The sequence below is a fragment of the Mercurialis annua genome, linkage group LG6, assembly GCF_937616625.2.
Source record: "Mercurialis annua linkage group LG6, ddMerAnnu1.2, whole genome shotgun sequence".
Taxonomy (NCBI): Eukaryota; Viridiplantae; Streptophyta; class Magnoliopsida; order Malpighiales; family Euphorbiaceae; genus Mercurialis; species Mercurialis annua.
The window spans coordinates 1,861,672-1,932,933 of record NC_065575.1 but is presented as its reverse complement, the minus strand read 5'-3'; the positions used below and the strand labels follow the sequence as shown (position 1 = coordinate 1,932,933).

The 71,262-nt window shown below is 31.2% G+C and overlaps 7 protein-coding genes, 1 long non-coding RNA gene and 1 pseudogene across 12 annotated transcripts; 4 read left to right on the top strand and 5 right to left on the bottom strand.

The window, feature by feature from the left end:
* Positions 1-4,230: 4,230 nt before the first annotated feature.
* LOC126686036 (uncharacterized protein C24B11.05-like) lies at positions 4,231-7,520 on the top strand. Its single transcript, XM_050380046.2, has 8 exons — positions 4,231-4,331; positions 4,659-4,744; positions 4,832-4,897; positions 5,661-5,758; positions 5,846-5,883; positions 5,959-6,049; positions 6,774-7,052; positions 7,142-7,520. Exons 2-8 carry the CDS (start codon positions 4,684-4,686, stop codon positions 7,361-7,363), a joined length of 855 nt encoding a protein of 284 aa, XP_050236003.1. The 5' UTR covers positions 4,231-4,331; positions 4,659-4,683; the 3' UTR covers positions 7,364-7,520.
* Positions 7,521-8,852: 1,332 nt separating this feature from the next.
* Positions 8,853-10,777, top strand: LOC126686183 (uncharacterized). The gene is made up of 5 exons (XM_050380229.2): positions 8,853-9,042; positions 9,219-9,319; positions 9,744-9,825; positions 9,930-10,024; positions 10,324-10,777. Exons 1-5 carry the CDS (start codon positions 9,001-9,003, stop codon positions 10,577-10,579), a joined length of 576 nt encoding a protein of 191 aa, XP_050236186.1. The 5' UTR covers positions 8,853-9,000; the 3' UTR covers positions 10,580-10,777.
* A 623-nt stretch (positions 10,778-11,400) lies between these two features.
* On the bottom strand, positions 11,401-13,483 carry LOC126686177 (scarecrow-like protein 14). Of its 2 annotated transcripts, XM_050380219.2 has the most exons (2): positions 13,138-13,221; positions 11,401-12,997 (listed from the first exon to the last, which is right to left on the bottom strand). In XM_050380219.2, the coding sequence occupies exon 2, from the start codon at positions 12,932-12,934 to the stop codon at positions 11,555-11,557; it is 1,380 nt and encodes a 459-aa protein (XP_050236176.1). In that variant the 5' UTR covers positions 12,935-12,997; positions 13,138-13,221; the 3' UTR covers positions 11,401-11,554. The 2 variants fall into 2 exon arrangements, with proteins under 2 accessions (XP_050236176.1, XP_050236175.1); XM_050380218.2 differs by having other exon boundaries at positions 11,401-13,483.
* A 14,282-nt stretch (positions 13,484-27,765) lies between these two features.
* LOC126686176 (scarecrow-like protein 14) lies at positions 27,766-30,139 on the top strand. The gene is made up of 2 exons (XM_050380215.2): positions 27,766-29,627; positions 29,739-30,139. Exons 1-2 carry the CDS (start codon positions 28,050-28,052, stop codon positions 29,919-29,921), a joined length of 1,761 nt encoding a protein of 586 aa, XP_050236172.1. The 5' UTR covers positions 27,766-28,049; the 3' UTR covers positions 29,922-30,139.
* Positions 30,140-35,542: 5,403 nt separating this feature from the next.
* Positions 35,543-36,271, bottom strand: LOC130015649 (uncharacterized). Its single transcript, XR_008790951.1, has 2 exons — positions 36,206-36,271; positions 35,543-35,890 (listed from the first exon to the last, which is right to left on the bottom strand). It is a non-coding gene; the product is annotated as an uncharacterized LOC130015649 (long non-coding RNA).
* A 2-nt stretch (positions 36,272-36,273) lies between these two features.
* On the bottom strand, positions 36,274-40,614 carry LOC130015652 (scarecrow-like protein 14; annotated as a pseudogene).
* Positions 40,615-43,892: 3,278 nt separating this feature from the next.
* LOC130014725 (scarecrow-like protein 30) lies at positions 43,893-45,966 on the top strand. The gene is made up of 2 exons (XM_056106197.1): positions 43,893-45,547; positions 45,658-45,966. Exons 1-2 carry the CDS (start codon positions 43,967-43,969, stop codon positions 45,838-45,840), a joined length of 1,764 nt encoding a protein of 587 aa, XP_055962172.1. The 5' UTR covers positions 43,893-43,966; the 3' UTR covers positions 45,841-45,966.
* Positions 45,967-52,338: 6,372 nt separating this feature from the next.
* On the bottom strand, positions 52,339-60,537 carry LOC126686175 (scarecrow-like protein 14). Of its 3 annotated transcripts, XM_050380213.2 has the most exons (6): positions 60,077-60,535; positions 59,253-59,329; positions 58,819-58,888; positions 58,611-58,747; positions 55,809-56,181; positions 52,339-54,569 (listed from the first exon to the last, which is right to left on the bottom strand). In XM_050380213.2, exons 5-6 carry the CDS (start codon positions 56,148-56,150, stop codon positions 52,998-53,000), a joined length of 1,914 nt encoding a protein of 637 aa, XP_050236170.1. In that variant the 5' UTR covers positions 56,151-56,181; positions 58,611-58,747; positions 58,819-58,888; positions 59,253-59,329; positions 60,077-60,535; the 3' UTR covers positions 52,339-52,997. The 3 variants fall into 3 exon arrangements, with proteins under 3 accessions (XP_050236170.1, XP_055962171.1, XP_050236171.1); XM_056106196.1 differs by lacking the exon at positions 59,253-59,329 and having other exon boundaries at positions 60,077-60,537; XM_050380214.2 differs by lacking the exon at positions 55,809-56,181 and having other exon boundaries at positions 60,077-60,534.
* Positions 60,538-66,178: 5,641 nt separating this feature from the next.
* LOC126686180 (uncharacterized) lies at positions 66,179-68,906 on the bottom strand. 2 transcript variants are annotated; one of them, XM_050380226.2, is made up of 5 exons: positions 68,418-68,906; positions 67,422-67,588; positions 67,196-67,286; positions 66,612-66,875; positions 66,179-66,522 (listed from the first exon to the last, which is right to left on the bottom strand). In XM_050380226.2, the coding sequence occupies exons 1-5, from the start codon at positions 68,757-68,759 to the stop codon at positions 66,298-66,300; spliced, it is 1,089 nt and encodes a 362-aa protein (XP_050236183.1). In that variant the 5' UTR covers positions 68,760-68,906; the 3' UTR covers positions 66,179-66,297. The 2 variants fall into 2 exon arrangements, with proteins under 2 accessions (XP_050236183.1, XP_050236182.1); XM_050380225.2 differs by having other exon boundaries at positions 66,181-66,522; positions 67,196-67,289.
* Between the last annotated feature and the right edge of the window lie 2,356 nt (positions 68,907-71,262).

Here is a 71,262-nt window from a genome sequence, read left to right as displayed (position 1 = left end):
AAATTATACTTTTAAACTAAAAAAACTTAATACGGTGACTACGGTCCAGGTGATATCTGTTAGTATCAATTAATAATATCTCTTAGTATCAATAATTAACCAAAAATGAACACTATGCGTTTACTATATGGATATGATGCTTAGTCTACATAGTCTAACAGAGGTATTTTATAAATATAGATGGTATGGTAACAAATGAAACATAAAATAGTTTTCTTTTAGAGCAAAAAAAATTTGTATATTAGAACAACATATATTCAGTCTAACTCTGAGCTTTTACCTGTATCTAAGAGATCAAGGATTAAAGTCCATACAACTGCTAAAAAAAGGACTTCAAGTACCTTTAAATTTTAGCTAAACTAAAAAATGGAACTGATAATTTTTATAATCTTGGGACACAACATCATGGAAACTAGATCATGGTGTAATGTCATAAAAAGGATACCAATACACAATAGGCATTGACTCCTTATATACAAATAAAAAATAAAACAAGAAACAATCCCAACAATGTTAAACAAAACAATTCATAACTAATCAGGAAAATACAGGGCACTAGAAATTGGCTGATTTCATGCAAAAACGTCAAAAAGGACAATTATTTACATTTCTTTGGTTGTGTTCAACAATATTTTTCTCAAAATACATTTTCAAATAATATGATATACGTTGTCAGGTGGTAGTTCACATCAAAATTTAACATTTATCTACACAGAACTATAGTACTATGGTCAAAACTTAACATTTATCTACACATCAAAACTTAATATTTAATATTTTTTGAAGGACCTCATATTTATATGAGGCCCTTCAACATTGGAGGCGCTAGGCATAGGCCTTAGTGGCCTATGCCTAAGCCCGGGCCTGTTCACTGAGTACAATGTGTATAAGAGAATCAGAAATTAAAGGCTAAAGCATATGCGGATCAATCACAATCAAAATCGGCACAGGCTCGTTAAGATAATGAAAAGGCAAGTTCTCAATCTGGCAAATAATTCGGCTGTCACTCCAAACACAAAATTCATGCAGCTTTGACTTCAATTTGTGCAATTTTCACCCGGTGCACCTCTTTCAACACGTTATATAAAATTCATTAAGAAAGCTGCCATTCCTTTACATAGAATATGACCTAGATAATACAAATTTAGATTAATTTAAGAACATTTTAAGAACAATTTCAGTTTTTTTCAATATCTCAAATTATAGTTTATTGAAAAATTATTAAATGTTGGTCAAAAATTAAGAAAATAGATGATTCAAATACATCAAGTCATATATGATAAATAACTGAAAAAAATAAAACTTGCATGAATATGTAAAAATATTAGTTACAATATGAATGTTGTGAATGTTTTTAGTTAACTTGCAAAGTCAAAGTATGCACTCAAAAAAAAGAAGGCCAAATGACTAAAAGAAACCAGACTTTTGAAAAAAAAATTCAAAAAATTCAAAAATTTCACAAAATTTCAAACATTTCAATTTTATTTAATTTGTCATGAAATGCAAGATTTCGTTCAATTTTGTCTAACTCTAAAATGGCACAAGATTTTGCTTATTTGACGCCTACATAGCGCTAACGTGACATTCCACACATACATCGGTAAAAAGTATAAATGAATTCTTAAAATTTTTTTAAAAAATATTTACACCCTCGAACTTTAAAATGTTTCAACTTAATTTTAAAATTTAATAAAAAAAACTTAATTAAATTGAACAAAAGGTATTCACATGTCGTAAGTTGGAGCATAGACTACTATCCCATGGATATTCACAAACTGAACAAAAGGTATCAATTGCTTTCATGTTTCAATGTACATTTCTCATTTCTATTATTGGAATAAATTGGTATACATATACACATGTAATGCCATAACTTATCTTGTATTGAAATGGAAAACTCTTAAATGAAAAATACCGAAACAGAAAATGGATGAACAATGTTTTTTACAACAACTGTTTTTATATATATAGTTTTGGAGTTCCATAAACAGAGACGGAAATGATACCCTAAATGTCGGATAATTAATCGATGCATAGGGAATCCGACTTATTCATGCTTTTGTATTTTCAGATTCGGTATTAAATGTTCTCACATGCACATCTCATGGAGGATTGGGAGTTCGATGGTTGCAATGCTGCTCATCAGTACGAAGTTCTGTTATATTGATGCCATCGATATAAATTTTCTTTCGGATCTTAGCAGTAGTGAGTTTCGGAACAAGCTAGAGCCCTGTATATGCAGGGCCTGTAATATAAACTAATAACAATAGCTATTTGTTTCTGTTAGGAAATTTTGTTATCAGTTTATGGGATTTGTTTCCTGATGATTAGTTGCTTTTGTATGTAAATGCTTCTGTTTTAAATTAAGCAGGTGATGATGTCTTCATGAGTAGGAATGTGTTTGATAGTTCTCTCATACATAGGTTAAATTTTTGTGAGTTATGTTGCCAGATATTGATTTGCTCTCTCAGGTTTGGGTTTATTACAAATTGGTTCTCTCAGGTTTGGGTTGACATAGTGAACTTTTTCTTTTTTTGGCCAATTGGGTGAACTTGTTAAAAAGTTATAAACTGATGTCTTTTAGTAGGTTACCAACTACCAACATGATTTTTAACTATAAACAAAAGACAAGTTTAGTTTCTATAGTGTGAAGGCAGCAACACTGCTGAGTGTAAAAAGAAAAAATATTTTCAATTTAATCCATATTTCCAACTAAGAATAAACTAAACTTTTCAAATAGTGTAAATAACACTATTTGAATAATAATTAATTAAATTGTGTAATTCCTACTCATGAAGACGATTAATTTGAATATTTTTATTTGAATAATAATTAATTAAATAACACTATTTGAATAATAATTAATTAAATTGTGTAATTCCTTTAACTTTAGAAATATTCAAATAAATCTTAAAAATTAATCGTTTTCAAATTTTTTATTTAAAAGACTTCCGATCCACCATTGAACTCCTTCGATTTACAAATCCGCTACCAAAACCCGATTATTTTTTTTTACAAAAAATAAATATATATTTTTTAGTTTTTTTCCGGAACTCAGGCGAGGAGGAGGAGGAATCCTCCTCCTCACCTGAGAAGAGGAGCTGCTGCTCCTCGGAAAAACAAGGAGCAACTACTATATTTAAGTTTTTCCTAGGTTGTGATATAAACGAAAAAATGTTATAAAGTGAGATTTTTTTTAAGTAATTATGCCTAAATAGAACCATACATTAATGCTATATTTCCTCGGACTATACATTTTCTTCGATGAGAATTGAGCAGAAAATACTCCTAAAACACCAACATACTATGTTATTTTTAAGGCTTAATTCCTTAAAAAAACCCCACCTTGTACTTTTTCTTCGTTTATACCCTGACCTTGTAAAAACACCATTTGTACCCAATTTTGGGTTTTTATGTTTCATCCCTACCCAAACTCATTAAATTGTACTTTTTTCATTTGGAAAAGAGTTTAAAACGTACTTTTTTCTATTTTAAAAAATACAAATAAATCCTTAAACTTAAAAAATAATCAAATACATCCAAATTATTAATTAATTTTTTTAATTTTATAAATAATAAAAAAAATTATTATTATTTTTAATTTTTTTCGGAAATATTTTTTAAAAAAATTAAAAAAAATTTAAAAAATTCGGAAATACTTTTGAAAAAATTTAAAAAAAAATTAATATTATTTTTAATTTTTTTGAAGAAGATGGTATTTTGTACTTTTTATTTTCTTTGCTTAAGAATGGTTCATTATCTTCAGGAGATGGCCATTCTTCTTACATATTTATATATTGTTATCTTTGGCAAAAAAAAAAGTATATAAGTTAAAAATGAAGGATTGTTTTAAACTCTTTTCCAAATGAAAAGAGTACAATTTAATGCTTTTGGGTAGAGATGAAACATAAAAACTCAAAATTGGGTACAAATGGTGTTTTTACAAGGTCAGGGTATAAACGAGAAAAAAATACAAGGTGGGATTTTTTTAAGGAATTAAGCCAAACTTTTATAAAAGGTTTGGCGTTTTTAAGACATTTGGCCTAAAATTTATTGGGGTGGGGTTATTTTGACAATGAAATGGCCAAAATCACCCTTCTGGCTAACGAACATTACTACAAAATGCAAAAAGGTCGTATACGTGGCAAAATCTAACACGACACAACTAAAGTGAAATCAACCGTTCCAGCAACTTTATCCAATTAAAAGATCCGTTATTTATTTACATCAAAAAGATTAATTATTTATTTTCTTTTTGTTATTTAAAGGAACCGTAACGCCCTATCCTTCTTCTGCATTTTACATCTTTTTAAAGTTCTTTGATCTTACCGGTAAATGGTTTCTCTTCTTATTCCTTTTTATTGATTTTTTTTATTTTGTTAGAGTATATATTAATGTAACATCTTATTATTTGCGAAAAATAAATTGAGTCTTTAGTGTTTATTTTTTCGATTTTTCCGTTGTTAATGTTGCACTAACGATGCATTGTATTGCACGGGCGAGTTACATCTCAAACAGTATAAGCGTAATTATAAAAAAAAAATGATGCATTGAACTGCATTTTCTTTTTATAATTTAGATTTCTTTTTTGGAAGTTTTAAACTTGTAATTATGGAGATAATAATATTTTCTAAGATTGTGTGTTTTTATGTGTTTAGTTTTTGGAGTTAAAAATAAGTAAAAATGGAGTTGGAAGAAAACCAACAACAACAGACTCTGGAGAAGTATGATTGTCTCATTTTTGGTATGTCTATTTTTATTACTCTTATTTTAAAACTACTTTTTTTGTCATGTTGTCAGATTGGATTTAATTTATATAATTGGCTTTCAGATGTAGATGATACTCTTTACCCTTTGTGGTCCGGTTTGTCACATCATGTTACAGAAAATATTAAAGGTATTCTCTTTAATTGCTTGTTTGCTGTGTAGCACGGGCACGGATATGGATAGGGAAAAACAGTGTTATTTTAGGAGTTTTATGTTAAAAATGAAGTTTCGTATCTGCAATGTCAAGTTTCGTGTCAGCAATGTTAAGACGTGTTTCCGAAACAAAAAAAAGTTGATTGAATGGAGTGTTGATGCTACTTAGCGCGTATGCTATGTTACACAGAAACTAATTATATTTCTATGTTTTGGCATTTTGTTTCTGAAATTTCAAAACTTTATATTTGCAACATAAGCCTTTCATATGTTATTGGCTTTATCTGTATTTTCTATGCCAAAAATAAAGTTTTGAGTCCGAATCCGAAATCCTTAGCATCCAACATGTTTTCGAAACGAGAAATATTGATTGAATGAATTGTTCGTGCTACGTAGCTCGTATGCTATGCAGCATCGACACAGATATGGGATAATTGGATAGGACGCGGTAAAACAATATTATTGTAAGGTTTTCTATTGTTAAAAATGAAGATTTGTGTCCAAAATACGAAGTTTCAGGCACGTTTCTAGAATGAAAAACGTTGATTGAATAAAGTATTTGTGCTACTTAATTTGCATGCTATGTTGCAAGGAAACTAACCACATTCCTACATTTTGGCATTTGTTTCTGAAATTTCAAAACTTTATTTTGCAAACTAATCCCATAAGCCTTTCCGGTTTCTGTTTCCGTGCAACTTATCTTGTGTATTTATTCAATTTGGAATTTGTTGTTTGTGTAGAGTATATGATTGAAAAGCTTGGCATTGAGAAAAGCAAAGTCTTAGAATTGTGTGCTTTCTTGTACAAGCATTATGGCACTACATTGGCTGGTCTCAGAGTATGAGTTTTGTTTTTGGTATGCATTTTTGAGACTGTCCTGATTTTTAAGGTACTGATCCTGTGGTTTTTCTTATCTTATCTTCAGGCTGTTGGGCATAAAATTGACTATAATGACTTCCATAGGTAATTGGCTTTATCTGTATGTATATTTTTACTGACTATTGCTAACTATGGTCTAACATTTGATCATTTTTACAGTTTTGTTCATGGAAGATTACCCTATGATGATATCTTAAAAACTGACCATGTTCTTAGAAGCCTTTTGCACAGCTTACCTTTTAGAAAAATTGTAAGTTTCATTTACTTGTTACATTTATATGCTGGATAGTGTGTACTAGGAGTGCAATCGTGTCAAGTCGAGCTGAAATATTGTCAATCTCAAACTCTATCGAGACTCGTGAGCCTGTTGAGCCTAATATATTTGTTCAAACTTGATTCGACAGTTTACTTGAGTAGTCTGAATTCGAGCTCGACTGTATTAAAATCGAGTCGATTTAAAATACTTTTTGAGTCAATACATAGTAGCTCATGAGGTTGCTTAACTCGATTAACATTGAGTTGATTTTGATTTTGAATATTTATCGAGTCAATGATCAATAGCGCGAAGTTGCTCAAAATTTTGAAAGATAAACATAAAAAGCTTTTATCCTAAAAAGTTCTTACTTTCAATTTTGTTCATTTTGTTGATAATTGCTGACATGGATGTCACAAATACAAAGAACATGTCATTGCAAAATATAATTGAGCCGACCTCGAGTTCAGTATGCGAAGCTCGAGATGTCAACGAGCTGAACATGAACATCTCCATTATGTAGCGAGCTGGACATAAACATCTCAATTATGTAACGAGTTGAACATAAACATCTCAAAACCCGGTTTAGCTCCATTATACTTGTAGTAACGCTAAATTTAATACTAATTATAGTCAATCCTTCATAGCTCGTGAAGTTGCTCGACTCAGTTGCACCCTTAGTTTTTATGGTTAGCCATAATGATTTAATCTCTGTGTAAAGGTATTCACCAATGCAGATAAGGCTCATGCCAGCAGGGTCCTGAGTAAACTTGGCTTGGAGGATTGCTTTGAACAGATCATATGCTTTGACACCTTAAACAACACAAACAAAGGCATTGAACCTGTAAATGAAGATGAAATCGGAGTTTTCGACATCAATGAATACAGTGCTGCACCAAATGCTGGAATAAAACTTCCTAAGTCACCAGTAGTCTGCAAACCATTTGAAGAAGCCTTTGAACAAGCCTTTAAGATTGCAGGCATCAACCCTCAAAAAACAGTAAGATTCTTGCACTTTTCTATATGTGATGCACAACAATATCCACTTCTATGCTGCATATATTGACATTGTGTGTTCTTGCTTTTCAGTTGTTCTTTGATGATAGCATCCGCAATCTACAGACCGGGAAACGACTTGGCCTCACCACCGTTTGGGTAGGCTCTTCTCTTCGAACGGAAGGCGTGGACTGTGCAGTAGAGAGCATCCACAATATCAATGAAGCATTGCCAGAGCTATGGGAGACTAATGAGAAGTTTGAAGGTGTTAAGTGTGCAGACAAGGTTGCCATTGAGACTTCAGTTAAAGCATAGCTTATATGTTGTTGACATACACTTTCATAATCCTTCATTTTATTATGTGGAAATGAACTAATGAAGTATGAATTGTTTTATTTGATATTTTCATCTTTGTAACAATTATGTACTAATTTTTCACATCAGCAATGAAATAAATTAATGAGGATCTCAATTGGCCATTTTTTTTAGAGAAAAAAAAAAAGACATTCTTTCCGAATTTTATATCTAAATTTCGTAAAATTAGTTATCTTTATTTCAAATTTCAACAAAATCAATAGAACTTATAAGTAAATTCTAAGAGATGCAACAATGTGTGTTTGGTTAGCTAATGTATGCTAGCTAACAAAATATCCAATATGGTGTTTTCCAATTCTAAGCACGAAGAATGAAATTATGTTTAACTTTCAGGGCATGCTCACATGATCTCTTTCAATCACACTCACAATGAGTGTAATTTTAATATTATATTGTACAATAGTTCGATATCTGTGCATTGCGCGGATGAGATTGGATATTTTATAATTTTTGAAACATTTAAATTATATATATCTTTAAATTTAATATCAAATTAATAAATTTTACCAAATTTATAATCTGCGTTATATTAAATATTTAACTTTTTAATATCAATTAAATTCTAATAATTTTTAATATAATATAGTTGAATTTAGTGACTAAATTTAAAAAAACGTATTAAATAACTTATAAATATTATTTATATAATAACTCTTCAAATTTCAAGCCATATTTTTTTTAATTTTTTTAATTAAAATTCAATTAATTTTAAAAATTAATTTTGTTTCATTACCTATAACTATCAATAGTATATCAAAAATCTCAAAATTTTATAATTTATAAATAAAAATAAAGATCTTCTAACTTCATAATATAAAATTTATGATTTTTTTTAATTTTAATTAATTAAATTTTAAAAAAATCTTCATTTTTTTATCATTAATAATATAAAAATTCTTTTATACCTCATAATTAAATATTTTAATTTTTATAATACCATTTTTCATAAATCGTAATGTTTAATAAGATGCGTTCTTAAATTATTTATTATATTTTATTTATATCATATTACTTATTTTATCCTAATAAATTATATTTTTACATAATATTTAAGAAACAACGGAAGCCGGTTTTAGGCTAATACTTACTTTATCCTAATAAATTATTTTTCTACATAATATTTAAGAAACAGCGGAAACCGGTTTTAGACTACATAGTGTAAAAACACGAAAGGTTGAAATTTTATTTAACACGCCAATAGAATTATTTGATATGGCATCATGACAGGTGATATAACACTGAATATATGACATAGGAAAATTTCGCTGGAAATCAAAAATGAGTTATAAAATTAAAATAAAAATTGAGATTTATTTCGTACAAAATTAAAACGAATTTGATTTTAAAAATTATTGAACCGGACTGAATTGGGACTCTCTTCGGTTTCGGACCGGTTTAGACCCAATGCAAAAGAGATGGCCGGGTGGCCCGAACGAATTACGCACGAACACAAAAATTGGGAATTTTTTTCTTAAAGCCTTAAATCAAAATCTGATAAAAGAGTACACGTTTTTTCATTGCAGCTGAAACTCTAAGTAGTTCGTCAATTTCTGAGTTGTTATTGAACAATTTCCAACATGGCAAAGCGTGAGATGTCAACTACTTTGAAGAACTTGAAGGTGATTCATTTTACACAAACACTCGACTCTTGTTCTTTCATGTAATTAAACAGTGTTTTGAACTGGGTTTTGCTTCTATTTATTTGGGTTTGCTTTATTTTTATGATATTTTACTTAATTTGTGGAAGAATGCATATGTTTCAATTTCTTATTACAAATTATTATGGTTATAATAGTTTATGCAACGGGCAGCTGTTAGAGAGGAAATTACTAAGAAACCAGAAGAGGAGAAGATACCTGATGGCAATTTTGTTTCCCTTGGTTCTATTAGGAAGTGGTAATCTTATTTTTTGTAATTATCAATTTTTTTTGGCTTGCATTGGTTCAATTGTAGGATAATTGGGGCTTAAATTGGATGCCTTTTTGAGAATTGTGTTTCTCTTGTACACTTAACACCTTAATAAGGCAATAAATTAAGGTACTTTTGGTTTAAATCGCTGAAAATGCGGATATACAGATACCTCGATTAAAATAACCTCGGTTTTAGGTTTCCTACATCTTAGTTAAAGTGCTTGTTGTCGTAGGTTAGAGATATTCTAATTTGCGTTCCATAAAATTGAAGTTCTAGCCAATGCATTTTTTTATCAGTTATGTTGTTGTCTTGATTAATTAGTTTAGCTCATTCATTTGCATAGGCTAATTCTTAATTTTTCATGGTATTGTGCTGTATGGATCAGTTACGGTCTGTTTTCTGCTTGTAGCATGGTTATAATGGAAGGAGATCCGCAACCAGGAGCATCTATTGGACGAATCTCGTTTCAAAGTTTCAATCCTTCTGTTGATGTGAGTATATAGATCGAGAAATCTTGAAATTTATTCAATGATATACCCTCTCGAGTTTCATTTCTGGCTTATGCTTACCTCATTTAAATCAATTCTCTTGGTAGAAACTAAATGAAGAAGCAAGTAACGGTGGTCGATGTGAAGAGTCTGATGTGTGTGCTACTACCTCTAGTGATCACAGTGGAAAAAAATCTTTCAGGTGGGTGGTTTTAATTTCTCGCCATCCCTTCCATCGTGGTTAATTAAATTATTGCACCTAAAGTTATATACTGATAGGCCGATAGCAATAAATGTTCATGCTATAGTGAGCAATTATTTTCTTTGCACATGTAATATGCAATGAAAGAAAAATTGATGCCGTGCTTGCTAGCGTGTACACATTTTGGATAAGCTTTTCTGTTTCATTTTTTTCTCCATTTTTTTTTGCAGTTATTGTTAATTTTAGACTTATTCAAAATTGTACTCGGCATTCACATCTTACTCTTTGTGATTTTGCAGAGGAAATGGAACATCACTGGACGGAGTAGAGAGCTCAAATACCGGTAACACAAATTTGAATGACCTTAAAAGAAAACAGTTAGAAGCAGAACTGGAACCCGAATCCCAACATAAGAATAAATCGCCAAAAACTGAAGGTGACCAACAGTCATTTCCAAATAGCAATAGGAAGTCTTTCAAGCAACCAAAAAAAGAAAAGCTGGACTGGAATGTTCTTAGACCAAAAAGTCAAAACAATCAAAAGAAAAGAGGGTGAGCGAAACCAGGTCTTATCCTAATAGGTGCAGAATTTCCTTTAATTTGTTGTCAAGTCCTAAATTTTTCGTAGTTAAGTTCTAAAAGCTGATATTGTAGTAACTGTTTGTACTTCCGCTTCCATGCCTTATTTTTTTACGTTTTAAGCTAAACAATTTTCCCATAGAAGATTATAAGATATGTACTTTCCGTTGCACTATTAACATGCTTTATGAGGCCATATGATGCCTACGGGTTGCTTCTCTCTATCACCCCGCTTCTCCCACACGCACGCATGCACAAACAGACTTGTGATATTTAGGATATCACAGGATTGGTAGTTGGATGATGAGTGCATCCATTTTTTTTTTTTTGCAAGTGCTGAGCGGAAAATGGGTTCCTGCTTGTGACTCATACCAAGCATGGCCACCTTGTTGCGTTTATGGCTTGAAATTGTTTGACGAAGCCTGAAGCGTGAAATTTAGTTGTAGAGTTATGTGCTTCTTTTGGTTAGAAGAAGTGTACTTTCGGGGGGCACCTGTTAAGTTTAGTTTGGCCGTAGGAATGTTAATTGGGCAACAGGTTTTAACATAAGCTGTTAAAGTTATGATCACTAAAAATTTTGCTTGTTCGAGATGCATTTTCCCAGTCTGAATTCTTTCAGCCACCTCTTTGTATCGTTGATATATTCTTTTGCACTATTGTTTTTAGAAGAGTGCCATTCTTCGGATGCTAGAAAATGAATCAATCTTCAAGTGTCATGGTATCGGTGCTGTATTTTTCTGGAGTCATGAATTCGGTTGAAATTGATTTTGTTTTTATTAAAAAATGACAAATGCAAAATAAGTCATGAATTTTAGCTTGTTTTATTATTGTAACGCTGCAATTCGAAACACATAATATTTTTCCGACAAAAAAACACTGGTGTAAACATCAGAATAGTGGCATAAAAATTTATATTCCGATTTTTACATCAATATTTGGTCTATTGGAAATGTTAATCATGAACAGGTTTCCAAACTGAAAGTGCATATATTATTCTCCCTTTCCAACCTTGCAGCATCCACTGACAATCTTCATCAACCATGAAGTTCTTATTGTAATTTGATTTAACAGTACTCCTCACCTTCTTCATTATCACCTCGTCTAGCGGAAGCTGCCTGAACCCGGCTCTCAAGTTCCGAACTTGCCACTGTCTATATGTCTCCGGCCTTTCAACCCTCTCACCGCCCTCACAAGCTATCACATTTACTGCATACCTTCCAAAGACTTCTTCCATCGTCATTCTTTCGCGTTCTTCACGAGGAATAGTAGAATCGAACATGTCAAACAAAGCCGAGAAATGAAAGAGCGTGTCTCGAAAACGTGTGCGAAAGAAGGGCGCATTGTAAGTACCATTAACTACTCCATGAATGAAGATACACGGATTAATTTTCCTTACCAATTGAAGGATGGCGTCTCTGACGCTTTTCGCTATCATTGTATCATCAGGGAGGTTCTTGAACCGATACAAACTGTTAACGACAACCATTTCGTTTTCGTTTATATTGAAATCGTCATATTGTATACTTGCCCAATTCTGTGCTATATGATAGTATTCAAACGGAACATTAAATCTTTCGCAATATTTTCTTAAACGGCGGCCTGTTTCTTCAACCCTTTCCGCAGGTCGAAAACCAGGTTGAGGAAACTCGATTCCCGTTATGCATAACTTAGGAGGTCCACCAATTCTCGTCGAGAGACGCTGGATAAGGTTGGGCCATTGAAAACCGTATAGAATTCCAAAATCAATGATGTGAAGCCTTGTTACATTTTCTGATAGTTTGATGATTGTCTCATTAGCATAAAGATGTGACATTGTCTGAAAAGGGCATGCTGTAATAAATATGTGGTGAGCTTTTAGCACACTAGCAGCTGATGTTGTACTACTTATTGCCGGCGTATAGCCTGGCGTTCCGGAGCCAGCCAATCGCGCCTCCAAGCCGTTAGCAAAATAATGTGCAATTCTTTGGTTTCCGTCTCCGAAAGGAGACGAATATTGCCTTATCTGCCTTAGTAGATCCTTTGCAGTCACTTGATCATCATCCGCTACGGCTTGCGCACATTGCGGTAGGACGGTCCATAAATCCATCATTTCGGTTTTCTTACTACTGCCTCGCTTTTTCCGCACTTTTCCTCCGCCAGCGCAAGATTTAGAACCATTGTTCTCGGCTTGACCGAGCAATATCTCATCGAATATCGCCCCGTCTTCTTCGTGTTTTTCAACCGAAACCGCCAATTGCTTGCTACTTCTTTCATCAGAATATCCACTTCTTTCAAGTTGATGATGTTTCTTTTCGCTCGAGCATCCGAATTCAAATTCCGCTTGACTGAACATCCAACCGGAACCGGAGGATTCAACTGTATTCGGATCAAACCGAAGCGAAGGCGGAGGATATTTCTGGTCAAGAACATCATAAAAAGATTTCTCAGCAGCTTCTAGGGCTAAACAATCTTCAGGCACAAAATTCTCACTCTCTAAATCTTCTTCCATTAACATATCACTTATATACTTAAGAACAACATTACAGAAATCATTACCGTCCGGCGAATCCGATTCGAATATCGAGCTTGAAGATGTTGATGATTCACAACTTGAAGTATTTGAACTCGATTGACCGTTGAATTCGATCAGATTCTGATTTGGAATTACTGATAAATCGAATCGGAATCCGGCCATGGTGGTCGGATGTGCTCCGATTAGAGTATTATCCATTGAATTCAGCTGATTGATTCAGTAAAATTGATTCTTGAAATTTAAAATTCGATTCTGTTTTCAAAAATTTGAGCAGCTGATCTTAAAGAAGAACCTAATGGCAAATGAGTCACCAGCGGGGCCTTTTCGTAATTTCAGTAATAAAGGACACCGATGGTTGACATGCTAAACTTTTAAGAATCTGGATCCACTAACCTATCACATGTGGGTATATGCAATGTTTTTAAAACCGGACCGGAGATTGAACCGGCTTCATCGAGGGTTCATGGTTCGACCGGTTCAATCGGGTTCAACCGGATTTTTAAATAATAATAAAAAATTTAAATTATAAATACATGTATTATAAATAAACAATGTGGTATAATATTTTAATAAAATTATTTTTAAAATTTTATTATGTAAACCATAATTTTTAGATGATAAATATGTAGAAATATAGAATAATTTTTCTAATTGAGAAAAAAATTTCATTTTAATAATAACTATCATTATATTAAAATTATAAATAAAATATTAACAATATATTTAAATAAAATTAGTTACTAAATATGTGAAATAATTTATATTGATTAAATTTTATTTTTTCAAATATAATTATAAATAAATAATTGAGTATATAAAATAATTTCTTTTTTATGAGAAATAAGAAGTGATTTATCATTTATGGGAGATGGTGTTTGTACTTTGTGGCTTTGTGCTTTGAAAAAGGCTATGACTTGTGCTTTTATAGGGTCTTGGGAAAAGAAAACATGAGAGAGAAAATATCACATGGGAAAAATAAATATAAACTGGTCTATAAGAATATTTTTTGGACAAAAAATTGCTGTGTTTGAACAATTTGTTCAAAAACCGGGTTTTACCGGTTTGAACAGAAAATCGGATTTGACCGGTTCAACCCGGTTTTAACCGATTTTTGACACTTCTGAGTTTTATCATATAACCGGACCGGACTGGTGACCGGTTCCCGGTTAACCCGGTCCGACCGGCCGGTCCGGTCCGGTTTTAACAACATTGGGTATATGAATGCATATGGTGGGATGGTCCGGTGTGCATATTGATTTTTTTTAAAAAAAAATATTAAATCGAACTGAATTGAATTAAAATTTTAAAAAGCTACACTACAGTTTATAATAAAATTTAAATTAATTTTTTATGTTTCAAATCAAAGCAAATTTTAAAATATTAAATCAAACTAAATTTGCTGGTTTAGTTTATTTTGTTTAATTTGCATAAGTTTTTGCAAACTCCTAGTTCGAAAGGTACTGAACTCGTGAGATCAATTAATTTTGATTTTATTTAAATTGTATATGTAGCGGCTAACAAGAAATGCGGTTATAATGAAATATGAATATATCATTTCCGAATACGTCATAAGTAAAATTCAATTAAGAAAGTGGCCTCAAAAGAAATTGAAATTACACCAATGAGTTATAATTCAAATGATATGTACGTTGAGCGACAAACTGTTAAGTTATGAGTTCGATTCTTTCTATAAGCGCCTCTTTAATTAGAAAAAAAAGGAAATTGAAGTTACATATCAAAAAAGAATTAAGATATAATAACTGAAGTTGAATGAAATAAAGAGTTAAATAGTTGTTTTTGCGAACTATAATGTCTTAGTCAATTCCTTAAAACAAATATTATCCTCATTTTGGATATATTTTATTTGAAGTAGACGTTTTCTTAATGTTTTGCTTTTGATTTGGGACGCAAGCATATATTCTTTTTATGTGTAAGCTAGACCTACAAAAGATTAGGAAAAATTACAGAAAAATACTAAAAACGCTAAAACTTTTTAAAAATGCTAACTCATTTTATTTCTTTCATTGAATGCTAATTTGATATTACAAATAAAAGCTGAAAACGATAAATTGTTACAAAAAGTACGAAATTAATCCTAGCCATACATGTGGCACTAAATTGCATATTCCGTGTAAGGCATATTTTAACATGCAGAGGTGATGTTTTTCTTTTCCTTTTTGATCAACTCTTTCTCTCTCCCATAACCTCCATTTTCTCTGAGCTTTAACTCCCATTTTTTCTTTTCCTTGTAGCGCTGAGATAGTGGTAATAAAGAGCGGTGGACGACATCCCAAGTCGGTGGAGGTTTCCGAGAACTGGGAGTTTTGGCGGTAAAGGAGGTGGGTTTTTTCCAGTGGCGACCGGGAAGGAACTCAGCCATTTGATGAAGAAATAAGCTAAGATTATGAAGGCAAAGATTGAAAAATACAAAGGATTTAATAAGGAAGTTTTCAAGAATGGTAAAATTTTTATTTTCACACTTCCAAAATAGCTGTAAAGTTAAGGCTTATTTTCTCTCCATTTTTTTCTCAGTCTATTTCATCTTTCCAATTGCAATACTTAAATGAATTTCTGGATGCCGAAGTTGGATCTTTGATCTTTTCTAAAATTAAGGCTTAACCTTACAGCTATTTTGTTTTAGAATAATTGTGAGTAGCAGTAAAAGGGGCTGTACATTTGGGGAAATTTATAAGAAAATGACGAAAATAGAAAAAGTTGTTAAATTGAAAATAATGATGCAAAAAGGTTCAATCTTTTTGAGCTTTACAAAATGTGTTATCGTCTGGTTTTCATTTTATCATGTAATTTTTTCTTTTTTTTAATTGTTTCATGTTTTTGGTAATTATGCACATGCCAGCCACGCCATGAAATCCAAAGTGCTGAGAAAGGAGGAAATGACAAGTTGAAATGTGGAGATGGAATTTGATTGAAAAACTGAAGTTCATATGGTTGGCTTCATTTAAAGGTGTTTATGAGGAGTTACTGAAGTATTGGCCAATTTTTCTTTATTTAAAATAGAATTATTTTTGTTTAGGTGTTACCGGATTTAGCAAGAATTAATTAGTACCAATTTTTAATTCATTTAAATCAGTCAAATAATTGGCTGCGGAGAGTCGGGGTCGAATCCTCCTACTTCACGCACATTAAAATGTATATAAAATTTTATCTAATTTGTGTGAGGATGTATCTGAGATGTCTCTGAGATGTATCTGAGATGGTTTTTCTATGATGACATTAAGTTTATTTTAATGCTAAGGCAACAACCATTTGCTTGCTTATTTTGATATTTACCGCAGTTACCACTTATGCGATTCTCTCATGTTTTGCTCGGAGAAGCATGTGATAATGCTCTTAAGGAAAAATGTTTCCTATATAATGGCTTAACAGAAGGATTTTGGGAAATGCTTCTCATTCGAAAAAAATTGGAGTTTTAGATTCCTGATTACTTATGTTGTTTACACTTTGATATTTTCCATGATCCTGTATTATTTATGTATTGAAAATGTATCATATATTTATAATATTAATTAGCAAATTATCATTTGCTAACTTTTGTATCATGTTGCGTAGATTCTTTTATTTATATAACATAAATTCTTTTGTTCAATGTTAGATTTGTTACTTTTAATGCATTTATATAATAAAATATTGTTTTGTAAATTTGAGTTGTTTGAATTAGTGGTTTTCAACGTTATGTGTAAGTGTAATCATTATTTTATGTTATAATTTATACTCAATTAGATTTATATTAATATACTTCATTGATGATGATGATTGTATAGCCTATGTATTGCAGTGTTTGTTGGCCTCATATTTGAAAGATAGAGTTGTTGATTAGGATGGTACTCTGTAATGTTTAATAATAAATCTTATGACGACATTATATTGTTATTAGTTCTTTTTTTTATTTATATATCATGTATGTACATATTGAATACATCAACGATACATTATAGATACATCACCTGATACGTCATATATGTACCACCGGTACATTGTAGATACATCATAAATACATCAATAATACATTGCTGATACATATTTAATACATCGTAGATACATCAATCGATTTTTAAATTAGTGAAGTAGCCCATACAAGTGATAATTATATGCTAACGCTAGTTCATCTTTGATCACAAGTCAATTTAATTATTACGCTCGAGAGAGTGTTAGAAAATGAGACCATCAGTAAAACATCCCTTCTTCTGATACATTGCATACTGAATTTTTTAATTTATAATTTAAAACATATCGAAAATAACTCAAATGTATTCATTTTTAAATAATACATATCGAAAACAGCTCAAATGTATTAATTTATTAGACGTGTTTTGACATGTTTCTTACTTGTATTTGTTAGATAAATCTCAAATATTTTATTTATATATATATATATATATATATATATATATATATATATATATATATATATATATATATATGATAAGCGTCATCTCGTTAATGGTGGTATTTCATTGCCTTCGAAATACATTTTGGATACATATCAAATACATCTCCAATACATATCTGAAACATCTCAAATATGTGACGCATTCTCGTTATAATTTAATTTATATGATATGTATAAAATAAGTTAAAGATGTATGCGGCAGATATATCATTGATACATAATGTATACAATATTTAATATAATATATGCTATAAATACATTTCAAATACATGTCATATATTTTATATAATATATGTATATAATCAAGGTTTTATTTAAAATAAACAAACAAACTAATTAAAATTAATATAATTGTTCTAGTCTTACATATATAAAACAATATATTAAAGGTTTTATTTACAATAAATAAATATATTAATATTATTGTTCTAGTTTTAAATATATAATCCCGAGTTATTTTACTCTAATTTTATTCTATGCTATATTAATGTAAATAAATAAATGAAATTAAAATATTTTTTGCTTTTTTAATATAAAAAATAAATAAACTAAAAATAATTTAATTATATTTTACTAATGTTAATCATAAAAATTAAATTAAATAAAATGAAAAAAGTGATATTTTATTATTTGATTTTTCGTATATTCTATGTATATATTTATGGTTTTAGTTTCGTTAATAGTTGAGATATTTTTGCTGGCCAAAAAATAATTGAGATATAAAGAAAAGAATTTCATGATTTCTGGATAAAATCTCTACACGCATTATTGTAGGGATTTATGGTGATGTGTCACAATTCAATTGGAGCGTGCTTTATAATTGAAGTTGCAAAATGTTGGGTCACGTGGTGGCGTTGACTCTTTGACTCTCATCACATTAATGAGCTGGATGTGCGACGTGGCGAATTCTAAATGACTTCGTACAAAATGTAAACTTTTGTCCTTTTCATGTGCTGATGATATAATTCAGCGTGTTTAGCATTTTTGTAAAGTAAAAGGATTTTTGGAATAGTTTTGTTATTTTCTCAAAAGATTAATTAGTTATCGGCAGACTTAGAAAAAAAAAATCAGGGTCATCAACGAACCATATTTGTTTTGACACGAAATATAATTAGTCCAAATACCAATATAAACATATGATTATAATTAAATTGTTGTATAAAACCTAAACACAATATATTTACAATATGGTTTGCACGGTATGACACATATAAACACGTTTAATTAAACATGTTACTGGATCACTTATTTAATTGACATTTTTTAAATCTATTTAATTATTTAAAATAATAAGTTAAAATTTATTTAATATAGTACAAATAGTATTTCTATTACCTATTAAATAAATAACATTATTAACTATTTGTAATATAAATATATAAATATATAAATCATTAATAATTTAATAGTATCTAAATTTTTAAAATGTATAACAATTTAATTAAGATAATTTAAATATGTTGAAGCGGATCAGGCGTATATAATCCGATTAGAAACGAAATTGACTGTGTTACAAACAAATTGTTCAATTTACGACCCAAACTTTTTTTATTTTGTGTCATGATATATAATTTAATCGTGTCATGTTTAGAAATGTCGAGTCTAATTTTCCCATCTTATTGGAGAAGTAAATAAATTTCACATTGAGTATTTAAAAAACTTAAATGAGTTGTAAATAAATTTTCATTATATTTTGTATAAACACAAAAGTTATTTTAAGTGGATCATTCTAAAAAGGCCTAATGATGAAAAAAAAATCAAACTTTTACGACTTATTGCAATTAAAACCAAACTTTTTAATTTATGTAAGAATAGCCAAATTGGATTTTTTTTTTATAATAATAGCCATATTGGTGGCCACATTTGCAACAAAACAAATATGCAAATTTAGCTATTATTGCAAAAAAATAACCCAATTTGGCTATTATTACAAAAATTAAAAGATTTGGTTTAAATTGCAATAAATCGTAAATATTTGAATTATTTTACCATTAAACTTTTTTAAAAACATGAAAAATATAGTTTAATCAGAAATATATATTCTCACAACAGTTGAATATTATTTTATCACCGTGGTCCTATACCTGGTGAATGTGCGGCATGAAACATACAAGTCAATCACTTATCCAAATGGCTTAATACATTTGCGTGTCCCTGCACTTTTCTCTTTTTGCTCATAAGGTCCCTGCACTAAAATATTCCATCATTAAATTCCTGCACTTTAACTTCCATCATTCCGAGGTCCCTCTGTTAAGGCGAGTGTTGACGCCGTTAACGCACTTTCAATTTTTTTAACTTTATAGCCCTGCACTTTTAATTTTTTAATGTTACGTCCATGCACTTTTAAATGTAGAGATTGTGAATAATTATACATTAATTTTTAGTTTAATAAAACTAAAATTAAGTATAAAATATTAAAACTTATATTTTTAATGGGTAATAACATATTTAAATAATAATAATGTCCACACTTCTATCTTTTTAACTATTATTTTATTTAATATTTAAATTATTCTTACTAAATATTTAATTTAATATTATTCATCTATAAATAAAAAAAAATTATTAATTTTTTTCATTATGTTGAAAAATAAAAGTGAATTTAATTTTTATTTTAAAAAGTAAATATTATTTTAGAGAAATAAAACTAATTTTAATATTTATTGTTAAATAATTAAAATAATATTTATTTTTTAAATTAATTAATATTTTTAAAATTATTATTACTTAGCTTAAAATAAAAAACAAAATTAATTTTTTTTATCATGTCAAAAAATAAAAGTGAAATAGACTTTTTATTTTTTAAAAGTAAATATTAAAATGGTATTCTATACCAATGCTTTTTTATTTTTTTAAATAATATAACAACATTGCACTTACAGGTGTAAACAGACGTCAATCCTCATATATGTCAATTTCGAATTTGAGTGTGTTATATAAACTTACAAGAAAAGCTGGCTACTTCACTTTCTAGAGGAGACATATAAGACCAAAGTTTGAATGGAATTCTAATTTTTTTTATTAATTTTATCTAAGTTTTCTTCAAAATAATTTAAAATTAATTTTGAATATATTTCGAATAAATATCTCATTTACGATATATACTCTAATATCTAAATCATATTTATTTTTATAAAGCGGTCGTTAATATAATATAATAATAAAATAAAAAAATATAATATTTTTATTAATTTAATTTACATTTTTATTGTTAATTTAAACATTATAAAAAGTTAATTAAATTGCATCAACATCTAATATTATTAATTAAAATAATTAAATAATTTTTAAAATATATATATTAAAATAATTTTTTATTTTTTATTTTATGAAAACAATTATAGGGACTTCGTTTCTATATAATCAAAGTGCAGGGACCTTATTTATATAAATTTAAAATGCAGGAACCTAAAATTAAAAGTGCAGGGACCTTATTTGTATATATCAAACTACAAAAATGAATTCTAGTCTCATTAACGGCGCGTGTGCTACACGTGCTAACAGAAAGTTAACAGAGGGACCTCAGAATGAGGGAAGTTAAAGTGCGGGAATTTAATGATGGGGTATTTTAGTGCAGGGACCTTATGTGCAAAAAGAAAAAAATGCAGGGACACGCAGATGTATTAAGCCTATCCAAATCGAACATAGTTGCTGTTTTTTTTTAATATATTTATGCTTACCTAATTAGCATAAAAAGAAAATTTCATTTGAATAATATATAATGATGATATTAAATTATTAATTCATACATATAAAATTTAAATAAATATACAATATAATCAATCTGTATATTAAGCAAAAATAATAATTAGTGTGTATATATTAATTGCCTAAATTAGACACTATTAGAAAACAGCGTTTTAGCGACGGATTTTAGCGACGGATCTAAAATCCGTCGCTATTTTTTTGATTAGCGACGGATCTAAAATCCGTCGCTAAACACCACATTAAATTGGCGGGAATGATCCCGCCAACTTTAGCGACGGATTTTCCGTCGCTAATGTTGGCGGGAGTAGTCCCGCCAATTGTTTTGATAAAATTTAGCGACGGATTTTAAAATCTGTCGCTAATTACTGGCGGGAATACTCCCGCCTTTTATTTTCCGCAATTAGCGACGGATTTTAAAAGCCGTCGCTAAATTATGCCTTTGGCGACGGAATTTAGGGACGGATTTCAAATCCGTCGCTAATTTTCAATGTCAAAAAAAATTAAAAGGTATCTAATATTATTTAAGATAGTATTTAATAAAAAATAATTATTAATTTTTTTAATTAAATTTATATTATTTTAATATAACGTTTTTATTTATAAAATAATAATTAAATATTATTTATGAAATAATAATTATATATTATTTATTTATTTAAAGTATATAAATATTTTAATAAAATTATTAATTATAAAAAAATTATTTTAGAATGCGGATTTAAATTATGGAAACAAATATTTGTTGTTTTTAGTTACATTTAAGTATAATATACATAAATATAAAACATGAATATGAGCTGATTAAGGTGGAGTTGTGTGCGGGAGAACTACAAGATTAAAGAGTCTTGAGTGGGAGCAATGGAAGGATGGGTGACCTACTGGGAAGTTAGCGAAAATTGATAGGTGGATGCGGGTGGGTGATTTAACTCGGGTGGGTGAGTGACGGAGGGCGTGGATGAGGGATTGCTTAAATAAAAATTTTATTTTACGATGTAATTTTTAAATTTTTAAATTTTTTTAAAATTAGTGACGAATTTAAATCCGTCGCTAAATCCGTCGCTAATTAGCGACGGATTTAAAATTCCGTCGCTAATTAGCGACGGATTTAAAATTCCGTCGCTAATTAGCGACGGATTTAAAATTCCGTCGCTAATTAGCGACGGATTTAAAATTCCGTCGCTAAAATGGAGACCAAAATCCGTCGCAAATTTTTTTTCCCGTCGTTATCAAACGTTGCGACCAAAAATGTTGCGACGGACTGTTTCCGTCGCAAATCCGTCGCTAAACGTGTTTAGCGACGGATTTTGGTCATTTAGCGACGGAAAAATAAATGACTGTTTTCTAGTAGTGAGACTCGCATTTTTCAAGTGTTTAATCTAAAGCTTACTCCAATGTCTTTCATTTTCTGTTGCTTGAATTTTCTAGAAGCATGCAAATAGTAGTACTTTTTTTTATGTAATTTTAATACTCAATTGTATTTAACTAGCATGATTTATTGTCTAAAATCACTAAAAATTGTCTCAAAAGTTCATGACAAACAAGATAGCTATTGATGATACTCTATTAGCACGGAATATTCGCCAAGGAGAAAAGTCTAAAAGATTAAATTGTCTTGAAAGAGTTTTTTAAAACCGAATAGGTGGCCGAATGGCCACCGAATTCTGGTTTAACCGGTTTGATTGTTGGTTAAACCGGTTGAGTAAGGCAAAATAAAAAAATCGGACATGATTTATAGTCTAACTGCCGATTCAATTATCGATTCAACTATTTGTCCAGATCAATCCGGTTCAACCCTATTGAACCGAATTTCTAGTGCTTTGATTAGTTGAACCAAACAACTAGACCATTCCCAATATAACTGGTTGTGTTGGTCTGATATTTTAAACAACTTAAATGGCAATTTTCCAATTCAACTTGCAAGCGAATGTTAATTAATACAAATTTTAATTTTACGGTCAATTTGGTTCGTAAGCATGTGTTTTTTTATCAATTTGCCCCACTTTTTAATCAAATCAAGCGCGTCATGTTCACCCAAAAAATATGGGGGCATAGATTTTGTTAAGTACCAATTTGTACTTTTAATTTGTACGTTATGATCAATTAATACTAGAATTTAAATTTCTTTATCAATTTATCCTTTAATTTGTTACTAGTGTTTATCAATTAGATCATATTATTATTTACAGGCTTCATTAACAACAACAAAATTCAATTTTAGCTCTAAATACAGTTTAATATAAATTAAATAAAAATAAAAAATTTACAATAATTAATTATAATAGTTGTTTAAAATCTAATAAAATTATATATTAAATCAATTTCTATTTATATATAAAATAATTTTGTATAGGCTTAATCACCAAAAAATGCCAAACCTATACGTTTTGTGTCAATTATAGCCAAACCTTTAAAAATCACCAAATTTAGCCAAACCTTATATGTTCTGTTTCTTTTTTAGCCATTTTGAATCGAACCGGTTTTTCTGACACCGTGTCGTCCACGTCACCGGCAACTAAGCAATTGGCTGACATGTCAGCTGAAATATTTAAATAAGGTTTGGCTATAACTGACACAAAAAAAATAGGTTTGGTATTTTTTGGGTGAATAAACCTAATTTTTAATTCAAGCCAATTTTTAAATTTAATAATTAGTAAATTAATTATATCATTTATGAAATTTATATATATATTTAAAAATAATTAATATTTCCAATTTAATAATAATTTTAATTAATTTTAATTTTTTATTAAACCTAATTAAATCTAATAAATTTATATTATAATATATTTTAATGAATATGTAATTAAAAAATGAATTAATGTATTATTTAGAAATAATGTTGAATTAAATTTGGTGAAAAGATTTAATGTTCATGATAATTTTGAACTTGATTTATTATTTTTAATGTTGTTGAGATCTTGATATGACTGGATTTAGGTAATAAATAAAATAGTTATGTGTAAATTAAGGTAAGTTTTTGGCTATGCCGAGTAAAATAACATATGCGTTTATACTTATAAACATCATGATATATATTGATTACACCACAATGAGCTTCACTTTTTAAAGAAAAAAAGAGAAAATAATTACAGTCGTTCTTTAAATATGCAGTCCATTCAGTGATTATTTTTATATTTATGTGTGTATAGTTGAATTATGAACACTGTCGTATGTTTGTTGTGTATATTACTCTCAGATTGTTCATTGGAAGACGAACAATTGGGTCTCAAATGGCGGCAGTGTCAAAGAACCGACGACTGGAATTTAAAAAAATAAATTTTAAGATGAATATAACATTTTTTGTTTTTAATAGAATTTAAATTAATTATATATCCATCAAATATGTAAAAAACATTTATTAGAATTATTTAAATTTAGTAAAAAAAATAAATTAATTTTAATTAGCGTTAAATAAAAATATTATTTTTTAAATATATATGAATTTTATTATAATATAATTAATCATTTAATTTTAAAATTAGTTTTATTCACCAAAAAAATACCAAACCTATGCATTTTGTGTCAGTTATAGCCAAACTTTATTTAAATATTTCAGCTGTTATGGCAGCCAATTGCTTAGTTGGCGGTGACGTGGACGACACGGTGTCATAAAAACCGGTTCGATTCAAAAATGGCTAAAAAAAAAACAGAACATATAAGGTTCGGTTAAATCTGGTGATTTTTAAAGGTTTGTCTATAATTGACATTAGACGTATAGGTTTGTTATTTTTTTATGATTAAGCCTTTTTTATAATACTAGTTTCGCATTACGTGCTACGCACGTGGCTCGTAACGTGGCTCGTCAATTTATATTAATTAAATTTACTATAGCTATATTAATTTATTCTATTTATCGTCAATGTTATTTTAGTTAGAGTTTTTGATAGAAATAAAGACAATATTTCAATTGGTTAATTTAAAATTAATTAGATAAATATATTTTTAATTTAATAAATATATTTAATACATAGTTATTCGTAAGAGATTATAATTTTTTTATTTTTGATACAAATTATGAACTACTTTTATAAATAAATTATTATAGCAGTAATAGTAATATTTCTTATTAAATAAAATGATAATTTATTTTAAATAAATTAATAGTGTGATTTTGTAATTAATAAAAAAAAATTATTACATTTGAAAATAAAAATTTACAAACCAAATTATCGTTTCAAACAAAGTATTAGCATTGAGGGTTTCATGTCATAAAAATTTAATATTTCTATTTTTTTTTTGTTTTGCTATATTCATATTAGAATACTTGTTAGTTGCCGTAAATCCAAACACTTTGTAATTGACCAAAATTATTAAGCAACATTTTAGAGTCATGAAATGAGTTTATTTCTTCTTTTTAAGTATATATTTTAATTTTATAAATAAGAATTAAATGACAATAATAATTTAGGACTATTTAGTAAATATTCTCCCATTCATGTTTAGATATATAGTATAAAAATGTCATAAAATTAAGTTACAGTCAAGTTATAATTTTCATCTAGTTCTTTAATTAGCCATAAAATAAAAAAAAAGGAAAACATAAAAAAAATCATGCATGAGACTTCTATCGGTACTCAAAGAGTAAATATGGAGAATGAAAAAAGGCCACAGAATAAAAAAACATAAAAAAAAAAAATCATGTATGAGACTTCTATCCGTACTCAAAGAGTAAATATGGAGAATGAAAAAAGAAAAATAGAGAGAAAATCGTATATATAAATTTCATATGAAAATTGTATGTATATTTTTAATTTATAAATATTAAAAATATGTTATGGTTATATTAGGATTCTAAATTCTAATCTAAAACATATAACTAACTTAGGACTCTATTTATATGCTTTGGTTATAACAGAATGCTAATCGAGAACATAAAGCTATCATAGGATTTGTTGAACATGTTGAACAGTATTCATATTCAAACTATATATTAGAGTCCTATGATAGATTATACAAAATCCAAAACAAAATTAATATTTATATTTTGCATATATAAATTATTTATGTTCGCTACAATCTCCAAAAAGCTCATACCTAAGCCACCACAGATGATATTTCACTTTCCCGCAACACCATACCACCAACTTCAAATCCATAACTCAGTGCCCTCTATTGCTTCATGCTTGTCGTTAGCAACAAAATCATCAAAACATAATTAAGAATTAGGTCATTATTCAAGAATCAAATAGGTGGATTATATATAATATAATTTTATTCTAATTAGGATTCTAATTATAATAGATTTTTAGTGATAAATTAAATAAATAATTAGTTAATGACCATAAAACCTTTATTTAGTAATCAACTAAAAAGGATTATTCGGTAAATTTGCATGTCCCCCCCCATCCGTGCTTTTATATATAGTATAGATAAGAACTCATGAATAGTTGCAAATTATTAGTATCATATGAATTAATTAATTAATTAATTAATTATATATATATAGTTTGGTGAGAGGTTAAAAAGTTTGAAATTAAAAAGCGTTTTTGGAACAATACGTTATAGTGTTAAGAGTTTAAGTATTCCTTTTTAAAAAACATTAACCATTTTTAGACTATTTTAGACATTATGAACATATTTGAACATCCGTATAATTAATTCAAGGATATATATATTTTTTCTTTTATAAATAGAAAATTCATGGATTTTTAACTTGTTGTACAACTTTTTAAATTAGAGAGTGTGCTACTTTTAAATGCCAGAGGAGATATTTTAACTCACAAAGTAAGTAGCACAAATATAAATATGAAAAAATAAGACATTTAGATACATGCACATATGGAAAAATGTTATTATTATTTAAAATTTCTTGAGGTAAAAGTAAAATTTTGTGTCCAAAACGTAAAATGTCTAACATATTTTTAAAACGAAAAACGTTGATGGAATGAAATGTCTACGCTACTTACCTCTTCATTAATCAATTAATTGGACATCCGCAATCAAAGAAGAAACTTGATTAGATAATCATTTTTATAAAAGACAATAAACTAAATAAGTTCATGAATTTGGACAACATTAAGGAATCTGTACATAACAGAAACCCTAGAATTTTTGTGCGTTCACACCTTGAAACTTCCGGTCAGTCAATGACTTGGAGATCAAGATTCATAGAAAAACAATATTTTAAGTCGATGGTCAACATTGAAGCACATAGATCAGTGTAATCCACAACACTATCATGGGACCTCATTATGTTTTTTTTACATAAAAGCCAACGACATGTCGACGTGAGGTGGCGGCTCTGCCTTTTCTATCACGCTCCTAACTTCCTCGAACCTTCATTTTTATGCTCTTCACTTTCTTTTAAATAAGTGGCTTCTTCCAAGTGTTGATTAAAGCCTTCAATTCTTGATTCTTGAATCTTTAGTGTTTCTCTAAGTACTGCAAATTCTTGTTCCTCTTCTTGAATCTTGATTCTTAATTCTTAATTCTTGATTCTTGATTATTGTTTCTTGAATCTTGATTCTTGTTCCTTAAATCTTGAAAATCTTGATTCTTGATTATTGTTTCTTGAATCTTTTCTTGATTCTTGAATTTTGATAGTGTTTTGTCAAAGAACTGCAAATTCTTGTTCTTTTTCTTCTTGGTTAAATTATCAAAATTTCATTCATTCATATTTATCATCATTCTTGAATTCAAGATTCATTGTCTTGCTCAATTTCTTTATTTGTAGTAATATTTTTTTTGGGTTTCTATCAAGAATATTCTTGAATGGTCTAAGTTTTTTGATCATTTTCTCAAAAAAGTTTAATAAAGCTAAGCCATAAGTTTCTTATCTTGTCCAAATTTCTACATTTTCTCAATTTCTTGTTCATCATGGATGCCCTTCTCCAAGAATTTCCAAATTCCATGAATAATTTCAAATTTGACCACACTCCAATTTCTTACACTTCAAATAGACATTTTCTTAATGAATATGAACCCAATCATAATCATTTTCCTCAACCTGATCCAAATTATTTGAGCTCATATTCAGAAGAGCATGGTCCAAATGATAATGCAGTTCTAAAGTACATAAATGACATGCTCATGGAAGAAGATTTAGAGGGTAAAACTTGTATGTTAGAGGATTCTTTATCTCTTCAAGCTGCTGAAAAATCTTTTTATGATGTTCTTGGTCAAGAATACCCTCATCAAATCAGTAACTCAGTTGAAAATTCAAATTGGACTCAAAATCTTGATCTTTCCCCGGGAAAGAAAAATCATCACGAACGTGATTATTTAGAAGAAGAAGAGAGGAGTATTAAACAGTCTGCTTTTGGTCTTGCCGAGTCAGAACAGGACTCGGAAATGTTTGATAAGGTTCTGCTTTGTACTAGTAAAAATAGTGGGTCCGAGTCGTGTGCTCTGCAAACTCAGTCTCCTACCAAATCATCTAATGGTAGTAGAGGAATGAGAGGGAGAAGAAAGGGGAATAAGAAAGGATCGGAATCGGATGCGGTGGATATCGATTTGCCGACTTTGCTAACTCAGTGTGCGCAATCCGTGTCGATCAACGATCAACGGACTACTTACGAGCTACTTAAACAGATTCGGCAACATTCTTCGGCTTATGGAGATGGAAACCAAAGAGTAGCGCATTACTTCACGGATGCGCTTGAGACTCGTTTGGCTGGCGGAAGTATCCCGTCGTATTCGCCCGTTTTAAGCAGTAAAACTCCGGTTTCTGATATCCTGAAAGCTTATCAGGTTTATGTCAAGGCGTGTCCGTTTAAGAGAATGTCGCATTTCTTTGCGAATTGGACGATTTTCAAACTTGCAGAGAAAGCAACTAAGCTTCACATTATTGATTTTGGAGTTCTTTATGGTTTTCAATGGCCTTGCCTTATTCAGCGTTTATCAGAACGGCCTGGCGGACCTCCAAAGCTACGGATTACAGGAATTGAGCTTCCGCAGCCCGGTTTTCGCCCTGCAGAACGAGTCGAAGAGACAGGCCGACGATTACAAAGATACTGTGACAGATTCAATGTTCCTTTCGAGTATCATGCCGTGGCACAAAAATGGGAGACAATCAAGTATCAAAATCTTAAAATCGACAGGGACGAAATGACCGTAGTCAACTGTTTGTATCGGTTCAGGAATCTTCCTGACGACACAGTCGTAGCAGACAGTGCAAGAGATTCTGTTCTGAAACTGATAAGGAAAATCAAACCAAAGATATTTATCCATGGAGTCATCAACGGAACATATAACGCTCCATTTTTCGTCAGTCGGTTTCGAGAGGCGCTCTTCTATTACTCGTCATTGTTCGATATGTTTCAAGTGAATGCGGAACGGGAAAATGAGCAGAGAATGTTGTACGAGAAAGCTATTTTTGGTAGGGATATTATGAATGTGATCGCCTGCGAGGGAGCGGAGAGAGTTGAACGACCGGAAACATATAAACAATGGCAGGTTAGTATGAGCGGACCTACATAGAGCGTAATTGTTCACTTTATAAATTTAAATATATAGATAACATTATTAATATTAAAATTAATAACATAATTTTGTCTGTCATTGCAGGTTAGGAATATGAGAGGTGGATTCAGACAAATGGAATTAGATCAAGAGATTCTGAAGAGAGTTAGATCTACGGTGAGATCGGAGTATCATAAAGATTTCGTTGTCGATGAGAATGGACGGTGGATGTTGCAGGGATGGAAGGGCAGAGTGATCTCAGCCGTTTCAGTTTGGAAACCAGTGTAGTTATTTCTGTTTTCTAGTTATGCTTGTAGTTAGAATTTTTTTTTCTTATTTTGAAGTCCTTATAGTTTTTTCTTTTTTTTTGAATTCAAGTCCTTATAGTTAGAATTAGTAATCAGTGGATTATTATAATTAGGTATTCATTTTTGTTCTCAGAATTAGTCATGCTTTTGTACCTTGTAGTATCAATTTTTCAATTTATTTTTTTGGGATTATCATTATTTTTTTAGTCCGATAGCTATTACAATTGTAGAAATAAAAATAATTATGATGATCTGATATAATAAGGTGCTTATACTACTAAGCTATCAGATTTATATTTATTTGATTTATATTAAGGTGCTTATACACAAATTTATCTTTGTTCGATTTATATTTATAAAAATGAATTATCATAACAGTGTTATTGAAGTGGGAATCCCACATTGGTTGTGTGTGTGAATGAACATGTGTTTAAATATTAGTTGGGCACCTCCACTTGACACCAATTGGTTTTAAGATGGAATCTAACATGTTATCAGAGTCTTGTCCATTCACACAATTTGAATTTGGCCCAGCCCACGTAAGATGCGTGAGGGGGGATTGGTTGCTCGGCCTGGACACGCTACGCGTGAGGGGGAGTATTGAAGTGGGAATCCCACATTGGTTGTGTGTGTGAATGGACATGTGTTTAAATATCTCCACTTGACACCAATTGGTTTTAAGATGAAATCTAACAAGTGTAAATATAATCTTGATTATTAAAAAAAATCACAACATATAAATCTGAATGATCACAAAGATTGTTGAAATAAGTCTACAGCAAACAAGTTTAAATCATCACATAAAAGATGGATGAACCAAAAAAGTCAAAACAATTCATGTCTCCAAGAGTCGGAACAAGTGATTATGCGGAACAATATGATCTTGTCGAATTTTTAGAAAAATATCAAAACAATAAACTATTATCATATAAATTACCATCAAATGTTTTTAAAACACGCCAAACAATAAATGAAAATTCCATAACAAGATATTTTGTATATATATATGAAGAAAAGAAAGGCGATATGATTAAAAGCAGCAAATCACCGTTTCTCTACTCAAAGAGAAGGTTCATTTTGGAAGAAAATCTAGAAAAAGAGGAGTGGAGAGTTAACTGCCGGACAGTAAACTGCCAATATCATAGCCCAGAAACGCTTTCTCTTTCTGATTATCAATTTTTGTCGTCCTTTTTATCTTTTTATGTAGTTTCTCTTATCTTTTATGGTTTGTTTCTTTTTCAAATCCGAATTTTTTAATGCATATGTTTAATCATTGATATACTCCTAGCTGTTTTATTTAACAGTAAATGTATTATTAATATAATAAACGTTAAAGTACATCATTATAAAATATAAAAAATATTTTTAATTTAACAATCGATCTAATAGAAGAAACAAAATAAAAAATGAATTCAAATTGCGAGAAGATCTGTTACCATTTTGCACTTTTAAAACTTCAATTTTTTTTTTGAAATAAAAAGTTCTATTAATTAAAAGCTGATTGATCAGTCAGTACATAGAATTTGATAATCGAAGGGACATGCCCCAACCAATTAGATAAACTAAAATAGTCATATGCTACCACATGAGATTTTCTATCGTAATTAAAACAACATATATGCATCTCAATTAAACTAAAGTAGTCATGTGCTATCATTAGAAACCGACCAACCAGACACCATTTGAACATACCATCATCCCCAGCTTCAGCTCCTCCTGAAAAATCCAACCCTACTTCCTCCTCCTCCAACACGGACATACGCTCCTCCAGATTGATTCCTTGATGATCTCCAGCCATATTCAAAAATATTGAAAAAACTGAGAATAGATGAAAAAACCCTAACACCCACACCTGGTATTTATACGTGCATGAAATGAGAATTCACTAATAGGCTAAATAAAAACCAATCACATAACACCTCCAAGCCCACTAACCCGACAGAACTGCAAAACAAGCAAGAGACATCCAATTGAATAAAGGGATAATACTGAAACCCAGAGCACTCACGTCACTACTTGTCGCTCGAAAGCACAAGACTCACTACTTGTCGCTCGAAAGCACAAGACTAGATTAATGACCCATTTTGTATGTTACAATAAAATTAATATTTTTCCATTCAGCCACCCATTTCTTAATTTATCTTTATGTTGCAAGTTTGATTTGTGAGGGAATAGTTGAGTTTCAGTAACAAATAACAATAACGTGAGTGCATGATTTTACTAGGCCATTAAATAAAAAAAATAAAACAATAACTTTAGACATATTATTTTTAAATTGATGCGAGATTATTATAAGTATAGGTGCTATATATAATAAAAAAATTCAGTGAAAATTAATAAAAAATTATTTTTAATTTCAAATTGCATATATAAAATAAAATTTAAAAATAATTTCAATTAAAATAAAATCCAATTTATTGTTATTTACAATAGTTTATTTTAAACTAAGCTTTATATTTGATAGTTTAACTAATATTTAATATAAATATAACATATCATATAACTCAAGTGCTATAATTTCAATTTAAATGATTTTTTTTAATTTTTATAATAAATAATAACGAATAATAAAATATATTTGACGAGTTACATTACGAGCCACGTGTGAAACACATAAAGCGACACTAGTCAATTAAAGATATCCGATCAATATGAAAAATTATCCAAAATTATATACTAGTACCAGTATTGTACAATAAAAAAAACTAGATGGCAATACAATTTTTTTAATTGATTATCGCTTTTTCTGCATCATTCCACAACCACGACCACATTTGGAACCATTGTTCTAGCTTGACCGAGAAATACCTCGTCAAAAATCGTTGCGTCTTTTCTTATCGCCTCTTTCATTATAACTACTTCTTTCGAATTGATGATATTTCCCTTTGTTTGAGAATTCGTATTCGAATTCTGCTTGACTGAACATCCAACCGGACGATTCAATTGAGTTGATCAAATTTATACTTGGATCCAACCCCATCGTAGAAGTCGGATATGTCTGCCCAAGAACATCATAAAAAGATTTCTCAGCAGCTTTTAAAGCTAAAGAATCCTCCAACATGAAATGCTTACTCTCTAAATCTTCTTCTTCCATTAACACATCTCTTATATACTTAACAGCAACATCGGAGAAATCATTATCGTCCAACAAATCGAGTTGGTACGTCGAGCTTGCAGGTGTTGATGAATCCCAACTTGGAATCTTTTTATGATGGTCTTGGCCAGAAATATCTAAAGAATCCGTCAACATGAAATTCTCATTCGGTAACTTCAAAACAACATTGGAGAAAACATTACTCTCCCGAAAATCGAGTTGGTACGTTGAGCTTAAACATGTTAAGGAATCGCAACTCGAAGTCTTTTTGTGATGTTCTTGGCTAGAAATATCTAAAAAATCCTCCAACATGAAATTCTTACTCTCTAAATCTTCTTCTTCCATTAACACATCTCTTATATACTTCAAAACAACATTACTGTCCGAAAAGTCGAGTTCATACGTCGAGTTTGAAGATGTTGATGAATCGCAACTTGAAGTATTTGAATTAGATATATGCAATGTAATTGGATCCAATTTACTAGCTTCATCTAACCCTCTTTTAAACTGCAAGAAAGAATCTGAATCAGTATCATTGATTTACGGATTAATTGATTCATTAATGCATGAATTATTTTCAAACAATATATCATTTAAGTCGAACAATAAATCGTTCGGCTTAAAATAATTTATCATTCGCATCAATTTATTATATAATTCATTAAATATCAATTAAAGGATGAAAGTAGTAATAAAATTATTAAAAAAATTATATACTCATTTTCATATAAACTTTTAATTAATTAATATATAAATGAAATTTATTTTATTTAATTTTCAAAAAATTGTAACACAGTAAGCAAATATTAAAAACAAAAACTAAAAATCTAAAAATTATACACATAAATCTAAAAATTCATTAAAAGAAAAATGAGTGCAACTTAAAATAAATTCAAAATTGACTATTTATAAATTTAAAACTGGAACTACTTAACTAAGGTTTAAAATGGTTGTTAAAATTCAGGCGAACCTGCTGAAACTTGATAATATTGGCTCCGAAGACTCCATCATCAGCTATAATATCTTTAGCGAGAGAATAATTAGTCGCCGTTGCCGGAGATAAGGGAAGAACACTTAAAGGATATACGAACGGAGAGGTAATACTAGGCGAAGAATAGTAATAGTGAGAAGAAGACTGAGTGTCGGAATAATATGGCAGCGATGAGGGAGGTGACGGCGTTGACGACGGCGAAGAGAATACAGAGCCGTAGACGGCGGAGGGAAATAAAAATGGACAAAAATCATGCTCTTTTTTTGCCATTCGAGAATACCTTAGGCAGAATATGATCAAAATTGAATTGAGATTAGCTAGCTGATTAAGGTCAACACGTTAATTTTTCGTTAACTAAATATTGAAACTTTGTAATTTTATTAATTATAATCAACGACGAGTGCAATGACGAATAAATAAGTTTGGACAAAGGATCAATTCACCCACTTAATTTGACACAAAATATCAAGGGTTAATTACTTAAAAAAATCCCACCTTGAATATTTTTTTCGTTTATACCCTCACCTTGTAAAAAAGTCATTTGTACCCAATTTTGGGTTTTTATGTTTCATCTCTACCCAAAAGTACTAAAATTTCCTCTTTTCACTTGAAAAAAAATTTAAAATAATCCTTTAATTTATGTTTATATACTAATTAGACGTATGATATAACCTTTTATTTAATTGTTTTTACTTTTTTCATCGTTTAATTCATTAAATTATCAATTATATTTATGTATTGGGTAGAGATGAAACCTAAAAACTCAAAATTGGGTACAAATAACTTTTTTACAAGGTCAGGGTATAAACGAAAAAAAAATGCAAGGTGGATTTTTTTTTAAGGAATTAAGCCAAATATCAAAGGAAAGATATTATTTCTAGAGGAATCTATAGAAAAAAAACCCACAACTTTTTCATTTTGTATCATTATCACCCTTCTGCGAGAGAATGTATTTGACACTAAAAAAAATGGAACTAATTTAAAATCTTAATGAAAATCCCCTAGTTAAAACCTTAATTAAACCCAAATCAAATCCTAACTAAAATTTAATTAAAATTCTAATTAAAATCTATATTATTCAACCCACTGTAGAATTGTTCCTCGACATCTGCTTGCTGTAATTAACTAGTATAATAATAACATAAAAAAAGTCTATGTAATTTTTATTTTTTTTAATTTTGTATAACATATAAAATAATTAAATTTGAATTTATATAATAAAAAAATCATAAAATGGTAAAATAAAACAAATCAGAATAGCTAAACTTGTTAATTATCAGTATTAATACTGATAAATTAACCAGCACTAAACTTATGTAAAACAATACAGCACTAAACTGCTTAATTATCCTTTTAATAGAAAGGAGGTCGGCATGAGTGGCAGCCTCATGTAAGCAGGAAATTTGTGAACCCATTTTATTGCAAAATGAACCATACACCTAATTTATTAACAGGCGAAGATAAAAAAATAAATAAAATAAATTTCGACTAAATATTTTCATGTTCATATATAACATATTGTCACCTACTTATTTGATACACCAGACAAAAACATAACATTCAACTTCAGAAGCATTTACATACAAAATCAACTAATGATCAGAAAACAAATCCCATAATTTGATTACAACAATCCCTAAAAAAAGCAAAATAACTACTATATATTATTATTAGTTTACATTACGGGACCTGTACATACATGGTTCTAGCTTGTTCCGAAACTCACTACTGCTAGCTCCGAAAGAAAATCTATATCCATGACATCAGTATTAAAGGAACTTCTTACAATGACAGAGTAGCGTTGCAACCATCAAATCCTCAATCCTCCATGAGATTTGCCGCTGAGAAGCATCTAATACTGTATCTGAAAAATACAAAAGCACGGTTTCCCTATGTGCCGAGTAATTTTCAGTCGAACATATGTTATGTGCACCGAAATTTTTCAATTCCTACATTTAGGATTTCATTTCCGTCTTTGTTTATGAAACTCCAAAACTATGTATATAACAAAGATTCTTGTAAAAAATATTGTTTCATTCCTTTTTTTGTTTTGGTATTTTTCGGTTTAATAGTTTTTCTTTTCCATTCTAGATAGGTTATGTGATTACATATATGCATACCAATTTATTCCAATGAAAGAAATGAAAAAAGTACATTGAAACTTGAAAGCAATTGATACCTTTTGTTCAATCTGTGGTTATCCATAGGAAACTATTCTATGTTCCGATTTACGAGATGCCCTCCAGGACGCCTATGCAAGCACCCACACGAGGAACCGTGTACAATTCGACCCTTCCATCCCAGCAACATCCAACTGTTGTCTTCATCTAGTACAAAATCCTTATTGTAGCATTTCAACTTTCCCCTCCAGTTTTCCTTAGTCTCCTGGTCTAGTGGAAGCTGCTTAAACCCAGCCCTTGTAGTCCAGACCTGCCACTCAACCCTTTCAACGCCCTCACAAGCCACGACATCAATGGCCTCTCGCCCATACATCTCATTCTCTAACATCATTCTTCCTTCATCATCACGAGGTAAAGTAGAATCAAACATTGACGAGAAGTGGTAAAGCGCCTCCCTAAACCTCGTAAAGAAGAACGGAGCATTGTAGGATCCGTTAATGATAGAATGAACGGAAATATTGGGTTTTATCTTCCGAATCAATTCAAGAACCGCATCCCTTGGGCAGTCCACTTCAACTGTCTTATTTAGGTTCTTAAACCTACCCATACAATTCACAGCAAGCACCTCGTCGATCGGTTCTAATCTTAAGATCCTCAATCGGTATGCTTTCCCAGTTCTGAGAAGCAATTGGATTGTACTCAAATGGAACATGAAACCTTCACAATACCTTGCTAACCGACGTCATGTCTCCTCAATTCTTTCCGTTGGCTGGAATCCATGCTGGGGCAGCTCTATCCCGGTAATGCGTAGCTTGGGAGGCCATCCTTCCCGCATGGAGAGATGCTGGATAAGAATTGGCCACTGAAAACCATAAAGAACGCCAAAATCGATAATATGAAGAATGTAATACCCCAAATATTTTAGGATAATTAAGTCGTGCCACGTGTCGTAAATTCCGATGAATTAAGTTAAGAAGGATTTAATTTAATAATATCGGGAATTTAGAATAATTTTTATAGAGCGGATTAGCGAGATTAAAGGAAAAGGCTTAGAAAATTAATATAAAATAAAATATAAATCCCGTGACGGAAATTATTTTGCCAAAGTTCGCGAAATATTTTATGGTATCTATGGTAAAAGTTTCAAGTCAATCGAAGACTGTTTAAAATTTGAACGCGGATGCGTTTTGGACTAAATTGCAACTTTTGAAAAGTTCAAGGACTAAAATGTAAATTAGCCAATTAAGCCTCGAGAATAGCGATTAAAAGATCATTGATGGAAAATAATAATTTTGGAATCGTATTATTTATTTGTATATAAATAATACGTACGTAATTGAGTTAAAGTAAATAATTAATCGTTAAGTTAAAATAGAAAGTTTTAAAGAGAATTGGTTTAAATTAAAGAGATGAAGGATTGTAATAGAACATTAGCCAATATATATATATATATATATATATATATATATATATATATATATATATATATATATATATATATATATATAAAGATGAGGAAGGGATGCTCCAGAACCCTCATTACCATCATCAGCTCCATTTTTCATTCCTTCGTCAATTTCTTACGCTTCTGTCGCTCGATCTCCGTTTCTCGTCCGTTTCTGACGTTCTATAACTCGAAACGATCGTATTCCAGTGGCGAATCACGGTAAGCTTGACGTTTTATCGTTTTGGATGGATAAATTTCTCGATATATCGAGTTAAAATTTTAGGCCACGGAACGATTTTATTGTTTTAACGGTTTTAGAATCGAATATGGATGTTTTGAGTCTAGATATAGCGTTTTTGATGTGTTTAGATGTCGTTTATGCAAAAATAGGCGTATAGCACGTCGAAAATCCCCGGAAAACGGATTCCGGGGGCCGTGCACCATCATGTGGTGCACGAACGTGCACCAACATGTGGTGCACGACCGTGCACCAACATGTGGTGCACGACCGTGCACCTAGGTGCACGAACGTGCACTACCAGGAGGTGCACGAACGTGCACTTGGCCCTTTTACCCCATTTGTTCCGTTTTGAGACCCCGTTTCGTATTCGCGTATCGAGGTTGAAATCGATTGATTATCGATTGATTGAATCGTTAACCTAATGAGGTTAAACGCGAGTTAAGTTAGAAAAGAGATACGAATCGTAAACGAGTTAGAAACCGTTTATCGGAGTGTACGCGTGAGAAACACGACGGTTAATGAGTGTAGCGTGTCGTGTCCGAGTCTAGAGTCAATCTTAAAATAGGATTCTAATATGAGTCCACTGTTTTAAATTGTTTTAGATCCGGCGAGTCAAGAAGCAGCTGAACCAGGAGCTTGTGAAGCTTAACAAGTTTTGTTTAACGTGACGTTTTTGGATACAAGCGGTCACTGTGAGTTTATATAACTTACTTTTAAAGTATTTACATAAGCAAATATCTATTATTGCTTTAGATTTGATTTGAGTATTTGCAATGAGAATTCTTTATATGAATTGCATACTTGATTGATTTGAAATCGGTATTGATCCGATGGAACGTGCTACCTATTGGGCGACAATAGGACTGTGTGATCACCAGTTTTGATTTGATACAGCTGTAATTATGATTATGAATGTGAATTTCGAAGTTGGACAATGGATTCAATACGAGTGAGCATTCGGTTACGGTGTAACCTGGAGTCCCCGTATCTAGTGAGTTGGACTCACAATTTGGGATTAAACGATTTGTCGCGATCGATGTGGTAGAGTGTGAACACTCCCGGATCGGACCATTGGAATCAATTTGATTTGATTATATATATATGATTGATATGTTCGAGAATTAGGGTTTCAAGCGGATCTTATACTTGGCTGCATATGATTTGAATACTATTGCATTATTTTATGTTTTATTTTAATACTTATTAGTAAATGTATGAACTCACTCAGTATATTCCCATATACTGACCCCTCACAGTCTTTCCTTTAAGGTGAAAGCATTTTAAAGGATGGATTTCCATTTCTTGTTCCGGAAGTTTACAGTAGTTGAAGTATGTGTCAAAGGATGTATCACTTCATAGCGTTGCAGTAGTCCATAGATGTCTGTTGTGCCTATTGTTGAAATCAAACGGTATATATATAATTAATTTTATAGAATGCTGTTTTCTTCCGTTTGATTTCTTTAACCAATTGCCATGAATGGAATTGGTCACGATTATGACTAGAAACAGGGCAGTGCTGGATATGGGATATCGCTCGGTAAGACCCTGGTTTCTAAGAATTATTTGTAATGGTTTCGGAAAGTAATTCAGATATTTTGATATGTATAATGGTAATGTTTAAAAAGATTTTCTGAAAACGTTTTATATAGAATAATATATTTAATTTGCAAAAAATTCATAGTGGTTTTAGGCTTGATACGGGTTCCAGAGCTACCACTCCCGTTCCCTAGCGCCGGTCTCGGCTCAATAATTTGGGTTGTGACAAAAGAGTTTTTGACTTTTCAACTGCTTACAAAATCATTTTATTTGCAAAGATAATTGAAAGCTTCTTAAAAGGGAAGCAATGTAGATGAGTTCTGTAAGCATTCAGTATATCAGCAGCGGTAGTCCTCTTTGAAGCAAGACTGGTATAAAGATTTGGCAATCCAGCGTCACTGCCAACCAAACGTGCCTGGAGACCGTTCGCAAAGCAATGAGCTAGTCTCTAAGACACGTCACCTTTAGGGGATGAATGCTGTCGAATCTGCTTCAGAAGCTCTTTAGCCGTTTGAAGTCATTCCCTGAGAAAGCTTGTGCACAAAGAATCAGAAGGCTTCCCAAATCCACTGTTTCCTCATACCTTTTTGGTTTTATAGCGCGTGCCTTTCCACCAGCTGATCCATATGATTGCTCATTTGCCTGTGAGGTGTTATCCTGCCGCACTCGAGTTCCACAACGCCATTCTGTAATATCCTTGAGACCAAACCAAAGCAATACCTTATCAAATAACTCTGAAAGTTCTTCACTTTTGTCCCCATATACTGCTGGCTTCTTATTACTCCTCCCTTGTTCTGAATCCAAATCACCTTGATTGTTCTTTTTCCTGTCCATTAGCCCATCATCAGGTGAGATAGCCCGCTCAACTTTTTCGTCCTTCACTGTCAGCAATTTAGTCCCTTCCTTTGGCCCATTGGCGAGCAAGTTTCTCTCTAAATCAATAACTAGTTGACTGTCTCTAGTAAGGAATTTTCAAGCTTCCTCTAACCCTCTCTTAAACTGCAAGATAGAATCTGAATCAGTAAACATATTTGCACCATCTCACTCGCACAAGTACCCACAATACCATTGTTACTATTCTATTCGGCTACACATTAGAAGGATTCACAAAGAATTTTGCACTACTATTTATGCGAGGAAGGATCTTGCTCACCAAGAACATCATCCAATGACTTCTCAGTAACTTTTAGAGTCAGGGGGATCATAAAACATAGGGGATACAAGAAATTAAATAACAATGGCATGTAGCATATTTTTAGTACTTTTTACTAGTTTGCTAGCTAATGAAAACCGGTTTAAATTTGCTAATTTAAATTTTATATTTGCAAATATACTAGTTTCATATTGTCATTTTTTTCCTTCTAATATGACAGTAAAACTAAAGCAAATATGGAGTCTACATTTATCCATCTATTTAATATATAGAAGTGTAATGTTTTCACATATCACCATAATTTTTTGTTCTAAATCTGAATCATCTCAAGTGTGATTTTCCCTGCCCCTAGGCCCATCATCAGGTGAGATCGACCTCTCAACATTTTCCTCCTTCACTGCCAAGAGAGTCTCTTCCTTTGGCTCATTGGCAAAGGAGTTGCTCTCTAAATCAATAACTAGTTGATTGGCTTTAGGAATGAATTTACGAGCTTCCTCTAGCCCTCTCTTGAACTGCACGATAGATTCTAAATCAGTATACATATTTTGCACCATATGCTCCATATATGTCCGTCCATGGCCTGAATAACAGGATAATTTCAAGTAGAAAAATAAGAGTTAAGCTGAACAACCAGGAAGTAGGAATGGAAATCCAAACCAAATACATAAATTTTAGACTTGGCTCCTTCAAATTTTACTGTTTTGAACCAAGTTAATCTCCGCCTTTCGTGAATTTTGCGATTAAGCACATAATTAAAAGTATGACAAACCACATCCCAAAATTTTCAAACTTTTCATCTTATAGCTCATTGCCGCTTTAGGCGTTCTTTCCGGGTAAAAAACGATCTTGTTTTGTCCACTTTAAATAACTAAAACGTCATTGGATAAAGTATCGGCGAGTGATTCCACGGATGAGCACATCCACGGCGAGTGGTAAGACCCGCTTCCATGAAATGGTTGATGTGCTCATCTGTGTAATTACTCGCCGATACACCAATAATAGAACTACCACATCCCAAGCGACGAAGTTCCTCAGTTGCCTGCAGCAAACATATAGACTCGTTACGAGTTGACTCGTCCGGAAAATACAGTCATTTAAACAAGAACAAGAACAAAAATGAATACCTCGAAGCCATTCATCTCGGGCATCTGAAAGTCCATCAGAATGACGTGATACCCGCCGCCTGCCTCGTACATCCTCGCGGCCTCTTCTCCGTTCGAGGCCATATCAACATTCTTCACTCCCATACTCTTCAGGAGCTTTGCTTGGACCTCTCGAGAGGTGTTATCGTCATCCACCACCAAAGCCACCAAAGCATCCATCTTATTTTAGCCTCAAAAAGTAAATCTGATTTGCAAAGGGAATGAGATGAGGAGAACTCACGGGCAAATTATACACAAAGATTTACACAAAAATAGCGATCGCACTCACCTTTGATTTTTATCTTCATTTTGGAAACAATCAGAAAATCCGGCTGTCTGAGCTAAATTGGGTCTTTGTTGAACCAACTTCTCTTCATGCGTTGATTACTTGATTAGGTTAAAAAGGAACAGATTTTATTACTGGCACCTATTAATATCATTCACGTGGGTCAAGGACTAACCCATTCACGTGGGTCAGTTGAGGACTAACCCATTCACGTGGGTCAGTCCTACGTGAATCTTTTACTTTTTGTTTTTGAAAAAATTAGAAAAAAATACTCCATTTTGTAAAATAATATGATTTCCTACCTTAATAAGGAAAAGATCGAGAAAATACCTCACCCTTTTAAGACAATTATTTTTTTTACTATAATACATATTTATATTATAATTATACCTATTTGTATTATTATTTTACTCTAACTAAATTTCTTTTACTCTAATCATATTACCACCTGTTTTTTTTTTGTTTTTTTTCTGTCTCCTTCTCTCTTTCCCTTTCTCTCTTTTTTCTTCTTATTTTTCCTTTTCTTCTCCGTTCGCCATTTTCTTCTTCTTTATTTCTTCTCTATTTTTACTTTTTTCTTCTTCATCGTTCTTTTATCGCTCTGCTGTTGTTCCGCCATCGTTTCGTCGTCATTCCGCCGTTCTTTCATGTTTGATTTTAGCGATTTTTTTTTAATTCGTGGTGATTAATACAATCTATGTTAACTTTCAGATCTAAATAAATTACTCTTTGATTGTTTTCAATTTTAGTTCTAAAAATCTGCATGAAAAACGATTTTATGATGAAAAAAATGATTTTCTGCAAACAAAACAGCATCTGATTATCATATGAGTATCACTGCATTATCATCACATTATCATACCACAGTAGAAAAAAATAATTTTTTAATAAAAAAAAAATCCTCTGATTATCATATGAATGTAGTTAACTAACATTGCGGGAAAAACAAATTCTGCATAAAATAATGTTTGATTATCATATCATTATCATAATATTATCATATATCGTTATCATGACATTATCATATGATACCGAGATGATGATATTTATTGTATCAAGATGATAATGTTATGATAATATCTATGATTATGTTATGATAAAACAGTATCTGATTATAATGTCAGTATCAGTATATTATCATGTTGTTATCATAACACTGCAGTAAAATAACTAGATGATAATGAAATATGATAAAGTTATGATAATTGGATGATAACGTACACAAAAGTATAATTACATAAGGATTTATGATAACCAGATGATAACGGAGTAAAATCATAAATATTTTTAAATACAGAGTAAAAACATAAATCTGAAAAAATCGTGAGGTATTTCTGCAACTTTTCCGTGTTAAGGTAAAATGTGCAAATATTTTCATTTTTGGAGTAAATACCTAAATTTTTCTTTATTTTTTTAAAGGATTGGGATTCTCTCAAGTTCAAATGAACTTGAGGGGGTTATGTTCACGATCTACACCGTTCATTGTACAATGAACGGTGTAGATTAATTTGATTAAAATTGTACTTTTTTGATCTACACCGTTTATTTTACAATGAATGGTGTAGATCGTAAACATGACCCCCTCAAGTTCAAAATGAACTTGAGAGAATCCCAATCCTTTTTTAAAAGACAAAATACATGTATTTAAAAGGGAGTTCATCAAAGAAAGAGAAAATGTCCTGGGAACACTCTCTCTCACACACACTCTTAGACTTAATCATGGGCCGGATCAAACAAGACATGATCATGGGCCAAATCCAAACCAATTTCATAATTTTATGACTTATTTAGCATCATTCTTGCATTCAAGAATCTTGGTTTTTCTCAATTTCTTTATTTGTAGCAATACTTTTTTGGGTTTTTTTTCAAGAATATTCTTGATTTCCCATTAGTTTATAGGGTTTTTTTAATGGTCTAAAAATTTTGATCCAATTTTTTCAAAAAATTCAATAAACCTAAGCCATAAGTTTCTTATCTTGTCCAAATTTCTACTTTTTCTCAATTTATTGTTCATCATGGATGCCCTTCTCCAAGAATTTCCAAATTCGATGAATAACTTCAAATTTGACCACACTCCAATTTCTTACACTTCAAATATACATTTTCTTAATGAATATGAATCCAATCATAATCATTTTCCTCAACCTGATCCAAATTATTTGAGCTCATCATATTCAGAAGAGCATGGTCCAAATGACAATGCAGTTCTAAAGTACATAAATGACATGCTCATGGAAGAAGATTTAGAGGGTAAAACTTGTATGTTAGAGGATTCTTTATCTCTTCAAGCTGCTGAAAAATCTTTTTATGATGTTCTTGGTCAAGAATACCCTCATCAAATCAGTAACTCAGTTGAAAATTCAAATTGGACTCAAAATCTTGATCTTTCCCCCGGAAAGAAAAATCATCACGAACGTGATTATTTAGAAGAAGAAGAGAGGAGTATTAAACAGTCTGCTTTTGGTCTTGCCGAGTCAGAACAGGACTCGGAAATGTTTGATAAGGTTCTGCTGTGTACTAGTAATAAAAGTGGGTCCGAGTCGTGTGCTCTGCAAACTCAGTCTCCGACCAAATCATCTAATGGTAGTAGGGGAATGAGAGGGAGAAGAAAAGGGAATAAGAAAGGATCGGAGTCTGATGCGGTGGATATCGATTTGCCGACTCTGCTGACTCAGTGTGCGCAATCCGTGTCGATCAACGATCAACGGACTACTTACGAGCTACTTAAACAGATTCGGCAACATTCTTCGGCTTATGGAGATGGAAACCAAAGAGTAGCGCATTACTTCGCGGATGCGCTTGAGACTCGTTTGGCTGGCGGAAGTATCCCGTCGTATTCGCCCGTTTTAAGCAGCAAAACTCCGGTTTCTGATATCCTGAAAGCTTATCAGGTGTACGTCAAGGCGTGTCCGTTTAAGAGAATGTTGCATTTCTTTGCGAATCGGACCATTTTCAAACTTGCCGAGAAGGCAACTAAGCTTCACATTATTGATTTTGGGGTTCTTTATGGTTTTCAATGGCCTTGCCTTATCCAGCGTCTATCAGAACGGCCTGGCGGACCTCCGAAGCTACGGATTACAGGAATTGAGCTTCCTCAACCAGGTTTTCGCCCTGCAGAACGAGTCGAAGAGACAGGCCGGAGATTACAAAGATATTGTGACAGATTCAATGTTCCTTTTGAGTATCACGCCGTGGCACAAAATTTGGAGACGATCAAGTATCAAAATCTCAAAATCAACAGGGACGAAATGACCGTTGTCAACTGTTTGTATCGGTTCAGGAATCTTCCTGATGATACAGTTGTTGCAGACAGTGCAAGAGATTCTGTTCTGAAACTGATAAGAAAAATCAAACCAAAGATATTTATCCACGGAGTCATCAACGGAATGTATAATGCTCCATTCTTCGTCATTCGGTTTCGAGAGGCGCTCTTCTATTACTCGTCGTTGTTCGATATGTTTCAAGTGAATGCGGAACGGGAAGATGAACAGAGAATGTTGTACGAGAAAGCGATTTTCGGTAGGGACATTATGAATGTGATAGCGTGCGAGGGAGCGGAGAGAGTTGAACGACCGGAAACATATAAACAATGGCAGGTTAGTATGAGCGGACCTACATAGAGCGTAATTGTTCACTTTATAATTTAAATTTATTGATAACATTATTAATATTGAAATTAATAACATAATTTTGTCTGTCATTGCAGGTTAGGAATATGAGAGGTGGATTCAGACAAATGGAATTAGATCAAGAGATTCTGAAGAGAGTTAGATCTACGGTGAGATCGGAGTATCATAAGGATTTCGCTGTCGATGAGAATGGACGGTGGATGTTGCAGGGATGGAAGGGCAGAGTGATCTCAGCCGTTTCAGTTTGGAAACCAGTGTAGTTATTTCTGTTTTCTAGTTATGCTTGTAGTTATAATTTTTTTTCTTATTTTGAAGTCCTTATAATTAGAATTAGTAATCAGTGGATTACTATAATTAAGTATTTACTTTTGTAGTATCAATCTTTCAATTTATTTTTTTGGGATTATCATTATTGTTTTAATCCGATAGCAATTACAATTGCAGAAATAAAAATAATTACGATGATCTGATATAAAAATAGTTATACTACTAACATGCACAAATATATCTTTGTTCAGTTAATATTTATAAAAATGAATTATTCTAACAGTGTAAATAAGATAATCTTGATTGTTAAAAACAATCGGAACGTATAAACCTGAATCATCACAAAGATTGTTGAAATCGTACAAATTTACAGCAAACAAGTTTAAATCATCACATAAGATATGAATGAACCAAAAAAATCAAAACAATTCATTTCTTCAAGAGTCGGAACAAGTGATTGCGCAGAACAATATGATTTTGTCGAATTTTAGAAAAATGTAAAAACACACCAAAAAATAAATAAAAACTCCATAATAAAATATTTTATATATATATACACACACACACACACACACGAAGAAAAAAACGGCAGATCACCATCTCTCTTCTCAAGGAGAAGGTTGATTTTGGAAGAAAATCTAGAAAAAGGGGAGTGGAGAGTTAATTGTCCTATAAAAAACTGCCAAGATCATGATTTCAATTCCTCTCGAAAACGCTTCCCCTTCCTAATTATCAATTTTTGTCGTCCTTTTAAACTTTTTGTGTAGTTTTTTTTATCTTTTATAGTCTGTTTCTTCTTCAGATCCGAATCTTTTAATGCACATGTTTAATCATTAATATACTCCTAGGCCCTAGCTGTTTTATTTAACAATAAATATATTATTAATGTAATAAACAGGATAACAAAAAAATGAAAATTCAGAAAAATGACTTCAAATTGCGAGAATTCTCTGTTACCATTTTGCACTTTTGAAACTTCAATTTATAGCTTGTTTTGCTGCAAATATATTTTCACGATGTTATGTAATTTGCTAATTTGTCAATTTGAAGTAGAGACTATCAGTGAGCACACATCTTACACATGCATATATGGTGCAAATATCTTACACATATCATATTTATTCAAATTCAACATTGCAAAAAATGGCTGACAGCAAATAAGTTTCCGAAATTCTTGATTATTGGATTATTATGAATTTCTTTAAAACATCTTCCCATTCATCATTTAGAGGAAAATCCATCTTGAAAAGATTCAATTCAGCTGACAATTTATAGAGATATATTCCAGGAAAAAGAAATGTAAAAATTGACTCTTGAGAGCTTAAAATGTAACGATAAATAGCTTATAACAAACAAGTTGTAGTGCATTACAAGAAAGCAGAAAATGGTAAGTCTTGAGGTTAGGCTCCAAACTAATTCTTAATGAATCCAACTGATTACTACGAGCAATTCCGCTCTGCAGTTTAAAATTTTATGGTCACCCTGATGTTTTTACCTGAAGAAGCACAATATTTAATTCACCTCCAAGTATAGCATTCACAGATCCAATGAAAAACAGGATTTAAATTTGTTGATTTGAATTGCTAATTTAGATTTTATATATGCAGTGAACTATTTTCACTTGATACCATCATTGTTTTTTCAGTTTGATAACGAAACTTGAGCATATACGGAGTCTACTTTAATCTATTTAATATAATCAAGTGAACTATTCACACATTACCATCATTTTTTGATCTGAATCATCCAGATTGTGAATTTTCCCGCCCCTAAGCCCATCATCAGGTAAGATTAGCCTGTCAACTTTTCCTTCCTTCACTGCCAACAATGGAGTCTCTTCCTTTGGCCAATCGAAAAACGAGTTGCTCTCTAAATCAACAACCGGTTGACTGTCTCTAGGAAGGAATTTACTAGCTTCCTCTAAAATTTTCTTAATCAGCAATATAGAATCTGACTCGATAAACATATTTTGCACGGAATTTCTGGCAGAAGTACACACAGTGTCATTGCCACGCAGCCCATTCGAAGGATTCAGCAAGAATTCTGCAGTCGGCTGCAAAACAGAACACGTAAATCAGTAAGTAAAGACGGGAATCCAAACCAAATACTTAAATGTTTAGACTCGACTCGTTTTAATTTTAACAATTTTGAACAAAGTTCAACCTTAACTAGTTGAGTGGCTCTAGGAAGGAATTTACTAGCTTTCTCTACGCCTTTCTTAAACTGCAAAATAGAATCTGAATCAACAAACATTTTTTGCATAGCAGCTATATCAACAATGTCATTGCCACTATTATGCAACCCATTTGAAGGATTCACCAATAATTCTGCAGCCGGCTGCAAAATAGAATACTCAAATCAGGAAGCAAGAACATGAATCCAAACCAAAAACCATTGGAGTATCAAATTCAAAATTAGTTTAATTTTTAAAAGCATTATTTTCATAAAAAAAATCTCACCTTCAGCGTTTTTTTCCGATTTAAGCACAATCTACCAAACGTCTCACCTTACATTCCAACCTTTCCAAACTTTTTATCCTATAGCCTAGCGTCATTGTATTCATTATTTTCCGTAAAAATAATATCGTTTTGGCCGTTTTAAATGACCAAAAGGACATCCTATAAGCATTTAGACTACTAATGCCACAAAAATGAACGGATGGGCTTTTTAATGCTAAAAAATAAAAGGTTGAGATGTGTGGTGCCACGTTTAGTAGAATGTGCTTAAATCGGAAAGAAAAAAAAACGCGAAACGTGGGGATATTTTACAATACAAACTAAAACCTGAATTGATCTCGATATATAATTTGCTCAGTATAAAATTTAAATTTAACAGTAAGTTTAACTCAACCTCATTCATAAAATATTTGATAATAAAAGTAACCAAGCTAAATTCAGTTCAACTTAAAATAAATTAAAATCAAGTTTTGTAATGGTTTAGATAATTCAAAAGAGTAAAATTTAATTGTAGAGTCAAAAGGTAACGAATGATCAAATTTGTTGAGCCTAAGAGCTAGTAGCCGTTGCCGGAGATAAGGGATGAGTACTTGACGGATATACGAACGGAGATGTAATGCTAGGCGAAGAACAATAATGGTAAGAAGAAGAATGAGTGGAGGAATAATATGGCGGCGTTGACGGAGGTGATGGTATCGACGACGGCGGAGAGGACGGTGAGCCGTAGACGGCGGAGGGAAATAAAAATGGACAAAAATCACGGTTGACTTTTCCCATTCAATTATTCCAGAGTCAAAAGGTAACGAATGATCAAATTTGTTGAGCAAATGAATTTTAAATTTCAAGGTTAATTAAAATATTATGTTAAAAGACATACATCCATATAGATTTTTTTTTATATATATATATATGAAATTAATATAAAATAAATTTTTATTTTATTAAAAAGAATTCTTACATTAAGGACCAAATTACAAATAACGTATTACATAGTGATCTATAAGATATTTAATCTTTATCACTTGACAATTTTGGAGCTTGTAATCTCGCTTTTGACGCCATCCAAGAAGGGATCCAATTTAACGTTTTCTTTAATTGAGAGACTCAAAAGAGTAAAATTAAAATTTAAGGACTGGTTAATCAAAATATGTATAGTTAAGAAATTTAGTTGTAGGTTTAGCCTTTTATTTTTTGTTTTTTAAGATGCAGCTTAACTTAATATAATATTATGTCTAAAGTAATATTAATACATATATTAATATATTTATATTGCTGTTAAAAATTAAGATACTAATTACAGATATCCGATTAATATGAAAAATTATCCGAAATTATATACTAGTATGAGTATTGTATAATAAAAAACTAGATAGCAATATAATTTTTTTTAAATTGATTATCGCTTTTTCCGCATTGTTCCACGACTACGTTGAGAACTATTGTTTTAAGTTTGACCAAGAAATACCTCGTCAAAAATCGTTGCGTCTTTGGCTCTCTTTTCATTGATAAACCTCAACAGTTTAATATTTTCCCCTCTCTTTTCATTGATAAACGTCAACTACTATTCCTAACTAAATACATTTTCCACTCTGCCGCAAAACCTAATTCATCGATTGAATACATTTTCCATTCTTTGCATCAAAGAAACTAATCACCATGAGTACCGGATGTCCTTCATTTCTAAGCATTATTTGTTTTTCACTGATAATGCTTTAACATCTAATTCTTATTTTTTAATTTTTTGAAATTAGTTTACACCAATATCTCAAATAATAAACATACTATTAAATTTAATTGTTGTTTGAATAATTTTGGGAATTACTCATATAACCTAATAAATTACATTTAATATATATCTAATTATATTTATGTAATAAAAATATATAAGTCTACTTAGATATATAGCATATGCATCTAACATAAAAAAGAATTGGATTACTAGTTTAGTAGAATAAATTTAATATAAATAACAATACAAATTTTGTGAGTCTCTCTATATGTAATTGCAATCCTCTACCATTACAAAAGCGCAATCATACACTTCTTCTTTCAATTATGATCACTTAAATATTATGAAGCCCTAAACATTATTATTGTGATCATCTCAAGCTTGGACTAATTTTCACATACGGTCCCTATATTATTGTTTTTTTCTTTTCCACCATCCTTCCCAACTTTCAGTTCATTATCCTAAACTCTCTTAGTTTTGTTCGAAATAACATTAAAGTCTTTTCTTTTTCAATTTTATACCGACATAAATTTATTTGTAATGAAAAAAAAAGAGGTACTTCAGATATATTTAAGTTGGCTTATCCCTTTAAAATCCCCTCACCTTTTACCCCCAATTTGTTTGCACCCTCACGTTGTAAAACCACCAAATATACTCAAATTATGACCTTTCACTTTCAATTGCACCCTCAAGCATTAAATTGACCTATTTTCACTTGAAAAATATTCAAATCAATATTTTAAATTTTAGCATATATTTTAAAATAGGACTTAATATTTTATTTAAAACAAAAATAAAGCTATTTTTTTCAAGTGAAAAGAGATCAATTTAATACTTGAGGGTGCAATTGAAAGTGAAAGGTTGTAATTTGGGTATATTTGGTGGTTTTACAATGTGAGTGTGCAAACGAATTGGGGATAAAAGGTGAGGGATTTTTAAGGGAATAAGCCATTTAAGTTTATCTTTTAGTTTTTTTATTTATGATAAGTGATGTGATGCTAACATGTATACATATATTTTGAGTCATAATTAGGGGTGTGCACGGGTCTTGGAGATCCCCGAACCCAAACCGAAAATCGTAAATATCCAGAACCGAAAAATATCTATTGACCATTGATTTTTTCCAAACCGAACCGAACCGAAAATTTAATTGGTATAGTTCTGGAGTTTAGGTAAATCTCCATAGCAAACCGTCCCGAACCGAAGAACCGAAACTATAACCGAAGAACCAATATTATATATACATATATATTTAATTTATCACATTCATATTACAATATTATTACTAAATTTTGAAAATTAATTTATGATTATAAAAAATATATACTAAAAATATTTTATCTACATACATATAAATTATTCATTTACATATAAATGAAATATATATACATACATATATATATATATATATATATATATATATATATGTTACTTGTTTATTCCAATTAAAAATATATAATATTAATTTATCAAATATTAAATATGAGAGAGTCAACAGTAAGTCACTTATTTTCATTTTATTTCATGTGTAACTTCTTATACTATTAATTAAGAAATTTATTGGTTTGCACAAAGGCGTTTTTATTTTAAAGGCACTCTTTTACTTAATACGAGTCATTTGCTCGTCAGGATTGTATTTTAACAAAAATATTGTATATCCTTTTCACTCAATGTGGGCATTTGAAATAAGAAAAAATATAGAAGGACATGACTTTGTATAATGACTATTATTTTTTCAAATTTTTTATTTTATTATTTATTTTTTAAAAATATTATTTGTGATATTTAATAAAATTAATAACAGTGGAATAAATTTCCAGGTACAAAACTAAAAAAATTAGTTTGACGAAGTAAAATAATATGATAAAAATGCTTAAGATCATGATATAGATGAAAAAAAATCCGTGGTTCTAGTGATATCTGTACCGAACCGTACCGAAAAATGAAATTCCGAACCGAACTGAACCGATTTAGTATGGTTCCGGAGACTTCATTTTAGAGATCTCCGTCTTTTGGTACGGTTCCGGATATTTAGTAATCCCCGATTCCCCCGAACCGTGCACACCCCTAGTCATAATAAGTGATGTGATGCTGGACTTACATACGCACCACTAAAAGAAAATTCAGTTCAAATAGGATTCCAAATTGGTGCTAGTCATTAAATTTTGACAGAAATGGAGTTAAAGTAACGTCAAGAAAAAGAATAATAGTAAGCTCAGCACTAAAACCTGAACATCACCAAGGAACATGAGATAGCAATTCAATAGATGGCAACATATATAACACACAAACTTTTAATTTATGAGTGAATCAACAAACACATTTCTATTCATGAATAAAATTTTGATACATCAGACAAAAACATAACATTCAAATTCAGAAGCATTTACATACAAAATCAACTAATCATCAGGAAACAAATCCCATAATTTGATTACAACATTTCCTAACCAAAGCAAAATACCTAACATTATTATTATTAGTTTACATTACAGGCCCTGTACATACAGGGTTCTAGCTTGTTCCGAAACTCACTACTGCTAAGCTCCGAAAGAAAATTTATATCCTTGGCGTCAGTATTATGGAACTTCGTACAATGACGAGTAGCGTTGCAACCATCAAATCCTCAATCCTCCATCAGATGTGCCGCTGAGAAGCATTTAATACTGTATCGGATTTCATTTCCGTCTTTGTTTATGAAACTCCAAAACAATGTATATAACAAAGATTCTTGCAAATGATATTGTTTCATTCCTTTTCTGTTTTGGTATTTTTCGGTTTAAGAGTCTTTCATTTCCATACTGGATAAGTTATGTGTTTACACATATGCATACCAATTTGATCCAATGACAAAAATGAGAAAAGTACATTGAAACTTGAAAGCAATTGATACCTTTTGTTCAATTTGTGGTTATCCATGGGAAAGTAGTCTATGTTCCAATTTACGAGATGCCCTCCGGGACGCCTATGCAGGCACCCAACACGAGGAAGCGTATATAATTCGACCCTTCCATCCCTGCAACATCCAATTGTTGTCTTCGTCAAGAACAAAATCTTTATTGTAGCTTTTCAACTTCCCCCTTAATTTTTCCATGGTCTCCTGGTCTAGTGGAAGCTGCTTAAACCCGGCCCTGGTATTGCGGACCTGCCACTGCTTATATGTTTCTGGCCTCTCAACCCTTTCCACGCCTTCATACGCCACGACATTAATGGCCTCTCGCCCATACATCTCATTTTCTAAGATCATTCTTCCTTCATCTTCACGAGGTAAAGTAGAATCAAACATATCAAACATTGATGAGAAGTGGAAAAGCGCATCCCTAAACCTCGTAAAGAAGAACGGAGCATTATAGGATCCGTTAATGATAGAATGAACAAAGATATTGGGTTTTATCTTCCGAATCAAATCAAGAACCGCATTCCTTGGGCAGTCCAATTCAACTGTCTCATCAAGTAGGTTCTTAAACCTACCCATACAATTCACAGCAAGCACCTCGTCGGTTCTAATCTTAAGATCCTCAATCTGTATGCTTTCCCAGTTCTGAGCAGCAATAGGATTGTAGTCAAATGGAACATGAAAGCGTTCACAATAGCTTGCTAATCGACGTCCCGAATCCTCAATTCTTTCCATTGGCCGGAAACCACGCTCGGGTAGCTCTATCCCGGTAATGCGTACCTTAGGAGGTCCTCCTTCACGCATGGAGAGATGCTGGATAAGAATTGGCCACTGAAAACCATAAAGAATGCCAAAATCAATAATGTGAAGAGTTTTTGACTTTTCAGCTGCATGAAAAATCATTTTAGCTGCAAAAAAAATTGAGAGCTTCTCAAAAGGGCAGCAACTGTGATGAGTTTTATAAGCATTCAGTTTATCAGCAACAGTCGTTCTCTTTGAAGCAAGATTCATATAAAGGTTCGGCAATCCAGCGCTACTGCCCACCAAACGTGCCTCGAGACCAGTGGCAAAGTAGTGCGCTAGTCTCTGAGACCCATTACCTGTAGGGGACGAGTGTTGCCTAATCTGCTCCAGAAGCTCATTAGCTGTCCTGAAGTCATTCCTGGAGACAGCTTGTGCACAAAGAATCAGAAGGCTTCCCAAATCTATTATTTCCTTCTTTCTCACCGGTTTTATAGCACGAGCCTTTCCACCGGCTGATACATTTGATTGGTCATTTGACTGTGGGGTGCTATCCTGCCTCATTCGAGTTCCATAACACCATTCTGTAGTGCTCTTCAAACCAGGCCAAAGCAATACCTTATCGAATAACTCTGGCATTTCATCCCTTTCGTCCCCATATATTGCTGGCTTCTTGTTACTACTCCCTTGTTCTGAATCTGAATCACCTTGATTGTTCTTTTCCCAGTCCATTGGCCCCTCATCGGGTGAGAATATCGGCTTCTCAACTTTCTCCTCCTTCACTGCGAACAATGGAGTCTCTTCCTTCGGCTCATTGGCAAACGAGTTGCTCTCTAAATCAATAACTAGTTGATTGGCTCTAGGAATGAATTTACTAGCTTCCTCTAGCCCTCTCTTAAACTGCAAGATAGATTCTAAATCAGTATACATATTTTGCACCATACGCTCCATATATGTTTGTCCATGGCCTGAATAACAAGAAAGATATTTCAAGTAGACAAATAAGAGCTAAGCTGAACTCATGATCAACCAGGAAGTAAGAAAGGAACCCAAACCAAGTACTTAAATATCTTGACTTCACTCCTTTAAATTTTAATGATTTGAACCATGTTGGACCTAAAAGTTTAATTCAAATTTAGTTTGATTTAAATATATGAATAGATATATATATATATATATATATATATATATATATATATATATATATATATATATATATATATATATACTTGGCTCTAGGAATTAAGACATGGCTCCTCTAAATTTTAATGATATGAACCAAGTTGGACCTTATAAGCAGGTTTTTAAAAATCGAACTGTTGGCTAAACTGGTAAGACCACCGGTTTCTGATTCAACGAGTTCAATGGCCAGTTCAACTGGTTCAACGGAATTTATTTTAAAACATAAGTATTTAGGGGTGAATCTTTTCGTCGCAAACTCTTGTTGCCGATTCACTGATTCAACCACGGATTTGATCACCGGTTCAATCCGGATCTTTCCGGTCTAATCCAATCCAACTCTGTTCAACTGTAAATCCGGTTCTTTTAGAGTTTTTGGACTGAATCACTGGCCAGTTACCTGTTTAATTGGCTCAATCGACCAGTCCGATCCGGTTTTTTTAAGCCACTGCGTATAAGTTTTAAGGCTTAATCACCAAAAAAAACCCTCACCTTTTAACCATTTTTCAGTTGCACCATGACGTTGCAATTTTGTCAGTGGCACTCTAATTCGCACCTTTGGATTTCAATTCCACCCTTAAAATTAAATTGGACTTTTTTTACTCGGGAAAAATTCATAAAACCCCTTATAAAGTACTCATTTGAACTCTTTTCCATATAAAAAGTTAAAAATTGATCACTTATTTTAACTTTTTTCAAATGAAAAAGAGATCAATTTAGTACTTGAGGGTGGAATTGAAAACCAAAGATGCGAATTAGGGTGCAATTGACAAAATGGCAACGTCAGGGTGCATTTGGAAAGGGGCTAAAAGGTGGGTTTTTTTAGTAATTAAGCTACGTTTTAATTCAAACTTTAGTCTGATCTTAAATGCAAGGGTTTTGACAGTTTTAGACAATTAAAAGTAAAACATATTCGTATAAGCTCTGACCAGCAAATTGACAAAAATTCAGATGCGGTACCTGGTGAAACTTGATCATATTGGCTCCGAACACTCCATCAACTATAATTTCTTCATTACAATTAGCTGAAGAACGCTGTTCAGCGTATTGCTGACTAAGATTTCCGAAGTCAGCCGGAGAGCTAGTAGCCGTTGCCGGAGACAATGGATGAGTACTTGCCGGATATACGAACGGGGAGGTAATACTAGGTGAGGAACAGTAATGGTGAGAAGAAGACTTAGTGGAGGAATAATATGGCGACGATGACGGAGGCGATGGTATCGACGACGGCGGAGAGTACGCAGAGCCGTAGACGGCTGAGGAAAATAAAAATGGACAAAAATCACGCTCCTTTTTTCCCATTTAAGAATTTCTTAGGCAGAATATGATCAAACTGAATAGAGAATTTCAGGTTAATTTGAGTTTGAATATTAGCAAACTGGTTAAGATCAACAGTTTAATTATTATTTTAACTAAATATTGAAACTCTCCAATTTTATTAAGGCAAAAATGCTCAAAATTCCTCCACCTTTAAACTTTTTTTCAATTCCACCACCACCTACGAGAATTCTCAATTGCACCCTATTTAGAGTTTTCAGTTTTCATCTGTACCCAAAATAAAAAAAATTGATAATTTAATTAATTTAATAATAAAATTAATAAAACCAATTAAATAGAGGAATTGTATCATTATTTTTTCCATTTGAAAAAAACAAATAAATTAGTATATGAAGGATTAATTTAAACTTTTTTCTAAATAAAAAGAGGTCATTTTAATCAATTGGGGTACAGACGAAAATTGAAAATCCTAAATAAGGTGTAATTGAAAATTCTCCTACGTGGTGGTGCAATTGAAGATAAAGTCAAAAGTGGGGAATTTTTAAGTATTTTTGCCTTTTATTAATAATCATCAAAGACGAGTGAGTGCAATCACGCATAAATAAACTTGTTTTTTTCTTTAATATATCATGCAAGAATTTCTAGGAAATGCCATTGAGGTGGGTGGAGTGAGACACGTTACAAGAATAAACAATGACTTAGAATTTAGTGTTTCTTTAGGCTTAAATGCCCATATATATATATATTGGACCCTCAAATTTAATTCGGTTTGAATTTAAATTCTAATAAATTTTATTTTTGATATAGATACTTAATGTTATAAAAAGTTCAAGTTTTACCTTCCGAACTTAAAATGCCACATGTTCGTTAATGACCGACAAATATAAATCATCTAACCTAATACATCAGCAATAAGTTGACTAGTCATTCATGGACACGTTCGGAGGGTTCGATGTAATTTTTTTTATAATATTAAGTACCTCCATAAAAAGAAAGTTCATTAGGATTTAAAACCGAATCAAACGAGAGGGTTCAATACGTACATTTTTTTTTGAACGGACTTGGGCCAAGTAAACCTAGGGGATAAAGTGGAACCTGACCTGACTTATTGAACTTGAAATGGTTTAAATATGCTCTGGAATATGAAACAGCTTCACATATAAAAAAAGGTTTCTATTTCTCTTTCATATTTAAAAAGGTCTAATTTAAATTTGAGCATCAAAATACTCCGCTATATAAGCTTACGAGTCTAGTCGAACTTTCGTAAATTTTTTTTATTATTATTATATATATAAACACAATAATATCTTTATTTTTTTCATGAAAAATAATTTTTAAATATTTATACAGATAATTAAGTCGAATCAAGCTCGAGTTTCAAATATTTTATCGAGTTTAAGTTCAAACTTCTAAATGATATTTTGTCGAATCTGAATTAAGTTTTAAACTTAAAAATATTAAAATCAGTTCGATATCGAAAGTGATTGTATTTTTCGTAGAATCTACTCAATTACAAATATCAAGTGGTTATAATGTGCATTGACACGAGACAAATTTTTTAAGGTTTTAATAGGCCATTTTATGCACAAATAACAATATAAGTTCAAGACCAAACAAATAAAAAATTCTCATCAAAACTGAATCGACCGAATAAAAAAAGAAAAAAAATCAAAATCAAACCGACCGAAAAGAGCAATAATTTGGCTGTTGTGGTTAAAACAGATAGAAATACAAGAAACTTTAAAAAAAATTGACTTATTCGATTAATTTAGATCATTCAAATAAACCGAATACATTTGTTTATCAAAACTGAACCGACTAAACCCAAACTTATAATTTTACCAACCGATAGTCATTAGTTAGGCCGGTTAATTTGGTTGGTCGATAATTTTGCTCACCCTTAGTGGTGATATTTGAATTTAATCATACATAAAAAGTCTATTTAAAATTTTCGTACATGAAGAGTATATTTGAACCTTTTTCATTAATGAAAAGCGTATTTGAACTTTTTCATACATAAAGTGAACACCTGAACCGTATGTCAAACATTAAGGGCATATTTGAACCACCTCATATTCAAAAAGCCACGTAACATTCCACCTAAGTAAGAATTGACGGATTTTCAAGCGGTGTTAGAAAGAGGGGTTTATTTGAGCTTTTTAAAAACGTATGTGTTATCACCTTTCCAAACATAAGGGCCAACTTGATCCTTAGGCTAAACATAGAAAGTATATTTGACCATTTTTCAAAAAAAAAAAACAAACAATAAAATATCTATTCAAAAAATAAAAGAACTAAAATAGCCCGTAAACAATTTCAAATTTGTTAAAAGGTCTTTAATTTATCTTCAATTTTTGACATAAATAAAATTTGATATGTGTTTCATCGATAAATTTTAATCCATTAAAACAAACAAGAAAAATGAATTTTTTGAAAGAAAAAAAAAAGAAATAGTTTACAACTACTAACATTATCTAAAATTACCATTAGATCCATCTACAATTGAAATCTCTCCATCTTGGACACCGAACTCATTTGTTTGCCCTCTGTTGTTGTTCGTTAATTATTTCCTCAAGTCGTCTGCCTTGTTCTTCGATCCGTAACTGTAGTTGTTTTTGAACCTAAATTCCAAAGTAAATAATAAAATTTCAATAAAGAGTTACAAGAATGGCGAAAGTAATGGTTAGCGTACCTCTAGTTGTTCGTGCAGACGCCGCTGGACTTCTAATTGCAGTTGTAGAGCCTCGTTTATTTGTAGGCCACTGTAACATATAGTTTAACAATTAAACAAAGGGTTACACGCGACCTTCAAACCACTGTATCGAGATCAAATAAGTTTATTTTAACTTTTTTGGTCAACTAAATTTAAAATTTGTTTTTTCAGAGTCAGATAAGTCACTTGGGTCAATTAAACTTCCAAATTTACGTCTCGGATCAAATAAGTCCACATTTGAGTGTACATTTTCGAAGTTACTTGACCTAGATTAAGAGAGTGTAAATTATGACTAATGTGGAGGCTCATAGAGATGTATTCCAGCAAAAAGAATTGTAAAATCGACTCTTGAGATCCTAAAATGTAACCATAAATAGCTGATAACAAACAAGATCAGCATATTTCCAAATTACCTGCTGAAAGGTTGTGGTTCATTAGGAAAAAGCAGTAATGTTGAGTCTTGAGGTCGAGGAATTTGAGAAATTCCGGTCTGCATTAACATTTTATGATCAAAGTCGAAAAAATAAGAACTAAGCGGAACCCATGATCAATCAGAAAGTAAGAAAGTGAACCCAAACCAAACACTTAAATCTTTAAACTTGACTATGGATTTTAATGATTATGCACAAAGTTCGACAGTAAAAGTTTGGATTATTTGCATATTGAATATCAACGTTTTACTCTTGTAGCAATTTTTAAAACATTATATCACACATTTCAACCTCTCGCTCTTTTATATTGTGCACTCTAAAGTTATTTTTCACCATATTAAGCTACGGAATGTAGAAAAAAACGAGGCCATTTTGTATAGAGCGATATCAAAACACGAAAATGTGTTACACAATGACAAAATTTAAAAATTGGAATGTGCAAGTATAATCGTTATGCAACAATTCTGCTAGAACGTGAATTTTAATCCTCCCACAAACACTCCTCATCTCCTAATTATTAAATAAAAAGAATAAAATTAAACCAGTACAAAAGTGAAAATTATGATATAAGATGCAAATAACCTAACAATTAAGTTCAAATCTAGTTAGATTTTAAAAACAATGAACTTCATAGGGACTCAAACCTTAATTGATCTCGACTTGTAATTTGCTCACTATCAAGTATAAAATTCAGATTTAATTCAACCTTATTCATAAATTATTTGACAATAAAAGTAAACAAGATAAATTCCAGTTCAACTTAAAATAAATTCAAATGTAAAAAGATAAAAAAAATTCAGGGGTACCGGTGGAAACTGATCAGCTAAAATATCTTCAGCGTATTGCTGATTAAGATTTCCGAAGTCGGTCGGAGAGTTAGTAGCCGTTTCCGGAGACAATGGATGAGTACTTGACGGATATACGAACGGAGAGGTAATACTAGGCGAAGAACAGTAATAATGAGAAGAAGACTGAGCGTCGGAATAAGATGGCGCCGGAGGTGATGAGGGAGGTGATGATGTTGATGACAGAGAAGACGACGGAGAGCCGTAGACGGCGGAGGGAAATAAAAATGGACAAAAATCACGCTCTCTTTTTCTCATTTAAGAATTCCTTAGGCAGAAAATGATCAAAATTGAGGATCGGATGAATTGGGAATTTCAGCTTAATTTGAGTTTGAATAATATTAATTAGCAAACTGAATCTGATTAAGATCAACAGGAAAATGAAAAGCTAAAGCTGGTTTAACTTTTAAGTCAACGGGTCAATTACACGTAGTCATAATATAACAAAAGCTTAATGTCTTAGAAAAATCCTGACCTTTCATCCCCTTTTTAATCATATTCTGACATTGCAAATCTGTCAATTTTGTCTTATTTTGCATTTTTTTATTTAAATTGTATCCTAATTTTATTTGACAAAAATTCTCTAAATTAACCATTTTTTAAAAAAAAATTGAATTTTTATCAAATAAATAAAGGTTAATTTTATATTTTAGGGTATAATTAAAGTGAAAAAAAATATAAATTATGATAAAATTAACAATTTTCAACGTCATGATAGGATTGAAAAGGGGATGAAAGGTCGGGATTTTTTCAAGGCATTAAGCCTATAACAAACCCTTTAAGCGGTTACTCATGCCTTATGGGGGTTACCAATTGACTTTTTATATTTGACTTGTAAGGAAGGAAAGCATCATAATATGAATCTCTATTTATAAAATACTCCTGTTAGACCATGTAGATTAAGCATCATATCCCCATTGTAAATGCATATGTTCATTTTTGGTTAATTATTGATACTAACAGATATTATTGATTGATACTAACAAATACCACCTGGACCGAAAGAAAAGGATTTGATTTTATTGTGTTAGAGTGGTTATGTAACTTTGATTTTGTTTTGTAAGGCAATCTGCGAATTAAGATTTATATCTTATTTCATGTCAGGTCATTAGAAACGGTTATATCCTTTCTGAATTCTTACACCTGCAACTGCTCTTTATTATTAATGAAAGATAATTCGATTGTCAAAAAAAAAAAAAATTAGTATAATTTGCTGAAGGGAAATACTCACCATTGGCTCACCAACCCGGTTTGCTTAAAGAAACTTAGGAAGCAGCAGATACTCTCTTCGTCTTAAAATTCAAGTTATTAAGGAAAGGTACTCTCTCCGTCTTAAAATTTAACTTCTTAAGTCCATTTATGTTCTTCTAATCCGCTCTCTTCTTTCTCTATTTTCAGCTTCATAAAAAATTGTTGATTCACAATTAGAAAAGGAGTTTCAACGGATTTGCTGCTAAGCTTTTTGATGATGAGGTGCAGAAGCTTGCGAATGCTATTAAACATAGTCCATTACTAGTTACATGAAGGATATTTTAGTTTAATTGCAACTTATTCTGAATTTTGTTACCATCATATAGTTAATTATTTTGAATTTTGTTAAATTTATTAGATAAAGTAACAGTAAAATTAATATATAAAAATTAAAATATGGACACCAGTTATAAAATTATTTAAGTTAATTCAATGAAAATTATTAAAAATGGCATAAATTAATAAATAAAGTTATCAATGATCTACTATTATATGAAAAATGCAAATATTTTCACAATATATACTCACTACAGAATCGGCCATTTTAAGTTGTGAGGAATGGTTTCCTCTATTATTTTCACCGAGAAAGGTGTTCCCTTCAGCTCCAGGTCGTCTATCTCTATTTCTTCCCATTTTATTTTGGGGTATTCCTATTATATAGCATCACCTTTAGTGTTTTTTGCGATTTAAGCCATTACTATAAATTGTCTCAATTGTTAGCCCAAACTTTCCAATCTTTTTAATTATTAGCCCAAGTCCCATTTCCGGCATCTGAAATCCCACGTGGCTCGCCGGATTGCCTCGTCAGCGCCAGCTTGGCCTTCTTTATGCGACGTCGTTTTGGATTATTCCTACAAAATAATATGAACTACCATTTTGTCTCAAATATTAGCACAACCTTTCAAATATTTTTAAATTTTAGCCTAAAATTTGTTTCCGCCTATTGGAATCACAACTAACCCTACGTCACAGTCATAAATTTACAACTTTAAAATCACAACCATAAATTCACAAACTCTAAATGCTATGTATGCTATGTTACTATCAACTGTTACAGAATGTTATGTATGCTATCAACTGTTACTCATAGCTACTGAATGCTATGTATGCTATCAACTGGCAAACCATATAAGTGCAATAAGTTAGTAGTTGTGTTAATAGCGTCTACTTCATTTTAATAATGGGTCATATCAGTGCAACAAATTAGTTTAATTGATATAAATATATTTAACGGGTTATATAAATGTCGCTCTCATACAAACAATTAATATTTAGAAATAAATATTATATTTTGATATTTTAATTAATTTTAAATGTAAATGTAAATAATTTATTCAAAGACAAAGTATTATATTTGATATCTTGATTAATTTTAAAGTTAAATAACGGATCATTTAAATATCTTAATTAACATTAATACATAAAACGAGTAATATAAATGTCGCTCATGTGCGTAGCATGTGATAATAATAAATTAATATTATATATAATGGGTCTTATTAATATCATAAAAGTGGTATAGTTTCTATTTAAATAAAAATAATTATAATAATTTATTTACAAATAAAGTATTATATTTAATATTTTAATTAATTTAAAATTTAAATAACGGGTCATGTAAGTGTCGCTCACGTGTGTAACACGTGGCGAAACGCTAGTACTATATATAAAACCACGGGGGGGGGGGGGGGGGGGGGCAGACACATTTATATTATTATCCTCTTCACTTTATAAAATATTATTATTAATTAAAAACTATTGAGATAATTGTTAGAAAAAGAGTACTAACTAAAATAAATTACTAATTTAGAGTACTAATTAAATTAAACTACTATATTAAAATAATTGTTTAGAGTACTAATTAAAATAAACTATTTTAAATATTTTAACATTACTATTTTAATTATATGTAAATCATATAAAATTCTAAATAAGGTAAATTACTTTCAATAAATTAATATTTAATTATTATTTGATTTTTTTATTTAAATTATCTATAATTATAAAATTTTATTATCAATTAAAATTGTTAAACTATTAAATTAATCATCCAAAGTATTATATAAGATAAACTATTCCTAATTATCTATTATTTTAAATATTATTTAATAATTTGACGAGTCACACTGCGACCCACGTGTGAAACACGTGAAACGATACTAGTTATTCTTAAATGTGCACATGATTGGATTCCAATAGCCGAAAACAGATTTTAAGCTAAAATTTAAAAATATTTGAAAGGTTGTGCTAATATTTGAGACAAAATGGTAGTTCGTGTTATTTGGTAGGAACAATCCAAAACGACGTCGCATAAAGAAGACCACGCTGGCGCTGACGAGGCAATCCGACGAGCCACGTGGGATTTCAGATGCCGGAAATGGGACTGGGCTAATAATTAAAAAGATTGTAAAGTTTGGGCTAACAATTGGGCAAAAGGTACAAAAAACCCTCGTAGTTTTCGCAAAAGTACAAATCAGCCCTTTTACTTTTTTGAGGTATAATTAAGCCCTCTTTATTTTCAAATAGAACAAATAACCCCTTTCATCCAACATCATTTGAAACACTCGTTAATGGCTGACATGTCTCTCATAATCATATAGGAAAAAAGTTCAAAAATAATTTTAATATTTAAAATATTTACCAAAACTTTGAGGGGGTAAGTGTCCCAAAAGTAAATTAAAAGGGTTTATTTGTTCGATTTTAAAATAATAAGGGTTTAACTGTTCAATTTTAAAACACGGGGCTTAATTGTGCCCAGGTAAAGTAAAAGGGCTGATCTGTACTTTTAAGAAAAACTCGAGGGCTTTTTTGTATCTTCTGCCAAACAATTGAGACAATTTGTAATAATGGCTTAAATCGCAAAAAACGTTAAAGGTGGTGCTGTTTAATAGGAATACTCCTTTTATTTTCCTCAACGTCTTCACTATCTTTTCTTCTAAGTCTTCATCCGCCACGTAAACCATTTTGCTTCTTAGGGGGTATTTAGAAGATTCTCTCATCTTTTTCTCGTTATTTTTTCTTGGCTTAATTGCTCCAAAAATCACCAACTTTCGCGTGTTTTTGGTATTTGACACGAACTTTTAATTTTGGCATATAAATACACGAATTATCAATTTTTTTGCATATAACACGGGCACCGTTTTTGACATAAAACGACATCGTTTTTTACCTAAAACGTCAACGTTTAATACCTAAAACGACACCGTTTTTCACCTAAAACAGAAACTTGGTCATATATGCAAAAAATTGAAAGTTCGTGTATTTATATGCAAAATTTAAAATTTCGTGTCAAATACCAAAAACACGCGAAAGTTGGTGATTTTTTATGCATTTAAACCTTTTTTCTTTGACTAGGATTTTCTGAGGTACTTTCTCTGTTCTTTTACTTTTTATTGGGACATCTTTTTCGTCCCTCTACTCGCTTCGCCTTTTATTCTCTTCTTCGCCTTTCGAGTTGTCTCTATCTTCGTCATCGCTCGCTTCGGATCTCTCCGTTTTTCTCTCCTCTTGTTTCGGCCCTAGGGCCATTTCTTTCTCAAGTCCCGGACTGTTTCTTTCCTTGTTTTGTCAGGCAGTGTTTGCAAGGTTCTCATGATTTTCTAGATTTTCTCCATCCTCATATGTGTTTCTCCCTTCCGTGTTTCTCCTAGCATTGGCTCTCTCTTCCGTGTTTCTTTCGTTGTTCCTCTCTCTAGTTCCTGAATTCCGCTTGCATCTAGTTAGGGGTCATGAATTCCTCTTGTTGTAAGTTGATGCTTTCGATGTGGGTCTTTATCGCTTGTGTTACTTCCTCTGTTATTTTGTCCAGATTAGTCTGAAATTTTTCTAGCATTTTGGTCATCATATTGTGATGAATCTCAGGAAAAACTCATGCCTGAGTAATTTATCCGTTTCCACCTAGCGGCGGAAAGGTGATGAGGGCCGTTCCTCGAATGTGATGAGTTTGGTATGTCAAAGTGGCGCTTAGAGGGTCATTTAACCCTATTTTATTATCATCGGTAGTATTTGAAGTCTCAACGGTGGCGTTTCCGGTGAGAATTGATCCATTCCCCCTACCGGGAGCGTTGGAGGAGGTGTGATGATGTTGGGGTCCAGATGTTGCTTGTTTCTCATATTAACTCCTTCGGTAGTCATTTATCGTTTTTTTCCACAAAAAACCTCCTTCGCTTGAAGTTTCAAGCTTTTCCTATGGATGACGCTAATTGATGGATTATTGACTCCACTTGACGGTTGTTATCTTCATTGGGCGAAGTCTGTATGGGCTCGCCTTTAGGCCGGTGAATATTTGAAGATTCTTCTTTGCCGATACATGTCACCCGTTTACTTCAGGGCGAGTCTTGAGATAGGCTCGTTTGGCCGAAACCTCTTAGGACTCGACACATCCTTGGTTGATATAAAACGTGTTTCCATCAATACACAAAAAAGAAAAAACAAAGTTAAATGTAAAAGCGTATTCCTTATTTATTCTAATAAATTTTGCAATTTCAAACTTTTCAAATCAATTCCGAGTCTTTCAAATTTATATTAAAATTGAAAAACACGTTAAATTAAGTTTGTGATTTTTTAAACAATTAAACTTTAAGTGAATTTTTAAATTATATAAAAAAAACATCGCTCTTCATTTTAAATATGAAGGACATATTTATACTTATTCTAAAATTAATACATTGTGTGAGAGTTTAAATGGACAAAAAATAGTAGTTTAAATTTACAATGAGAAAAACAAAATAGTCAAAGAGGTGTTATAAGTCAAAATAAAGTTTAATTAAGGGGCAAGTAAAACAAAATCAAAAAAAATTATCCTCAAATATATTATTCACGAACGGTTGAGCGATTAAATAAAATAACAAGTCAAAAAATTATATAGGAAATTAAAAGAGCTTATACGGGACAAGAAACAAAATGGTATAGTTTAAGGGTTAAACTACATATTAAGCCCCATTTTTATATATATTTGTTAAACTTAATTTAAAGAGATCAATTCTTTTCCGTGTACGCTTGCTTCTAGCCTTCACCGGAAACGAAGTCTTGTAACAGTTCTCTGTTAACAGTTCGCTGCCGCCGTGAAAAGCTCCGGCAGGAAATGGAGCAGAATATCCCAAGTTGGAATCCTCCACGAAATGAGATAGCCATTCTAAACTTGCTAAATCATCTAACTGTGTAACAACAAAACAGACGAACTTTCAGAACACAGCAAAGTGCTACACTAACTAATTAACAAGAACAACACAGTACAAAAGCATACCGGAATGCATAGTTCACTCCCCGAAATAGACTCAAAATCATCTTTTCCACCGAAATCACCGAAATCACTAATAAGTCCTTGTAGAACTAGGTCTCCCTCATCTTCTTCATTAGAGAAATCCAAGAGTTCATCGACTCTAAAGTCATTAGACGACAAGACGTTTTGTTTCACATTGTTGGGAGCACATAAATCATCAAAAAGAGCTGCTCGTGAATTTTTGAAAGCCGACTCCTTTCTAAAACTTGTTTCCAAATCCATTTCAACCTGAGGAAACAGAGAAAATTAAACAAAATCCAGAATTTAATCAGGGTAAAAAATCAAAATTGGCTATTATTTAGGCTATCATTATAAAATTTAAAAGGTTTGAATAAAATTGTAACAACTCGTAAAAATTGAATTCTATTTACATTAGGTCTTATTACTAATATTATTTGTCCTCTATTGTTGTTCATCAAACATTTTCTCAAGTGTCTAATTTGTTCTACCATCAAAAGCTATAGATTTTTCTGAATCTGAAATTCTAAAGTGAACAGTAAAATCTCAACAAAGAGTTACAAAAATGAAGCTAGTAATTGTTGATGTACCTCTGGTTGTTCGTGCAGACGCCGGTTGGCTTCTAATTGCAGTAGCCGAACCTTTTGAATTTGCAGTATCCGAGCCTCTTGCATTTGCAAGCTACTGTAACATATAGTTAACAATTTGTTGATACAGCAGTATTGATTTGTAGAAAAAGCCAACAAAAAGAATTACTCCAAATTATGAACTTTAACCCAAAATGTAACCATACATAGCAAACAATTTCCAAATTACCTCTTTAAAAGTTCTAGTTGTGCATCCAAAGATGAATCTTGAGGGCTGAAAAGTGGGAGAGTTTGAAAAGGAATAGGCTCCAAACTAAAAGCTAAAGAATCCAACTGATAATCGTGAGCAATGCCGGTCTCCGTCAACGTTTCATGGTCATCCTGAATCCATTTCCCCTGAAAAAACACAGCAATACGTAAACCACCTCCAACTCCAAGTATAGCATTCACTGGATTCAATGAAAAATAGGCATAAGAATTGCTAATTTAGATTTTAAATATGCAAATGTGCTATTTTAATTTAGACCATATTTGGTTTATAAAATAGGTGCGAAATGGAATAATTATTCCGTATTATATAAAAATGATTATCCTTTACTTTAGTTAATTTTAATAGTGACCATTTAGAATTATTATTCTATAATTTTGTAGGACAAAACTACTCTGAAAAAAGAAATAATTATTTAATTTTATATTATTCTATTCCATGAACCGAACATAGTCTAAATATAATGAACTCATACAAATTGATCTCGACTTACAATTTTCTCAGTATCAATTTTAAATTTAGGGATAATGTCATAAAAATTCACCAATTTTACACGTTTTGCCATTTTAATCACGTCGTATAAAACTCATCAAACGTCAATTTCATACATCATCTACCAAATTTTTTCAAATCGATATACCGTTGCAAAATCCGTTGAAAATTACCCACGTATCAATGTCATTATCTGGTTGCCAACTCATCAATTTTCAATCGTTTATTTATCTGAAAGAAAAAGTGGAGTTGGTGAATAAAATTGGTAATTTTTAAACAATTAAAATGATAAAAAGTGTAAAATCTAATTTTCGTAACATTAACCTTAATGGTAAATTTAACTCAACCTCATTTACAAATTATTCGATCATTACAGAAAACAAGCTAGATTTCAGTTCAACTTAAAATAAATTCAAATTTATTAAACTGGTTTGACATATTGTTAAAAAGAAAAATCAGGTGTACCTGCAGAAACTGATCAACTATAATATCTTCAGAGAGGGAATCATTACTACTAGATGAAGAACACTGTTCGGCGTGTTGCTGATTAAGATTTCCGATCTTTTCGGCCGGAGATCTAGTTGCCGGTGCCGGAGACAAGGGAGGAGTAGTTGACAGATGAACGAAAGGAGAGGTAATACTAGGCGAAGAACAATAATAGTGATCAGATGAAGACTGAGTGTCGGAATAAGATGGCTCCGGCGGTGAAGACGGCGGTGATGATGTTGACGACGACAAAGACGACGGAGAGCCGTAGGCGGCTGACGGAAATAAAAATGGACAAAAATCATGCTCTCTTTTTCCCATTCAACAATTACTCCGGCAGAAAATGATTGATCAGAGCAGATGAATTTGGAAATTTCAGGTTAATTTGAGTTTGAGTATTAACAAACTGATTAAGATTAACAGGTAAATAAAAAGTTAAAATTTGGTTTAAGCCAACTGGTCAATTAGGCGTATGCTAAAGAGTTTTAAGGTTAGTTTAATTGTTTAAAAAAGGCCGAAGGTATAAAAAAAACCCTCGACTTTTTCTTAAAAGTACAGATCAGTCCTTTTACTTTTTTTGGGCACAATTAAGCCCTCGTGTTTTTAAAATTGAACAATTAAACCATTATTGTTTTAAAATCGAACAAATTTACCCTTTTAGTTTACTTTTTGGACACTTACCCCCTTAAATTTTCGGTAAATATTTTAAACATTAAATATCTTTTGAACTCTTTTTCTATATAATTATGAGAGACATGTTAGCCATTAATGAGTGTTTCTAGTGATGCTGGATGAAGGGGGTTATTTGTTCTATTTGAAAACAAAGAGGGCTTAATTATACCCCAAAAAAGTAAAAGGGCTGATTTGTACTTTTGTGAAAACTACGAGGGTTTTTTGTACCTTTTACCTTTAAAAAAACATAAATTGAATTTAATGATTTTTTTTTGCCAGAATTTAATGATGATTCAAACCGAAGAGTTTTAAGGTTTTGTTTTATCATAGGCTATATTTTAACAAATGAAGTGAAAATATTTATAATGAAAAAATAAAACTCCTCATCACAATGAGTGAGCGATCCCAGAATCAAATGATGATACTGCAAAACAGTCATCTATATATATATATTAGTTTCACATTATATGCTATGCACGTGATTCGTAACGTAACTCGTCAATGTACATATTTGTAAATTTATTATAGTTATAACAATTTTTTATTTATAATCAATATTAAATTGAGAAAATAACAAGAAAGCAAGAAAAAACGCCTCACATTTCACACAATGCAATTTTAATAAGATTGTTTATTTTGTTACCATTTTTCTTTTTTAAATACCACTTTTTCTTATTTCTTTTCAACCACCACCACTTTGTTTCAAACTTACACGTGTCCAATAAATTTGTTTGTCTTTCTAATATAATAAGCATCCATTACTGCTGCAAAGCTACAGATAAACACAACTATTTTTTTCATATACCTTAATCATGGCTTCCTCCACTGTTATTCCTCCTTCTTCATCTTTTATCAGTAACAATATAATTTAAAAATTGTTTTTATCTTGTTTCTTTTTCTATTATCCGTTTTAAGCTATAGGAGGACTGAATTATTTTATGGATTTTGCTTATTTGTAATAAAGATTGGACTTTTATTCAATTTGTTTATGCACATAAGGATCTATCTCTCTCTGCTTATTCTTCATCTTCATTGCCGTTTTCTTCAGTACCAAAATGCAAGAAATCAATTTTCAAGAAAATTATATCCGTTATGGCTCCTCACCAGTCAGAACGCACGCCCGACACCACTTGTTCGGTAAGCTTACTTTTAATTCATAGTTAGTTTAATTATACGGTTTGGATTGAAGAGTTTGTCTTTATTTTTAATGGGATTCTTTTGTTGGGTGGAATTTGCAGGTGAAGACTACAATGACAATGACTGAGAAAAATATATTCGTGCATATTTATTGTTATTTTTATATATTTTAATTTTGTAATTAATTAATTTTAAAATTATACTTATATAAATAATTAGTAAATTATGTAATGTTTATTGGTTAGCTTATTATTAAATTATACATACAACTCAAATTTATTAGAATTTCAATATTTTTGATATATTTCTGATACACAATTTATACATGATAGATACATATTTGATACAACTCTTTTTTTATATTTCTTTTTTTAGTTTTATTACATATATTTTTTATATATCTCAGATATCTGATAATTATTGATTTATTATTTAAAAAATAGAAATAGTTAAATGATGCGTAGGTGCATTAATTTATCTTTTTCCATTTTGGATCGAGAAAGTGAATTAGATACAGTAAAATTGGAGTTTAAACTCAATTAATTAAACTGTTTAATTGTTATCTTTTATTTTTATCGATTTAATTGAATCAATCAACTAATTTGACTTATTCTTTTTATATTTATACAACTCTGATACATAATTTATACATTATAGATATTTTTTAAATGAACTTTATAAATACATCGTTGATACATAATTTATACATGATAAATACATTTTTACTTCATAATATAGAAACATTTTTGTTAAATCTATCGTCAAATTGTTTATAACAAATATATTTTCGATACATATCCGATACATATACGATACATCTCCGATACATATGCGATACATATCAAAAATTGGTTCATCTTCAAATATTTGAAATTAAAAATAAAAACACCCATGATACCAAAATTTAAACTTTTCTACCATATTTCCACAATTATCTCAGCAGTCAAGCAACGCCCATGTTTTTTATTTTTTGACTTTAATTGTAATCTAATTCTTTATATTTATATAATGGATA

Excerpts from the sequence above, each read along its gene's own strand:
- LOC126686036 (XM_050380046.2), top strand. The coding sequence starts at position 4,684 with ATGGAGTTGGAAGAAAACCAACAACAACAGACTCTGGAGAAGTATGAT. Across the intron at positions 4,745-4,831 it reads GTATGATTGTCTCATTTTTG|ATGTAGATGATACTCTTTAC; the intron begins GTATGTCTATTT and ends ATTGGCTTTCAG. Across the intron at positions 5,884-5,958 it reads GACTATAATGACTTCCATAG|TTTTGTTCATGGAAGATTAC; the intron begins GTAATTGGCTTT and ends TCATTTTTACAG.
- LOC126686183 (XM_050380229.2), top strand. The coding sequence starts at position 9,001 with ATGGCAAAGCGTGAGATGTCAACTACTTTGAAGAACTTGAAG. Across the intron at positions 9,043-9,218 it reads CTACTTTGAAGAACTTGAAG|TTTATGCAACGGGCAGCTGT; the intron begins GTGATTCATTTT and ends TGGTTATAATAG. Across the intron at positions 9,320-9,743 it reads CTTGGTTCTATTAGGAAGTG|CATGGTTATAATGGAAGGAG; the intron begins GTAATCTTATTT and ends TTCTGCTTGTAG.
- LOC126686177 (XM_050380218.2), bottom strand. The coding sequence starts at position 13,312 with ATGGATAATACTCTAATCGGAGCACATCCGACCACCATGGCCGGATTC.
- LOC126686176 (XM_050380215.2), top strand. The coding sequence starts at position 28,050 with ATGGATGCCCTTCTCCAAGAATTTCCAAATTCCATGAATAATTTCAAA. Across the intron at positions 29,628-29,738 it reads AAACATATAAACAATGGCAG|GTTAGGAATATGAGAGGTGG; the intron begins GTTAGTATGAGC and ends CTGTCATTGCAG.
- LOC130014725 (XM_056106197.1), top strand. The coding sequence starts at position 43,967 with ATGGATGCCCTTCTCCAAGAATTTCCAAATTCGATGAATAACTTCAAA. Across the intron at positions 45,548-45,657 it reads AAACATATAAACAATGGCAG|GTTAGGAATATGAGAGGTGG; the intron begins GTTAGTATGAGC and ends CTGTCATTGCAG.
- LOC126686175 (XM_056106196.1), bottom strand. The coding sequence starts at position 56,150 with ATGGGAAAAAAGGAGCGTGATTTTTGTCCATTTTTATTTTCCTCAGCC. Across the intron at positions 54,570-55,808 it reads ATATGATCAAGTTTCACCAG|TTTAAGAGAGGGCTAGAGGA; the intron begins GTACCGCATCTG and ends TCTATCTTGCAG.
- LOC126686180 (XM_050380225.2), bottom strand. The coding sequence starts at position 68,759 with ATGGGAAAAAGAGAGCATGATTTTTGTCCATTTTTATTTCCGTCAGCC. Across the intron at positions 66,876-67,195 it reads GTCTGCACGAACAACCAGAG|GTTGAAATGGATTTGGAAAC; the intron begins GTACATCAACAA and ends CTGTTTCCTCAG. Across the intron at positions 66,523-66,611 it reads GGAGTGAACTATGCATTCCG|TTAGATGATTTAGCAAGTTT; the intron begins GTATGCTTTTGT and ends GTTGTTACACAG.